At 40.4% G+C, this 72,089-nt stretch overlaps 1 protein-coding gene across 1 annotated transcript; it reads left to right on the top strand.

The window, feature by feature from the left end:
• Positions 1 to 32,633: 32,633 nt before the first annotated feature.
• On the top strand, positions 32,634 to 57,357 carry PCTP (phosphatidylcholine transfer protein; the record flags this gene model as incomplete). The annotated part of the gene is made up of 6 exons (XM_079725797.1): positions 32,634 to 32,774; positions 43,786 to 43,903; positions 52,005 to 52,084; positions 55,044 to 55,215; positions 56,096 to 56,163; positions 57,292 to 57,357. 6 exons carry the CDS (start codon positions 32,634 to 32,636, stop codon positions 57,355 to 57,357), a joined length of 645 nt encoding a protein of 214 aa, XP_079581923.1.
• Between the last annotated feature and the right edge of the window lie 14,732 nt (positions 57,358 to 72,089).

Here is a 72,089-nt window from a genome sequence, read left to right as displayed (position 1 = left end):
TTCATTTAGGAACAAGGGTGGGAGATACAAATGTTTGTCACTAAGGGGGGAAAACAGTCATTTTGATTTAAACATGATTACTACTTGTGCTAGGAAGTGAGTAACTTTGGCAATGCTGAAATCATCATTACCATCACTGTCATTATAGAGCACCTGCAAGGTGCATGCATTAACATTCTCACTAGTTTACAAACGAGTTTATAGATAGTTTATAAATGAGGCTCAGAGAGGTTAAGTAATCTGACAAATTTCACACAGAGAGAAACCCTTGGTTTGAACTGTAGGCTTTAAGGAGCACACAAATTATGTAAGGAGCTTGTTAAATGTAGATTGATTTAATAGGTCTGTACCAAGCTCCTGGCTGATGTCAACCTGCAGATCCTCCACCCACTTAAAGGAGCAAGGTATTTTAAATATTCAAATGTATATGGCTTGACATGTCACGCTCTCAAACAATAAAGGTCTATTTCCCACCCCCTGTCTGCAAACGGACTTAGAGCTTTAGACTTTCTTACAGATAAGCTATTTAAAATTTTAAAACCCCAGATTGTCTTCCGGAGGGAAAAAGGAGATAATACTGGGTGACTATTATAAGTTCATCCCGATACTTCTGTAGCTAAAATTATCCATCCTCTCTTTTTAATCCATACAAGTTTGAATAATAGCTTTTTAACTGATACAACTAATACTACAAATATAAATTAAATCTTGAAAGAGATTTGTTTTCCTTCTTTCTCTCGAGTTGTTAGATTTCTCTGACTTCTGGTGGAGGGCATGGACGTTCTCAGGCATCTCATCTCTGTTCTACGATAGCCCACTCTTTCCATCCTTGTCTAGAAATCATACCATGGTGATTTTGTCATAAAGGGAGAGGGGCCAGAAGTCCTTTTTTCTATAATGGAAATCAGAGAAAGGGCTTCTTCATTAAAAAGAAATAAAGTTGAAAAGTTCCTGAGGCCTGGCTGAGTCGGGGGAGCCCAGCCTGCTGAGGATGATGAGTACCTGGAGGGCCTCGGCCACGACTATCCTCAGACTTTAAAAATGTGGGATATAAAGGGACACATTCATCCTCCAGGAGGAGTGCTGTCACTTGGTGTTTGAGAAGGGGTACTTAGAACTATGGCATTTCAGCGCTTGCCAGCAATGCCCTGGGAGGACAGGGATATTGGGAGCCACGGGCCACATAATTGGAGGTTTGTGAGAAGCTCCTTATGATAGCAGCATTCTTCCCACTGTGAACTGTGGCCTTCGGGGGCAATTCCTCTTTACTTTCTAGCAGGGGCTGCTTTCTCCCCCAACATAATCCAATAACCCCACTGAAGCTTTGCATATCATCACCCTTTCCTGTTGACCATGTTCCCCCATTGTCAAAGTCAAAGGTACATGATTTGAACTCCTTCCAGAGAGAAGCCAGAGGCACCTTTTTTGGATGGTGACCTCTTGGCTGAACTTATAATGAGGGACAGTGAATGCATTTGTGTGCTGGGAGCAGGGTTGGTCTGTCATTATTTCTCCTAATACCCAAGCTTTCCTCAGCCTTTTCAGGCTTCAGATGTTACATTCACCCTTATTCTTCTTTAGAGTATGTGCATCTGCCCAGATACACAGATGCACATCTTCAGATTGCTAGTAGACAACTGAGAGTTTGTTTTGATAAATACAGAGAAGTAGAAAGCTTTGGGATAAAGCAGAAATTATATCTAAAGAATAGATACCTATCATTATACCCAAGAACACCTGCAGTTTTAAATGATTCTTACCTCTTCAAATTAAAATTCAAAGAATTCCTAGTGATCAATGCCTGATGTCTTTGAATGATTTTTCCTCCCTCCTCTCTGTGCCTATAAGATATTAAACATTCCTGAGAGTGCCTTAAGAGACACCTGACCCCAGATGCAAAATCTCATTCACAAAGCAGCAAGCCTTCTTTCTGCAAGACTTCTTTCAGAAGGGAGAGGAAATCTTTCTGGTTCTTTTTAAACAGAAGGCTCCAGGAGATTCCTTTAAGCATGGAGAACTTTTCAGAAATCTTCTAATTCATGAATTAAATCTACATCCTCTTACCCCGCCCCACCCCTCCAAAGACATTCCACATTTCTTTCCCAGTTCCAAAAACCAAGGCAAAGATCCTTACCTTTCCCAGCCAGAATTGGACTGACACAGCTGCCAGCTCCCGGCCAGGCCACCAGCTAGCCAGAGACTGTGATGCAAATCACTATGCTAGGGACTGTAAACAAAGTACTCACCAAGGCTTAAACACAATTAAGGGACCAGAGGAAAATTGATGAGAGGAAATTCCTTAAGTGCTGTTGTATTTTCTTCCATATTTCCCTCTATGAAAATGGAATCCATGTATTTTTTTTTAAAGGGACCCAAGTTTGGAAAGAGTGTCCTCCTTTGTTTTTCTTTCTTTGTATCCTCATTCGGGCTTCCATTTTCAAGGTTTTCCCTATCCAAAGCCCCCATTCTGATACTATCCCTCTGTAAAACTGTGAACCTGCAGAAAAGAATTTGTAATCCTTGTTCTATACTTCTAGGAGGGTGTGGGGTTGGGAGAGTATGTGCAGTGGGGAGTGAAAAGGCAAATTAATTTTTTCACCATAACAAGCAAGTAATAAGAGGAGTAAAGGAAGAAGAGATCTATTGATGGAGAAATGGCATTTGGTTCCTTGTGTGGACCCTCTCCCTAAAGCCAGAGGAGAGGTCTTATCAGTGCTGTTCATCAGAGAGGGCGAGGCACCCTGGAAATGGTGGTACCCAGGAAAATCGCATCCCTGAGCAACTGAGCTAAACTTCCACCAAAGGCATCATAAAAAGCAGAATTAGGAACACTTGCTGTTCTGGAGAAAATTCCCCCCAATTAAAAAAAAATCTCATTTTACTTAGAAACAAGCCAGGAACAAAGTTATTTAGGGAAGGGAGATATAGAAGTGGAGGAGGACAAGGAAAACCGTGAGTACCATGACCAAGAGGAGATTTTGCCTGTTTCCCTTCAGTAGAAGCCAAAAGGGTTCATTTTCTCAGTTAGAAAGGGCACTATTTTGTTCCTGCCATGGGTCGATGTTGTTGAAGACCTGAAAATTTCTCCTTTGGGAACACACAAACTTTTCATTTTGTGAAGAGCACCCCCATGTGCATTCAATTACTCTCCCATATTTACTTTCAGTTTGCTTTTGCTTGGTGTGGTTGATTTGGCTAATTTTCAGCAGGCCTGAAGATGCCAGTTCCTCCCAGTTCTCTGTCCAGTCGCCACATGCCTTTGATCTCCGTCATCGCCCAGTCCAATTGGATTCAGTGGGATTTGGGAAGCTGGCCAATTTTTCTTCTTTCCAATGCTTCTTTTAAGGGTGTGTCTGCATTTAAGCTCTGAAATCATGGACATTTTGGAAAGTGATCTGTGCTTGTGTTTTCATTTTGGATAACAGGTCATATTATTTCTACTCCTACCCCTGCCCCAAAGCACTTCTCTTTGAGGCCTAGGACACCAAATAAGGAGATCTGATAGTAACAAGTGGAATAATGGGTATGCCTCAATATAAATATATATTTTACTATTTGCTGGTCAATTTTAAGGTACCCCAAACTCATAAAATCCACACAGATATAGAAAGGAAAACACATCTTTTAGATGTACACTCTGGTCACCATTCTCTTACCCATTTTGTTCTGAGTCACTATGAAAGATTGCATAAACATAAAAAAAACAGAATTGCTGAAATCAAATAACATGGTGGGACCTTAGGGAAGGATGAATAAACTATCTTTCACTTCATCAAGAACTAATTGTCATTCTGGCCTCAGATGAGAAGAGGCTGATTTTCTTGTTTCAAAATCTGAGTATATACTAAAACAGCTATGATAACATCCCCATGCATCTGGCACAATCCTTTATATTTGTGTACATTATTTTTTGGGGGACCTAAGATGAGGAAGCTCAGAGGTAAAGAGTTATAGCAAATTGGACTGACACTCTCCCAAGACAAGTGCACAGCACTTGGGTCAGCTTCCCCTACTGGGCTATGGATCATGTATTCAGGGGCTTGTACAGCCCACCATTTTTGCCTTTTCCAGAGAAGGAAAGGGAGGGACAACAGTACCCTCCCCGCTTTGCCCCTCCTCTTCATCCCTGATAATATGGGGCCCTTCTATGCCTTTTTACAGAAGCGGTCTCCCCCTAGCCTCTGGTGACAAATGTCACTTGTCCATAAAATGATGTGCACAAACATCATGTGACCCCAATCCACACCAAATCAACACAACATTTCTAGGTTTCAACATCAGTCTGGTCCTGGGGATTTGAAACCATCCTGTAACAAGTAAAATTTTCTAAAAGTTAATAATCTACAATGTTCTGTAAGGGTCAGTTAGCTTCTCTTGTTCCATAGTCATAGAGCAGAACATACCTTCTGACCTGATTCGTCATATCCCAGTTGTGTAGCTCTGGTCTTGAAATGACTGGCACGGGATGGGCTCACCAGTCTGGCCCTCCTCCACATGATGAAACCTTCAGTTGAAACCACAGATTTTCAGCTCTGCACTTAAGTAAGAGGAATGTTGAGTTTATGTTCACAAGTAGATTTTGTTATCTCCAGGTTTTAGAGAAAGAAATGGGGATGTCCAGGGTGCCACTACCCCCAGGTCTAACTCCAGGCTGCTTCCTTCTGAGTCGACCTACGTGATACATCCAGGTTGAAGAGGAGAGAACACAATAAGGCTTATCAATCATCTAATATGCACCACTGATATACAGACCCTGTCTCAGGTCTTTGTATTTTTATTTTACTAGTGAGGAAACTAAAACTCAGCAGCGTTAAGTCCTTAACTTGCCTGGGATGCACTGATACTTACTACACACGTTTTGGGTGCCAAGAACTTGTTGAATGTTCTAGTTGAGCATATTGAAACCAGTAAGTAAAGCATGATTTCTGCTCTCAGGGAGCTTACAGTCTAGGACAGGAAAGCCACAGGTAATCTTTCTGCTAGAGGGAATACCAAACTGCTATGGGAGACCCCTGGAAGATGAAACCAGTCTGGCCCAGGTGGGAGGGAAAGCTTCATGGTAGACTGGTACTTGACAGTGTAAGTAGGGAAGGAGAGAAGATGATTCTAGTTGGAAAGAACAGCCTATATATAAACGTAGCTCAGAAAAGTGCAAATCTGCAGAGAGCTTTGAGTAGCCTGTGTGGCTGAATTTGAGAGAGCATGGGACAGACAGGGAGCAGTCCAAATAAGACTGGAAATTGTTGCTGGTGAGATCATTGCCTCAGGGTTGAGCCTGGACTTTATTTTGAGAGCAATGTGGGTTTTGAATAGGATGGCATGGTCGGCTCTTTGCTTTGTCAGTAGTAGCCTGGCATTAAAGTGTTGGGGGCGGGGGGCTGGGGTTGGGGAGTCAAAATGGGGAAGCCAGAAAGTGTGCAAATTAGAGAAACTTTGTGACTGTCCACATGAGAGTGCTGGGGACCTGATAATGGAAAATGCATACAGGTGGGGAGTCACTACAATGGGCAGAATTGGTAAAAGTTGGCAATGGATTTCTCAGGGTAAAATTACCAAGGGAGAGGGGTTTGTAAGGTTTTTAAGCCTAAGTAATTAATAGCTTGGTGATACTGTCAGCAGAAATAGAGGGCACGGTGCGGAGGGTATACACTTAGTGTGGTTAGCATAGCTATCCATTTCTCCAACACAGAGGCAAATGCTAGAGAAAGTGGCATTACTGCCTGACTACTAATTTGTGAAGCATTGTCTTGGTTGCCAAATAATGCTGTCACAGTCTCACAGATGAATTTTCCACTAAAATTACGATTGGATTTATAATTCACTTCATTTCATGCAAACACACAAAATTGCAGATACATATGCAATATACATACATGATTTGAGATTGCTAACTTTCTGCCTGGAACAAGAAATAAATATTTTAAAAATTCAGATTTGAGACTTTAAATGTACTGACTATATGCAAATAATGTATTGATTCAATTTTAAAGTTTAATTTTAAACTCGTCAAAAACGAGAACATAAGTATGCAGTTCTTTTTGTACAGTGTCTATAGCATGAAAAAAGCACCTCAAAGATGTTTTCTGGGAATGAAAATGTTTTCTTCTCCCATTGATCACTACTCCAAGGGTTCGTATAGAGAGTTCCAATCACTTCACATTTGGAGAAACAGCCTTTGTCTGTTATTAATATTAAGAGCTAATTTTATGTTGCCCCACGAGTTAAAGCTTTAAAAAAAAAATGGCAGTCCCAGTCCACTATGGATTTCTTTAGAAATGTCCTGTTTTGGGCCTCATGCATTGTAAGCAAGCCTTCACATTAGGGTTTTCCAAGATCATGTTGACTGGAAAATCTCCCATAAGTTCCTGAAGGACAGTATTAATAATTTTATGTGTAAGGGAAGTTTTTGCCAAATAAATGAACAAGTAAAAGGATGACTCTACATTGAAATCAGATATAAACTTGAAAGCTCAGATCATTTTTCAAATGGATTATTTCAAAATGTCCAGCTATTTAGTGCTAATTACATTAGTTATTCAGTTATAATTGAATTACTCAAATATTATTTGCATTTTCCAGTATTCTTTGGATGGTGGGTACCCTGTAGACCCAACAAGAGGCTGTACCTAATAATAAACAAATATTTATTGAACATTTAGTTTGTGTTATATACTTTTTATAGATTTATTATTTCATTTAATACTCATAAATAATCCAGGAGGTAGCTGCCAGACAGTCCTATTATATAAATAAAGAGATTAGGGACTTGTTTTGGGAAGTCACCATTTAGAAGATGGTGAAGCCCAGAACTAGAACCAAAGCCTGTTTGACTCCAAAGTTTATCCCTATGCATTATTGTTTCTGTGTTCAGATGATATGCATGTTTTCTGTTGCTCATAGGAGTTTACACTCACCCCAGGATAAACTTGGGTTTAGAAAAAATTATTTTGCCAGAAAAAACATGCAATCACCTTCCCACAGAACCCCTGTAGTGACCCATTGATGGGAATAGGATCAGCTCAAGAAACTGTTTGGAAATATTTTTATCCACTTAAAAAGTCTTTGGTGTTCACAACGTGGGTGGGTAGTGGGAAAGGGAACCATTTGCCCAGCTGAACTGAGGTCAAATTAGAACTATTTATCTTATGAACTTATCTTATGGAACAATACAGAGAACAGATCCCTTGCTTTCTTTCTTCAGATAAAAATTTTAAAGTCTTGCTTCACAAAGGAGACGGTACCTTGCTGTCTCCTTGTTTACTTAAGTAAACTATACAGGAAATGGGCATTATTGTCTTTGTAAAAGCACTTGTAAAACTTGATGAAACTAATGATCCCAAGACAGTGCATGACCACAGAATGAGAACACGATGTTTCTTCCATCGTGCACACTGAGGGCGTCAAGTCCACTTTGAACTCCAACTGGCCACTGAGCCTGGTCAGTAAATCTGCCATCGATATCTTTGGATGACTTCCAATTTGAGGGGCTCGATGGTCTCAGGGGAACCTCTCTCCCCTGACTATTTCTATTTATCTTCTAAGTTAAACTTAGTTTGGAAAGGCTTCTTTACAGCTCTGATCTGACTTGTTATTTCTTTCTAGGGTTACAGGGTAAGGTTTTGGATCACTTCCACAACAAAATTAACATTTCTGACTCTATACTCTAGTTGTGCAATGAAAACAGCCATAAACTGAAAGTGAGGAAACTTGGGTTTGAATCTTATTTTTTCCTTTTTGTTGACCTTAGGCAAGACACCCAACCTCTCAGGGCCCCATTTGTCAGATCTCAGAGTACCCTCTGTAGGTTCTCTACTATTCTTTCCTTTTATTCTATTTTAAAAAGCCTATTTGGGGTCTTATAATTTCCCATATCATTATCAGAGAACGTAGATGAGACAACTTGGGAAAATAGCTAACACAACTACCCTAGCTACCAGGAAATCTCTTTAAAAAAATATTCCCTGGTGCAGCATCTGTCAGCAAAGCCATTGACCTCTTACTGTGGATATTCATCTATTTCCCTGAAAGGAGAGTTGCAGGCATCTGGCTCAGACACAGACTGCAGTGCAAAGGTTTCCTCCAGTTCAAATCAGAAATTCTAGGATTGCAGTGTTTACACACTAATTTCCACTCTTGCTGATCCAAAGCCGATGTAATAAGAAGTGTGAGGTGTCCAAGGAAATCAGTTAAGCCATAGATGGCAAGTTGAATTTGGAAGGCAAGCATCAGGGGCCAGAATTCCCACTGGTGGAGCCTTACTCTGCTGTGACTGACACGATGAGCTATAAGTCCGAGATCTCAGCTCACATCTTAAAGTGACAGGACACAGGAGCAGCCAGGTTTAGGGAAGACTGGTGGGAAAGCCCAAGGGTGAGTCTCTCTGGGAACGGGAAGCAGGTACTGCTGTACCAATAAGGTTTTGGGACACAGAATTTTTCAAGTTGGAGAAGCAATTGAGCTTCCCAGGGGCTGCCAAGGGTGTGTCACATGGAGCGTGCACTTCCTTAATGCTTCTCCTGCCCCAGGTCACAGAATCCAGAAGGGAGCAGCTGTGCTGCTTTATGACTTGCATTAACACAGATTCCTATATAAGCACCAAGTTCAGATCCTCACATTATGGATTAGAGCAGAGACAAGGATGAATCTATATATTCCTCTCTTTCTGAAATTCCTTTTTGTTTTCTTTGTGGTAGAAGTATAATTTTACCACCATCAAATATATTCTGTATACCAGTGAGGAGTTGGACTACCTGCATGAGAATTGCACAGAGTACTTACAAAAAAAAAAAAAGTGTTTCAGGATTCTACCTAGACCTACTGTATTATTGCATCAGGATGTTTGGTGTGTGTGTGTGTTGGTAGGTCAGGAATCTGCATTTTTTTATTCATATCCCAAATGAAGTTTGAGATCCTCTGCTTGACACTAATATAGCAAACTATTGAGTATGTGCACTTAACCACATGGTTCTCTGGTTAAAAACATCAATGGTTCCTTTTCATTGAAGGGTCAGCTTCAGCTTAGATCAAATTGCAAATACAACACACTATTTCATGTTCCTCTTGCCTGTTGGTTCTTACTTATACTCAAGATGATGTCTACTCATTTTTCCTGATACCTCAAGCATCACCTACTTCCGTGATAAGTCCTCCTCTGTCATTGGACCAGGCAGACCTGAATTTCCTTCCACTGTGTCCCTATATTGCTCTATGCTAGGGCGTCTTGACCTAGGCACTTTTGACACTTGGGGCTGGAAAATTCTTTGCTGTGGGTGGCTGTCCTGTTCATTGATGGTTGTTAACATCATTCTGGGCTCTACCCACTAGAGACCAGTAGCAGCTCCCGAGCTGTGAGAACCAAAAATGTCTTCACGCACTGCCAAATGTCTCTTGGGGGGCAAAACTGTACCTGGTTGAGGACACTGCTCTACACTTACAAATATCATAGCCCTAGCCAAATAATGTGGAAAGTTTCTGCTTGCTTGTTTATCTCCTCTGAGATTCTGAGAGTTCAAGAGTAGGGGGTTTGCAAAATGTATCCTTGTGTCCCCTGTGCCAAGGCATAGCACCTGATGCACAGTAGGCATGTAATACACATTTCCTTAGCAAAACTTTATTGAGGTACTAGATGTCAGAAGACCTGGGTTTTAGCTTATCTTGGTTGGCTCTACGGTTTAAAATGTGGTGACTCTGGACACATCAATTAGCATCTCTGTGCCTCAGTTTCCCTCATTGGAAACATCAGCATTGTGCCTTCGGGTTGTATGTGGATGGAATGTGAGTGGGTCTATGAAAGTGTAAAGTGCAGAAAAAGCCTAGTCAAGGCAACGTGTCCTGAGGAAGACAGGCTGCTGTCATGTTTTTATCCTCCGGGCACAAAGTCTGGGTAGCACTGAAAATTCAGGTCTGTGCAAACAATACAATATTTTATAACAATATCTAGAGGATTTCTTTAATGTGGAACACTATAAATACAAGAAAGTTTGTTGAACTGATTGAACCTGTGATATGGAATGAGACTACCACAAAGACTAAGCATAATGCTGTACAACACACTATAGAAACCCTAAAGTTTCAACTCTCTGCCCCCATATACACTTGTGCGGGTCTGATAAAGATCCAGCCAAGCCTAAGGGAGCCTTCTCTGCTCTAGGTCTGTCTGATGTTCTGTGGCCTCCAGGAGCTGCCAAACCCATTCTTTGAGCCCTATTCTGCTCTGTGTTGGGACTGTGGCTTCCTTGTTTCCTGACCTTTAATATCAGTGGCAGGAAATTAGCAGGTTTTGCACCTGCAACTGCACAGAATGTGTGGCATTAATAGGGAGTCTCATCCACTCTTTGTAAAGATGTTTTCCTCTAATACACCCTATGGAATGCCTCTCCAGTTAGTTATTACCTTCAGAAACCTCTCTCTCTCATTCTGCTGACCTGCTTTTACGACTTCCTTTTACACCCTGGGCATGCCATCATTTTTGCCTGCATGCTCTCCCAGCGCTGTGGTGGGCTGGCTTATAGACCTCCCTCCCTTCTTTTAGCAGAATGAATTAGTTTCCAGGTTGAGCTCAGCTGGGAAAAACCTCTGTCACAGGGAAATGTGGGCTCTGATACGCGAGCGTGAGCGCGTGTGTGTGTGTGTGTGTGTGTGTGTGTGTGTGTGTACCACCATCAACTCTCCTCCAGCTGCAACCGACCAGGACTTTCCCACTAACCATTTCATGCCCCAAACATGTAGGCTGCAAAAGCACTCACAAATTGTAAAACTATACAAACAAGTCAAAAAGTCATGAATGCATATACTGCTAGGGCTGCAAGAGGGCTTGATAACCATTTAGTCTAGCTCTTCCATTTTACATTTGAGAACATAGAAGCCTGCACAGGTTAACTGATTCCCTCTTAGTATTTTCTTTGCAGTTTCTGACCATGTCAGAAAGCTACCATGACTCATTCCATCACTTTTTAAATGCATCACAGCTAATCTTTATTTTCCAACTTTTTCTATACTTCATCATCATCTCTTTAAGCTTAAAATAATAATTTCCTGTCAATATAGGGCTTGGGGATATCTCATCTGAAAGAGGTGGTAGGTGTTTTTAAAATAGTGAGTTCTGTGTATTTTTACAATAACACATGGTTTACAACACTGAATAGGACCTTGTTTCGATACAAATTGACAATTATTCTGCTCCAAAATTTTTCTTGCAATTTCTTTTTAAAACATCTTAGGCAGATTTCTGAGATTTGTTTGTAAGAAGATGGCTCTGGAGGATATTTGTCTGCTCATTAGCCACTAAAATTTTCCTATTTTGAGAATTTTAAGCGAACTTATAGAATGGATGTACCTGTCTACTAGTTTATCTGAAGAACTCATGGACAGTTTTTTTTTTTTTTTTTTTTTTTTGTTTTTTTTTAAGAATAAACAGTCAATTTTATTGGGCTCAGACTAGGAATCTATGGGTCTTGAGGACCTCTGTGAATTTGTCAATTTTCTTCTCTCTGTTCTTTTTGCCCTGCTTCCATAGCCTCATAAGCTACTTCTTCTTCCAGTAATGGATCTTGGTCTTCTCCTTCCTCTTCTCCTCCAGGGTGGCTGTTACTGCCTGGGACTTCCAGCTAACCTCATGATCAAGGCACCCTATGTTAGCAAACTTTTTCATAGGCTTCGGATGCACAACCTTGAGGGCAGCAGGAACCACCATCTGCTTTTTTTGTCATAGGGTGGCGTGATCCCATCAAACATCTTGAGGTGGTCCAGAGCAGCCTGGCCTCTCTTGGTATTATGGGGCAGCATGCCTGTGGGCAGAGGACAGCAGCCCTGCTCAGTGGGGCATGCGAGGACCCTGCTGCCTGACCCAGGCAGGCAGACAGGTGGCCTCAGATGGTAATGCATGTGGAGTCATCTCATGGTTGGGAAACTCGAACATGAGTGAGAAAAGTCCTCATCACCAGCCTCATGGACAACTTTATTGAAAAGCTCGGCAGCCTGAGAATCCAGGATTGTTCATTGCTGATCAAAAACTGTTTCCTTGTGGACTCAGATCAGTAAAAAATTAAAATGAGGAGGGAGAGACTGATATAGGGTTTCAAGCTATTTTTGACCACCTGACTTGAAGAAAAAACTAAGAAGTAATAGTCCCTCCTTCCCTGCACACCATTCCCAACCCATTCTACCTAAAAATCCTTCATATTGTGGGCTTTATTTTTCATTTTAATGTTAATTGTATTTTAAATTAAGTCCCTAAGAAAGAAGTTGGCCTTTCTCATTCTTTTCAGAGTGGTCTGGGAAATACTACATCAATGCATCTGAGAAAAACATAGGAACACAGGAACTCTTGTAGTTTTGTTTTTGAATCAATACCCGAAATAATGACCAGAAGCAAAAATCCACTGGTGCGTCCACAAGCAGGGTGGTGGGCTTCATCCTTCCCGTCCTGAGCTGTTCTCCTGCAGGCTCCACGCCGCCGCTGCGCGCCCCTAGAGCAGACAGAAAATGTCGGACAGAATGACCAGACCTATGATGGCAAAGAACATCAGGATGAAAATATCCGGCATTGCGGACTCCCTGGACAAAGGGGCCTCTGGATTCCAGAGAGGTGTGAGCTGTGAGCACAGAGCTTGCAGTCGGTGGGGAGAAATGGCTCTTCCTTCCCCGTGCTGCTCAGCTCTCCTTTCCCCTCCCCCTCCCAGGGCCTGCAACTACAGGTTGCTGCAGCTTCATCAGCAGCTTACTTCCCTCCTCCCTTACTTTCACAGCCAACCAATCACAAAGCCTGGAGGAGGTAACCAGGGAACTGCTTCATATAGACCAGGCAGAAGTGGAGAGGTTTAATTTCTCCCTAGGAACCCAGTCCCACTCCTTTGTATCTAAATGGAGTCTGCATGACATGCACATAGGACGAGATCTGATCTGTATCCAGATGCCCTAGGAATGAATCCTCCTGACTGCCTTTCTTCTCCCTTTTCCACTCACACACTCTGGGCAAATTATCTCAGAAAAATGACAGTTAAGTGTTGGATGGGCCAACCACTGGCAAGTAGTAAAAGTCATGTCATGGAAGACATAGACAAAGGTCCCATGTGAGTCTCAGCTGGCATCTCTGTAGATGGAGCTAACACTGATGGGAATTCTTAAGCTGTGCCAGATTCTGCACACGTGGTGTAATTTTTTTTAAAGAACAATTCAATTTATTTAAATTAAGCAAAAAAACACATCAAAACAGTTCACCTATTGCCCCCACCCCAAGCATTAATCTGTTCTCTGTATCTATGAGCTTGCTTTCTTTTGTGATACAAATACTTTAAAGAAAAAAAAAAAAAGCAGCATACCACCATCCACAATCATGATTATTTCTTAAAAGAGCGGATAATTTAAAGCAAAACCAAAAACAGGATATAACCTCATGAAATTGTTTTTATTTTTCACATTTTTCAGTTCATGTCTCCAAATTAGCATTTGGAAACCACCAAAGCTAGATTAATTAATCCAGGAGCGAGAGATGTGAGTTATAATGTCAAATTCTGTAAAAAATAATGGAGGACCAAAATCCTTTGATTTGCATTGGTATTAACTATTGCTCATATCGTGTGGCTCTTTCATGGGGCCAAGGTGTTATGTCTGAAGATTTCTCGATTATTTGAGAGACAGCATATGGAAATCAGCATGCCCAGGCACACAAGCCTTGCTGAGAGAATCTCTAACTTTGTCACACTCCATAAACCACTCAGCCTTAATCTTTAAAAGAAGGATCTGTTTTACAGGATGTTATATGAAATGAAATAGTAAATCTGAAAGCATTTAATAAGCTATAAAGTGATCTGTAGCCTTCAGATTTTGTCAGTATCTCTAAGCTTTATAGATGTTTTCTTTAATCAAAACCTCATCAAGGCTGTGTTAATCTGCCTGCAATGTCTGATGAAACATCAAAATATGTTCTACATAGGAGACCACAGTATATAATGCATATGTCAGTGTCTGGCACAAAATAGGCACTCAATTATTTTCTGTTCCTCTTACTCACTGAAAGTACGTGCTTTGACTCTCTAGATGATGCCAAACATTTTGCTGTAAAAGCAATAGTCAAGCTGTAGTTATGCTTCTATGATATTTTTGAAATTTTCTTGGATAAATGAATGGAAAGGAAATCAGAATAATCTTTACGTTATGAAAACCTTCATCCTACTCATACATCAGTTTTTTCACTTCACTTCCTTCTCTCTCTCCTTGCGCCCTCTACTGACTACAAGTTTGTATTGATTTAGCAAATTTAACTGTTCTGAACAAAAAGATCACAATTTTCTCCAGCCTGTGACAGTGACTAATATGTATGCTACTTTTCCCACAAATATAGGATCAAGCTGTATATCAGTTTTTGAAAATTCGCTTTTAGCACTAATTGTATATGGAAAACGTCTCTCCATGTCAATAAATGGACCATCAAAATGGCTACATAGTGTGCCATTGCAAGGATGTCCCATCTTTATGGGAGCACATTTAGTCTGCCTCAGCTTTTCTCACTGCTGTATTTTAAAAAGTTTCCTTTTATGTCTCATATTCTCCATGAAGATATGTTAGAAACTAGAGCCAAAATTGATAACACTCCATAATTAACATTGGAATCTAAAAAAGATACACCAGTACTCAAAATTGCAATATACAGTACTGCCAAATATTTATCCTGCCACTTTCTTTTCCCTGCACTGCTTATCCTTTTCTAGTAAATTGTACCAAAATATATTTATCATAATCAAAGAGAAAATATTTAAAAAGACTTAAAATCTTGTTTACAATAGGACCCAAGAAGATATTTCATCTCCAAAATGAATGAGGGTTGATTGTCATGAAAAAGGAAAAATCTGAGGTCTGGAAAAGCTAGGTGAAAATCAGAAATATATTTGCTATGTTCACCTCCCACCAATGAAGGAGTGAATGTCCTATGTTACACTGAAAAAAATCCAATTAATGAAGCTGAAGAAAAACTTGAGCATTCTCTCAAAATTCACAGGAAAATAATAAATAATTGAAAATAATGAAAGAAAAGATAAGAAATAAGGAGTCCAAAACATGTAGTTAATACAAAGTAGGAATTCCAAAGCAGGAAATGAAACCAGGAGAACACAAGCAAAAATTAAATGACAGAAGAAGAAATTTTTAAGCTAAAGAAATATTTGTTTGAAGCTTTAAAAACTTCACTAAAAATAAATGAAACACATGCCTAGGTATATCCAGGCAAAATTATTGAATATAAAAGATAAATCAAGCTTTCTACATGAATTGAGCCTTTTAAAACAGAAAAACATCATGTATTCTAGAGAAGAACAAAAATCAAGCTATTCTCCCTAAAGCTAAATGCCAATCCTCAATGTTAACAGAACTTTGAGGTTGGGTCAAAATTAAGAATTCAAGAACAGTAGAGATTTAGCTTAAAAGAACTAACAGTGAACAATAAAAGCATGGTTTTGAAGCAATTTTCAAATATAAAAATATAATTCTTTAAAGACAGGATGGATGTTGTAACCCATAACAGTAATAATCTAGGTTTTCATTCCAAAATAATATAAGCAAACCCAAGAAATAGCAAAGGTTAGTGAAAGGTAGTATAAAATCACTATATTTTTTCTTTTTTTGGATGAGATTAATATTTTTTTATTGAAGTATAGTTGATGTACAATATTATATAAGTTACAGGTATACACAACAGTGATTCACAATTTTTAAAGGTTATACTCTATTTATAGTTATTATAAAATATTGGCTATATTCCCCATGTGGTACAATATATCCTTGTAGCTTATTTTGTATTTAATAGCTTGTAAATTTTTTTCCCGACATCTTTATTGGGGTATAATTGCTCTACAATGGTGTGTTAGCTTCTGCTGTAAAACAAAGTGGATCACCCATACGTATACACATATCCATATTTCCTCCCTCTTGGGTCTCCCTCCCACCCTCCCTATCCCACCCCTCTAGGTGGTCACAAAGCACCGGGCTGATCTCCCAGTGCTATGCAGCTGCTTCCCACCAGACATCCATTCTATATTTGGTAGTATATATATGTCCATGCCACTCTCTCACCTTGTCCCAGCCCACCCCTCCCCCTCAACGTGCCCTCAAGTCCACCGTCCAAGTCTGCGTCTTAATTCCTGTCATGCCCCTAGATTCTTCAGAACGATTTTTTCCCTTAGATTCCATATATATGTGTTAGCATATGGTATTTGTTTTTCTCTTTCTGACTTCACTCTGTATGACACTCTAGGTCCATCGACCTCACTACAAATAACTCAGTTTTGTTTCTTTATATGGCTGAGTAATACTCTACTGTATATATGTGCCCCATCTTCTTTATCCATTCGTCTGTCCATGGACACTTAGGTTGCTTCCATGTCCTGGCTATTGTAAATAGAGCTGCAATGAGCATTGTGGTACATGACTCTTTTTTTTTTTTCTTTTCATTTATTTTACTTTATTTTTTAAACACCTTTATCGGGGTATAATTGCTTTACAACGGTGTGTTAGTTTCTGCTTTATAACAAAGTGAATCAGCTATACATATACATATATCCCCATATCTCCTCCATCTTGCATCTCCCTCCCACCCTCCCTATTCCACTCCTCTAGGTGGTCACAAAGCACCTAGCTGATCTCCTGTGCTATGCAGCTGCTTCTCCTGTGCTATGCAGCTGCTTCCCATATATGTCATGCCACTCTTTCCTTCATCGCAGCTTACACTTCCCCCTCCCCGTGTCCTCAAATCCATTCTGTACATCTGCATCTTTATTCCTGTCCTGACCCTAGGTTCATCAGAAACATTATTATTATTATTTAGATTCCATATATATGTGTTAGCATACAGTGTTTGTTTTTCTCTTTCTGACTTGCTTCACTCTGTATGACAGACTCTAGGTCCATCCATCTCACTACAAATAACTCAATTTAGTTTCTTTTTATGGCTGAGTAATATTCCATTGTATATATGTGCCACATCTTCTTTATCCATTCATCTGTTGATGGACACTTAGGTTGCTTCTATGTCCTGGCTATTGTAAATAGAGCTGCAATGAACATCGTGGTACATGACTCTTTTTGAATTATGGTTTTCTCAGGGTATATTCCCAGTAGTCAGATTGCTGGGTCGTATGGTAGTTCTATTTGTAGTTTTTTAAGGAACTTCCATACTGCTCCCTATCAATTTACATTCCCACAAACAGTGCAGGAGGGTTCCCTTTTCTCCACATCCTCTCCAGCATTTATTGTTTGTAGCTTTTTCTTATGATGGCCATTCTGACTTGTTTGAGGTGATACCTCATTGTAGTTTGGATTTGCATTTCTCTAATGATTAGTGTTGCTTGCATCCCTCCATGTGTTTGTTGGCAATATGTATATCTTCTTTCCAGAAATGTCTACTTAGGTCTTCTGGCCATTTTTGATTGGGTTGTTTGTTTTTTTTTTGATATTGAGCTGCATGAACTACTTGTATATTTTGGAGATTAATCATTTGTCAGTTACTTCATTTGCAAATATTTTCTCCAATTCTGAGGGTGGTCTTTTGGTTTTGTTTATGGTTTCCTTTGCCATGGGAAAGCTTTTAAGTTCCATTAGGTCTAATTTGTTTATTTTTGTTTTTATTTCCATTTCTCTAGCAGGTGGGTCAAAAAGGATCTTGCTGTGATTTGTGTCATAGAGTGTTCTGCCTATGTTTTCCTCTAAGAGTTTAATAGTGTCTGGTCTTACATTTTGGTCTTTAATCCATTTTGAGTTTATTTTTGTGTATGGTGTTGGGAGTGCTCTAATTTCATTCTTTTACATGTAGCTGTGCAGTTTTCCCAGCACTACATATGGAAGAGTCTGTCTTTTCTCCACTGTATATTCTTGCCTCCTTTATCAAAGATAAGGTGACCATATGTCCGTGGGTTTATCTCTGGGCTTTCTATCCTGTTCCATTGATCTATATTTCTGTTGTTGTGCCAGTACCATACTGTCTTGATTACTGTAGCTTTGTAGTATAGTCTGAAGTCAGGGAGCTTCATTCCTCCAGCTCCGTTTTTCTTGCTCAAGATTGCTTTGGCTATTTGGGGTCTACTGTGTTGCCTTACAAATCGTGAAATTTTTCGTTCTAGTTCTGTGAAAAATGCCAGTGGTAGTTTGATACGGATTGCATTGAATCTGTAGATTGCTTTGGGTAGTAGAGTCATTTTCACAATGTTGATTCTTCCAATCCGAGAACATGGTATATCTCTCCATCTATTTGTATCATCTTTATTTCCTTTCATCACTGTCTTATAATTTTCTGCATACAGGTCTTTTGTCTCCTTAGGTAGGTTTATTCCTAGGCATTTTATTCTTTTTGTTGCAATGATAAATGGGAATGTTTCCTTAATTCCGCATTTGGAATTTTTGTCATTAGTGTATAGGAATGCAAGAGATTTCTGTGCATTAATTTTGTATCCTGCTACTTTATGAAATTCATTGATAAACTCTAGTAGTTTTCTGGTAGCATCTTTAGGATTCTCTACATTTAGTATCACGCCATCTGCAAACAGTGACAGGTTTACTCCTTCTTTTCTGATTTGGATTCCTTTTTCTTCTGTGATTGATGTGGCTAAAACTTCCAAAACTATGTTGAATAATAGTGGTGAGAGTGGACAACCTTTTCTTTTTCCTGAACTTAGAGGAAATGATTTCAATGTATCACCATTGAGTACCATGTTAGCTGTGGGTTTATCATATATGGCCTTAATTATATTGAGGTAAGTTCTCTCTATGCCTTCTTTCTGGAGGTTTTTTTTTTTTTATCATAAATGGGTGTTGAATTTTGTTGAAAGCTTTCTCTGCATCTATTGAGATGATCAAATGGTTTTTCTCCTTTAATCTGTTAATATGGTGTATCACATTGACTGATTTGCATATATTGAAGAATCCTTGCATTCCTGGGATAAACCCCACTTGATCATGGTGTATGATCCTTTTAATATGCTGTTGGATCTTGTTTGCTAGTATTTGGTTGAGGATTTTTGCATCTATGCTCATCAGTGTTATTGGCCTGTAGTTCTATTATTTTGTGTCATCTTAGTCTGGTTTGCATATCAGAGTGATGGTGGCCTCATAGAAAGAGTTTGGTAGTGTTCCTCCCTCTGCTATATTTTGGAAGAGTTTGAGAAGGATAGGTGTTAGCGCTTCTCTAAATGTTTGATAGAATTCCCCTGTGAAGCCATCTGGTCCTGGGCTTTTGTTTGTTGGAAGATTTTTAATCACAGTTTCAATTTCCATGCTTGTGATTGGTCTGTTTATATTTTCTATTTCTTCCTGGTTCAGTCCTGGAAGGTTGTGCCTTTCTCAGAATTTGTCAGTTTCTTCCCAGTTGTCCATTTTATTGGCATAGAGTTGCTTGCAGTAATCTCTCATGATCCTTTGTATTTCTGTAGTGTCAGTTGTTACTTCTCCTTTTTCATTTCTAATTCCATTGATTTGCGTCTTCTCCCTTGTTTTCCTGATGAGTCTGGATAATGGTTTATCAATTTTGTTTATCTTCTCAAGGAACCAGCTTTTAAGTTTTATTGATCTTTGCTATAGTTTCCTTCATTTCTTTTTCATTTCTTTTCCTTCTGATCTTTATGATTTCTTTCCTTCTGCTAACTCTGGGGTTTTTTTGTTCTTCTTTCTCTAATTGCTTTAGGTGTAAGGTTAGGTTGTTTATTTGAGATGTTTCTTGTTTCTTAAGGTAGGATTGTATTGCTATAAACTTCCCTCTTAGAACTGCTTTTGTTGCAGCCCATAGGTTTTGCATCATTGTGTTTTTGCTGTCATTTGTTTCTAGGTATTTTTTGATTTCCTCTTTGATTTCTTCAGTGATCTCTTGGTTATGTAGTAGAGTATTGTTTAGCCTCCATGTGTTTGTATTTTTTACAGATATTTTCCTGTAATTGATATCTAGTCTCATAGTGTTGTGGTCGGAAAAGATACTTGATATGGTTTCAATTTTCTTAAATTTACCAAGGCTTGATTTGTGACCCAAGATATGATCTATCCTGGAGAATGTTCCATGAGCACTTGAGAAGAAAGTGTATTCTCTTGTTTTTGGATGGAATGTCCTGTAAATATCAATTAAGTCCATCTTGTTTAATGTATCATTTAAAGCTTGTGTTTCCTTATTTATTTTCATTTTGGATGATCTGTCCATTGATGAAAGTGGGGTGTTAATGTCCCCACTATGATTGTGTTAATGTTAATTTCCCCTTCTATGGCTGTTAGTATTTGCCTTATGTATTGAGGTGCTCCTATGTTGGGTGCATAAATATTTACAAGTTTTGTATTTTCTTCTTGAATTGATCCCTTGATCATTATGTAATGTCCTTCTTTGTCTCTTGTAATTGTGTTTGTCTTAAAGTCTATTTTGTTTGATATGATAATTGCTACTCCAGCTTTCTTTTGATTTCCATTTGCATGGAATATCTTTTTCCATCCTCTTACTTTCAGTCTGTATGTGTCCCTAGGTCTGAAGTGGGTCTCTTGTAGACGGCATATATACAGGTGTTGTTTTTGTACCCATTCATCCAGTCTTTGTCTTTTGGTTGGAGCATTCAATCCATTTACATTTAAGGTAATTATCAACATGTATATTCCTATTACCATTTTCTTAATTGCTTTGGGTTCGTTATTGTAGGTCTTTTCCTTCTCTTGTGTTTCCTGCCTAGAGAAGTTCCTTTAGCATTCGTTGTAAAGCTGGTTTGGTGGTGGTGAATTCTCTTAGCTTTTGCTTGTCTGTAAAATTTTAATTTCTCCATTCAATCTGAATGAGATCCTTGCTGTGTAGGGTAATCTTGGTTGTAGGCATTCTCCCTTCATCACTTCAAATATGTCCTGTCACTCCCTTCTGGCTTGCAGAGTTTCTGCAGAAAGATCACCTGTTAACCTTATGGGGATTCCCTTGTATGTTATTTGTTGGTTTTCCCTTGCTGCTTTTAATATTTTTTATTTGTATTTAATTTTTGTTAGTTTTATTAATATGTGTCTTGGCGTATTTCTCCTTGGATTTATCTTGTATGGGACTCTCTGAGCTTCCTGGACTTAACTATTTCCTTTCCCATATTAGGGAAGCTTTCAACTATAATCTCTTCAAGTATTTTCTCAATCCCTTTCTTTTTCTCTTCTTGTTCTGGGACCCCATAGTTCGAATGTTGGTGCATTTATTGTTGTCCCAGAGGTCCCTGAGTCTGTCCTCAATTCTTTTCATTCTTTTTACTTTATTCTGCTCTGTAGTAGTTATTTCCACTATTTTATCTTCCAGTTCACTTATCCATTCTTCTGCCTCAGTTATTCTACTACTGATCCCTTCTAAAGAATTCTTAATTTCATTTATTGTGTTGTTCATCACTGTTTGTTTGCTCTTTAGTTAAATGTTTCTTGTATTTTCTCCATTATATTTCCAGGATTTTGGATCATCATTATTATCATTATTCTGAATTTTTTTTTCAGGTAGACTGCCTATATCCTCTTCATTTGTTAGGTGTGGTCAGTGTTTACCTTGCTCCTTCATCTGCTGTGTGTTTCTCTATCTTCTCATTTTGCTTAACTTACTGTGTTTGGGGTCTCCTTTCACAGGCTACAGGTTCGTAGCTCCCGTTGTTTTTGGTGTCGGCCCCCAGTGGCTAAGGTTGGTTCAGTGGGTTGTGTAGGCTTCCTGGTGGTGGGTACTAGTGCCTGTGTTCTCGTGGATGAGGCTGGATCTTGTCTTTCTGGTGTGTAGGTCCATGTCTCGTGGTGTGTTTTGGGATGTCTATGGCCTTATTATGATTTTAGGCAGCCTCTCTGTTAATGGGTGGGTTTGTGTTCCTGTTTTGCTGGTTGTTTGGCATAGGGTGCCCAACACTGTACCTCGGTGGTCGTTGAGTGGGTCTGGTGCTGGGATCTGGGTCTTGGTATTGAGATGGAGATCTCTGCAAGGTATTTGCCGTCTGATATTATATGGAGCTGGGAGGTCTCTTGTGGACCAGTGTCCTGAACTTGGCTCTCCCACCTCATAAGCACAGCCCTGACAACCGGCTGGAGTACCAAGTGCGTGTCATCCACATGGCTCAGAATAAAAGGGAGAAAAAAAGGAAAGAAAGAAAGAAGAAGATAAAATAAAATAATGTTATTAAAATAAAAAATAATTATTAAAAAAATTTAAAAAGTGATAGATAAAAAAGAAAGAAGAGAGCAACCAAACCAAAAAATAAACCCACCAATTATAACATGTCCTAAAAACTATACTAAAAAACAAACAAACAAAAAATGGACAGAACCCTAGGACAAATGGTAAAAGCAAAGCTATACAGACAAAATCACACACAGAAGCATACACATACATACTCACAAAAAGAGAAAATGAGGGAAAAAATATATATATAATTGCTCCCAAAGTCCACCTCCTCAATTTGGGATGATTCTTTGTCTATTCAGATATTCCACAGATGCAGGGTACATCAGGTTGATTGTGGAGCTTTAATCCGCTGCTCCTGAGGCTGCTGGGAGAGATTACCCTTTCTCTTCTTTGTTCGCACAGCTCCTGGGGCTCAGCTTTGGATTTGGCCCACCTCTGCGTGTAGGTCACCTGAGGGCGTCTGTTCTTCGCTCAGACAGGACGGGGTTAAAGGAGCAGCTGATTCGGGGGCTCTGACTCACTCAGGCCGGGGGGAGGGAGGGGTACAGATGTGGTGTGAGCCCGCGTTGGCAGAGGCTGGCGTGACGTTGCACCAGCATGAGGCGTGCCCGTGCAATCTCCCAGGGAAGTTGTCCCTGGATCCCGGGACCCTGGCAGTGGAGGGCTGCACAGGCTCCCAGGAGGGGAGGTGTGGGTAGTGACCTGTGCTCACACACAGGCTTCTTGGTGGCAGCAGCAGCGGCCTTAGCGTCTCTGGGGTCTGCGCTTTCAGCCGCGGCTCGCGCTTGTCTCTGGAGCTCCTTTAAGCAGTGCTCTTAATCCCCTCTTCTTGCGCACCAGGAAGCAAAGAGGCAAGAAAAAGTCTCTTGCTTCTTCAGCAGCTCCAGACTTTTTCCCAGACTCCCTCCCAGCTAGCCGTGGCGCACTAGCTCCTTCAGGCTGTGTTCACGCTGCCAACCCAGTCCTCTCCCTGGGATCCGACCGAAGCCCGAGCCTCAGCTCCCAGCCCCGCCCATGCCGGCGGGTGAGCTGACAAGTCTCTAGGGCTGGTGAGTGCCGGTCGGCACCGATCCTCTGTGCGGGAACCTCTCCGCTTTGCCCCCTGCACCCCTGTTGCTGTGCTCTCCTCCATGGTTCTGAAGCTTCCCCCCTCTGCCATCTGCCGTCTTCGCCCACAAAGGGGCTTCCTAGTGTGTGGAAACCTTTCCTCCTTCACGGCTCCCTCCCACTGGTGAAGGTCCTGTCCCTATTCTTTTGTCTCTGTTTTTTTCTTTTTTTCTTTTTCCCTACACAGGTACGTGGGGAGTTTCTTGCCTTTTGGGAGGTCTGAGGTCTTCTGCCAGCGTTCAGTGGGTGTTCTGTAGGAGTTGTTCCACGTGTAGCTGTATTTCTGATGTATCTGTGGGGAGGAAGGTGATCTCCACGTCTTACTCTTTCTCCATCTTGAAGCTCCTCCCCCAGGATCTACTTTCAAGATGAGTTGCTAACATAGCTGGCAAGCTAGTGCTAACTGCCAGCTATAAACTCAGCCAGAGCTGTGAGCCGGGGGCCTTGGATCCCTTCCAAGGCTGCTTGGTCTTCCTCATTTCATGGCATCTAGGAATTGAGATAGACTTCCTAGAGAAACAGGAAGCAGTATTATATTCTAGAGAAACAGGAAGCAGTATTATCATCTAGAGAAACAGGAAGCATTATCGTCTATGACCTGGTCTTGGAAGTCACAGAATATCACTTCTGAGTGTAGGCAGAAGCTCACCCTGATTCAAAATGAGGGGACACAGACACTACCTTTTGGTGGTATGAGTGTCACAGTCACATCATAGGAGGTTATGTGGGATAAGAGATATTGTTGTGGCTATTTTTTGGAAAGTACAATTTGTCTACCTTCAAACTACTATAGCGGAAAAAGTATTTTAAAATCTCCACATATATGGTCTTATTTACCTCAGTAGTTGTGAGAAGTGGCTAGAATTAGAAAGATTTGTATCCTGACTGTAATATTTACTTTCTTTGCATGTATGGACATTTCACTTATTCTTTTTAAAGCTATTTGTTAAGTGGAAATATTGATATACAATTCATAGGGTTTGTAGTGAGAAAACGTATTTTAACTAGTTAGCATATTACCTGGCTCATATTAAATAGTCAATAAATGATCATTTTTAAAAAGACAAGGATGACTGGGATACCACTGTTTACATTGTTTTGGAAGTTCTAGCCCAGTGATTCTCAAGTTTCTTTTGGGGAGTAGAACCATTTTCCCCTCATAAACTCTTCTGTAGAGCAATTAGAAAACGGACTAAAGCTTAGCTCTTATTTTTGAGGCAAGGCTGGGGGCCTGGAGCTCTACCTGCTAGTTTATCCTATTTCCCACGATGGAGCCAGAGATATCTCCTCAGAAGTTTCAGCCCATATAATAACATGGGAAAGGAAAAGAATTGATATAGCTATTGGATAAGCTATGATGCAATTATCTTCTCCTCTCCTGACAATATGATTGTCTATGTAGAAAACTGAGAACAACTTAAAATCTAATGGAACTGACAAAAGAACTTAGTATACAATTCATATATAATTCATATATATATGAATATATATAAGGATCAACGGAATTATTATATTAATTCACTCAACAGATATTTACATGTTATTACATGTTCATAACTGGGGATAACAGTGGTGAGAGGGGTGGACAGGTCTCTGCTGTTGGGCTTATGCTCTAATGGAGAAGATAGATGCTCAGCTAATTACAGATCAAGATCATTGTTGGAAAACAAAGAGCACTTACTTGTTTACTTTTTAGTTTTCCTACTGCCCCCACTGGGGTGCAGGTTCAGTCACAAGTAGCAGTAACTTTTATACAGGAAAAAAGCAAATGGCTGAGATAGCAAATAAAAGGGGCTGAGGAGGAGAGTCTATGGAAGGAAGATTCAGGCTGATACCTAAAGGATGAGAATGAGTGAAGAGTGAGGGGAAAGCTGCTGAGGCAGAGAAAAGAGTGAGAACCATGTTTCTGAAGTAAGGACATACTTGGCGCAACCCAGCAATTAAGGAACTGCAGTCTGGAGCCTAGTGAGTGAGGGCAGGGTGGAGAAAATGGGGATGAAGATGCAGGAAGGGCCAATCAGATAGTGGAGGGCTCTGTAGGCTAGGGGAAGAAGTTTGAATGTTATTTAACACACCCCTAAGCCAATGAATGGTTGTAAGGAGTGGGGTGACAGGATGACTCAGCATGTTAATACAGCATTCTGTGTGTCTCTGTGTTGGGAGTGGATTCCATCAGGGAGACCATCAGAAGGTCACTGAGCAATCAGGTGAACAGTCATGTGGCTTTGGCTAGGTGGGTAGTACAGATGGAAAGCAGTGGAAACATCCAAGCTATGTGGGAAGTAGAAATAGCAAAAACTGTTGACAAATCATATGTGGGGTCTGAAGGAAAGAGAGGATTATCACTGTAAGGTTTTTAAACTTCCAAACAAAATCTGATCTACCCTCATGGACACACAACCCTAGTGAGACAGTGAGTAGAGGGAACCTGAATGAGACCTTTCTCGGTGGAAATGGCCTCAGTTAAGTTGCCTGAAGTTACGAAGAGCACAGTCTACCATCCCAGGCAGGCTCTGGATCCAAACTCGAGTGCTCCACTCTAAGAGAGGAGCCCATATTTATGCTGATGCATATGAAAGTGCAGCCCTGCAGTCTGGAGATCACAGCCCAGCTGAAACCCTAGACGTGCTCTGAAACATCCTAGTGCTGAACTTGGATGCCCTGTGGTGATGTGTCGGGCAACGGAAGGGACTTCGTAATACAATACTTTCAGCTAGTCTCTGGAATCCCCTTACTGGAAGGAAGGTGGTTGATGATTTTATTCTCTGATCCCTTCCAGGCGTCAAACAAACCTAGTTTTGGTAATTATCATTTTCATTTAATAAAGTTCACACAAAGCATGTTTTAACAGGAAAAGCTATAAACTCATCTTTCCTAACACCGAATTTGTATGTCTTATTATATTTATATTAACAGGCAAAATACACTAGGGACACTTGGTCTTCATGGGTCTGTGACAACATGATTTGACTAACTGGATAACCAAGTTATTATTCAAGGTATTACCTCTTTGTACCTCAATTCTCTCAGCTGTAAAAGTGGTGGACTAGATGATACATGACATACATAAAATACTTTCTCTAATTAATTGCGTTCATGTGGACTGCAAGCTAAAGATAAGAATTTGCATCTCGTGTACCTTTTCTACAATAGCTGTTATAGCCATGGAAGCATAAAATTTGATACTTAAGGAGAATTCAGGTATTGTCTTTAATTTATTATTTTACCTATTTATATAGTCACTTGTTTGATATTGATTAATATTCAATAAATACCTATCAAACAAATGAGTACATAAATAAATTAAAAAAATAATTTGTTCCCTGTGCAAAGTTAGGCATTTGTGAACATTCATTATTCATTCATTTTTCATAGTATCTCAGAATGGTGTTTTTCTTCTGCTATTGTTAATGGCAATTATACTATTACACCTTTATTAGAATTATTTCCTTTATTTGTTTACACAAATTTCAAATATACAGAAAAGTGTAGAGAATAACATTCATGAACCCACCACCCAGTGTATACATTACTATTTTGCCTTATTTGCCTCATACTTTTTTAAAGAAATAAAATGTTACAGTTACTGTTGAAGTTAACGGGGATTCTTCCCATTCACATTCACAGTTTTCAGGGCATATGTATTGTCCGTAAACACTACGTAGTATCTTACTCTGTACGTCCTTCTACAACTTGTTGTCTTCATTCATCAGTGTTTTCAAGATTTATATATACTTTACAAGTAGATTATTTTTTAATTTCAAAACCTATACAATGAATAAACCAAAATTTATTGATACTTATTTATTTTATGTTTGGTAGATTATTATGTTTTATCAAAAAAAATTTTGTCACTAAAACAATGTGCATCCTTATGCAATATTAGCAGTTGTCTCAGGTGTACTAATAGATGTGGAACTGCTGGGCCAGACAGTACATGTATCCTCAAATTTAATAGGTCTTTTCAAGCTGTTTTTCAAACTATCATTTAAATTTTAACCAGAATACTTTGTCAGAGCTATCATTTCCCTCTATATTCACCAACACCTAATTTTTAAGTTTTTGCCAATTTAACGTAAATGAAATGATGTAATTTATTTTGCACTTCTCCAGTTACTCTGGAAGTTAAGCAACTTTTCATGTGTTCTTATGCTATTTGGGTTTTCTCACTGTTCATATTTTCAATTTCGTTATCTGGGTTTTTCCCACTGATTCCTAGTTCTGTGTATATCATCAATATTGATCCTTGGTTGGCTTTGTGAGTAACAAGTGTCTTCTACAAATCTATGTGTTGGATTTTAATTTATTTATAGTATGTAGCTGAACAGGAGTTCTTGCTTTTTAATGTAGACAACAATCAGTCAAGAGTAAGTGCAGAAAAGAACACTCTAGGTACTTCAAGCAGAAAGGAATTTGATGCAGGGAATTAACTGCTGGCTAGGTTCCTAGAATAAGTGTGTATTTGTTTTGTTTTGTTTTTCAAATATATGGGGGGGCAGGGATTGGCTATTTTTGTTTCCTTTTTATTCCTTTCTTTTATCTTTTACATAGTCATCAGAGAATGATATAGATTCTTTCCTGTTGGTTGAAAACATCCTTTGTGGCTTATGGAATCATCAATTTTAATAAATGTTTTGTGAGAGTTTGTAATTGGGTTCTATAAATGCCCTTTATATCAGACATATGAATTATATGCTCAAATCTTCCATATCTTTACCAATTTTTTGTCTACTTGATCAATCCATTTCCTAGAAAAGAGCCTTAAAATCGTCCACTGATTGTAAATTTGATGATTTTTCCTTGTACAGTGAGCCTTTCACATCCATGGGTTTCCTCGATTTAACCAACCACAAATTGAAAACACAAAAAAATTCCAGAAAGTTCCCAAAAGCAAAGCTTGAAAATGCTACACACAGGCAACTCTTTATGAAGCATTTACATTGTATTAGGTATTATAAGTAATCTAGAGATGATTTAAAGTATATGTGAGGATGTGCATAGGTTATATACAAATATTTTACCAATTCATATACGGGATGTGAGTATCTGTGGATTTTGGTGTCCTCAGGGGTCCTGGAATCAATCCCCCCAAATACTGAGGGAAGGCTGAACAGGTAACATCTTTTGCCTTATGTATTTGAGACCATGTTGTGAAATGAATATAAATTTAGGCATTCAGAACTCCTGAAGAGTTGTGTCTTTTGTCCTTTAACTCATGAACTTCTTTCTACTAATTGTTTTCTTGCCTTAAAGTCTGTTTTGTCTGATATTTTAGAGCCACATCAGCTTTCTTTTGTTTAAGGCTTATTTGTGTATATTTTGCATACATTTACCTCTACATTTTCTGTGTAATTGTATTTTAGTTATGTCTCATATAAACACATATAGCTGGGTTTTCTCAAAATTTCTATTTTGAATAATTTCAAATATGAAGAAAATTTGAAGGCATAGAATAGAAAATATTGCTACCCTTACCTAAATTTATCAGTTGTTTATATTTTGTCACTTTTGCATTTCTATATAGATTACACAATTTTTAAGTGACCAATTTGAATGTAAATTGCAGGTATCATGCTACTTCACTCCTGAATTGAATGATTTATACAAAATTACATAAATTACATTGTATATATATATATATCACATACACATGCACACAAGTTCATACTCACATATGTTAATCATTTAAAAGTGTATTGCTGAGTAGTACTTGGTTGGTGGATATATCACAATTTGTTTTATCAATTCACCCATTGAAGGACATTTGAGTTGTTTCCAGTTTTTGGCTAATACAAATTAAGATGCTATGAACATTTGTGTCTATATGAACAATGCTATTTTTTTTCTCTTGGATAAATACCTAGGAATGGAATGGCTAGATTGTATGGTAGGTGTATTTTTTTAACATCTTTATTGGAGTATAATTGCTTTACAATGTTGTGTTAGTTTCTGCTGTACAACAAAGTGAATCAGCTATATGTATATATATATATCCCAATAGCCCCTCCCTCTTGCATCTCCCTCCCACCCTCCCTATCCCACCCCTCTAGGTGGTCACAAAGAACCAAGCTGATCTCCCTGTGCTATGCAGCTGCTTCCCACTAGCTATCTATTTTACATTTGGTAGTGTATATATTTCAATTCTACTCTCTCACTTCGTCCCAGCTTACCCTTCCCCCTCCCGTGTATATTTAACATTTAAAGAAATTGTCAGTTTTCCACAGTGTTTGTCCCATTTCCATTCCCATCAGCAATGCAGGAGAGTTCTATTTCTTCCACATCCTTGCCAACACTTACTTTGGTCAACCTTTTTAATTTCAGCTCTCTAAAAGGTGCATATTTATATCTCATATTTGATTTTAATTTATATTACCCTGATGATGACTGATGTTGAATATCTTTTCATGTTCTTATTTGCCTATCTTTACATGTTCTTATTTGCCATCAGTATATATTCTTGGTGAAATGTCTGTTTAAATCTTTTGCCCATTTTTATTTATTTGCTTGCTTTCTTATTGTTGCCTTTTGAGAATTTATTCCATTAAATTTTAACATGCACAGAAGACAATTAATCAATATCTCTTACCCACCTTCTAAAGAAAACTCTGACTTTTTCCTCCCCTGTTTATGTTTAGAATTTTAGTTTCTCTTTGTTTCCATATGTCCATTTATCTATCTATCTCCCCACCCATCCACCTCACCTCTTAACCTCTCTGTTCTCTTCTTGTGAAACTCCAGTCATAAATGTTTTACCTTTTCAATGTGTCCTTCATGTCTCTTAGTTAATCTTTCATGTTTTCCATTTCTTTATATCTCTGTGTTGCTTTCTGGAGAATTTCCTCATAGCCACCTTCTTATTTCCCTCTTGAACTGTGGTAGGGCAACTACCTTACCTCCTCTTTTACATTTCTAATTGTAGTGACTGTTAATAGTTTTTAGTTGTAAAAGGTGGTTTGCTTCTTTTGGTTCTTTTTCACATTCATTTATCTTTTTCTTAGTGTTCTATTTTCTAGACCTTCTTTTACCTCTTATATTATCACAAATACATGTTGAATAATTACTCTCATATTGGTCCGTTATCTGTGGTTCTTGGGTTCTGATAGTCCTGTTTGCACATCTGCTAACTCTCTGACATGGAGAGTTGTTCCCTCAGGTCTTTGTAACTCACTTTTTGTACATGAATCTTCTTGTGGGTGTTGTTTTCTCTTGGATGTCCTAGCTGTGAAAGTGTCACTGGTTTTGATTCTGGCAGGGTCCCAGGTGTTTCAATGGTCCTTTGTGTTAATTTATCTCCTTATGTCTCCCATTCAGTTGCAGGTCATGTAAATTTAAATTCCATCTGTGGCATAGGCTTGGGGTGTGGTTTCTTCCAGTTGCCTTTTTGTTTCTTTCTACCTAAGGCTTCGGGAAAAGCATGAGGTTCCTTGAGGGCTCCATGGTCTACAGGCTGGGGATTTTCTGGTTTCATTGGAATGGAAGGGGCAGTTCTTAGGGGATCCAGGCTCCATGAAGAAGTCCCTGGTCCAGCTTCCCACCAGCTATGGCCCAGCACCACATCTTTAGTCCATGTGTGAGTACTAGAACCCCAACCCCAGCCCTTAGAACATTTGTCTGTTGGGATTTTAGAAAGCCCCAAATATATTATTCCTCACCTGCCATGTTGCTGGAAGTTCCTCTAAAGAGTGTTTTACACAAAGGAAAGAGGCTGGCCTATTATAATAGACAAGTCCTAAAAGTGACCAGGTCTTTCTGGACCCCCTTCTAACCCTTTTCCAGATTTTTGCCACAAAATATAGATTATTTCCTAATATGACTCTTTCCTTCATTAGCTCTAATAAAATAAGCATGGTTGTAAATATCAAAATACTCAAATGTATATACATTTTACCTTCTGAGTTTAGTAGATAAGCACACGTTTAAACACATGTAATAAACACAATTTAAACGTCCTGCCTTATATCTTTCATAATGGCATTTATCCTCTCATGCTTGTCCTCATTAATCAATTGCTATAAGTGATAAAGCTGCAGCCCCATCAAAGCCCACCTTTAAAATGGAATTCCTTGACGATATATGAAAATACTTCATAGTCAATGGTTTTTGAAGAAATTCCTTTTTTTAAGCAATTAAACTTTAGTTTAAATATTTTTTTTATAAAGAGGACCAAACTTAAGAGTCTTAAGAGTCTCTAACCTCTTGTGCATTTAGTGTAGGGAACTACCCCATCCCTCCTCCCATCCTCATAAAACAGAACAGAACCAGCCTTGAACTGAATACAGCAGTAATTTATCTACGCTGCCAAGTCTACTCATTTTCTCTTCTTGCAAACTGGCATAAATGCAGAGTTTGCCATCAACTTCAAGGCTTTCTTTCAAGTACAGAAGGAGAAACATTTCAATATATAATGTAAAACAAGTGGACATTTTAATGAACATTTACTTTGATAGGCACTGCGCAAACATGTTCTATGTTTATTTTATGTAGGCACCTCCTCAATTCTAACTGGTTGCAAAATTTTACCCCATTTTACAGATTAGGATATATGGGTTGCCTGAGTTTACTGGCACCCATGTACTGTTACAGTGATTGATGTTTAAACTGTCTACTTTATCCAAACCAAAATGCAGCCTGGTGGTAAGAAATATAGCAACATCAAAGGGACTTGAGGGAACAAAAAGATCTTTGAGTTGCAAAAGATGAAAATTATGCAACCAGCAGAAATCTTGGATGGACACCAGGATACCTTTTTAGATCATCTTCCACCATCCAGGGGGCAAAATACCATTATGGATTAGGTTTCTTAATCCTTTTTGCGAGATGGACCCTTTGGCCTTCTGGGGAATCCCATGGACCTCGTCTCAGAAAAATGTTTTAAAGTGCATAACAGAACGAATGTAATATTGTTCTAGCATCTGACCCTTGAGATTTTCAAGCATTTCTCCTCTGTCCATCTTACCTCCATGTCTACCGAACCACTCAGAGACCTTTCCTAGCCTTCTTCAGAGAAGGTAAAGGAGGGACAGCCAAGCAGGTTTGGTGGGTATGGTGTTGGGGAAGAGATGCTTCTGAGATGACATTAGTGTCTTCCTTTTCTCTTCTGTCTAGAAGCCTCCCCATTTCCTAGCCTCTCCAGCTTTCCGCAGATCAAGTCCGAAGTTTCTCTAGTCTTCTTTCTTTCCCGTCCTTCCGCAGCTCTCGCTCTGCGGAAACCTTCTCTAGGCCCGCCCCTCACTGGCCCCGCCTCCCCTTACCCTCCTCCTCCCAAGTCCCGCCTTCTCCCAATCACTTTTCGGTTCCCTGCCAATCACGCTGGGCCACCATCTCGCCCCGCCCCCGAACACGAACCTAGCCTGTCCTTGGCTTTCCCTGCGGCCTGAGAAGCAGCTACTGCGGAAGGATGGACCTTGGGGCCGGCGGCTTCTCCGAGGAGCAGTTCCGGGAAGCCTGCGCTGAGCTTCAGCAGCCCGCACTTTCCGGGGCCGACTGGGAGCTGCTGGTGGAGACCTTCGGTATCAGCATCTACCGGCTGCTGGACCAGGTAGCTGTAGGCCCGCTGGAGGACCACGGGGCGACAGCATACGGGGTTCCCCTGCCCGCGGGGAGTGCGGGGCTGTAGCCGGAAGTGCGGACCTCGCGGGTCTTCTGGAGCCCAGAGGAGCTAGCTCTGGGGGTGCCTCCCGCTGACTTTGCCCCCTGCTGGTCGCGGGGAGTGGGGAGGTCATCAGAATTTAGGCTCAGGTCTGAGGCCCGACAGGGCAAGTCGTTCGTTACAACTGACTGATAGAGTTAAAAGGTGGGTCTGCTGATCCTTAGCTCCATGCACTTGCCTGCAAGGGACGTGGAGCCCCGCTCCCGGGTGGATGCCAGTGGTGTCTGTGTGGTGGGAAGTATTTTAGGATTGAATAGGTAGAAAAGAGACTGGACTTTTCAGAGAGTGGATGTGCAGGGTGATACGTGTGGGGACAGGAGTGTTGCTGAGAAGGGACCTACTGTCATCTCTAGTCATTTTACTGACTTGCTTCGTTTGGATGCTCCCCGCTTCCTTGTAAATTGGACTTAATAAGTTGTCTGAAGTTTCCCGGGAGAAAGATTAAAAGGGTAGGAGGAATGGATTTGGAGGCCTGCCTGGTGGCTTTTGGAACCAGGTGGAATGATGGCCAGTCATCAGTTGCTCTGTGTGTGGGTAGCTGCATGGCAAGAAGCATAAAAGGCACCCTTAGGCAAGGTAAGTGAAGTTGAGATTTCCTCGCAGAGGATCAGAAGATTAGAGTGTTAGAGAAGGGAGAAGCTCTGAGTGTCTGTGAGTACCAGGGTCACTGGGTACAACAGGATGAACAGGAAGCTCAGTAAAGAGCAGGCAGAATTAATTTCTTAGTGTCATTTCAGCAGTTACCTTGGTGCAAAAATGGACATGTTTTCAGACAACATCCTTTTACCTTCTGACCATTTTATTTTCCACACCAGCTACGCCCAGTCATTTGCCAAGTGTTGTCAGTTCACTGCTCAGATGTATCTGATGTCTGGTCCATTTCCCTTCCCTTTCTTTCCTTTACCTTTGCTACTCTGAGTGGCACCTATTACCTAGAATTGCAGTGACCTCCAAACTAGCTTCTTGGCCTTCCACCTCTCTGATCCCTTCCATCCTACACACTACAGTCCAATCAAGCACCTGAAGGAGAGGTTGTGATCTTATCAGTCTCCTTCCAGTGGCCCTGTTGATTGCAGAATTAATAATAATAATACCTTTGCATGCTTTCTTAGGCTTCAGGCACTGTTTTAAGTGCTTTGCAGGCATTGACTTAATCCTCACATCAATCCCACGTTGTAAGTTACTATGTATGTATATGTAAGGTACTATGACTATCACCTTTTTTTCAATTTGGTAATGGATATCTGGAAAGGTTAAGTTGATTGCTCAAGACTCAGACTGGGATTGGAACTCAGCTATCTAGCTCCAGACCTGTGCTGTAAATATGCTCCTACACTGACTCTGAAAGAGGGCAAGTGCTGCCAGGTGGGCTATGCATGTGGTACTAGGCTGGTCCCAACTCACATTTCCAGCTTTACCTCCCATGGCTTGTCCATACCCCTCCTGTCCTCCAGTCAACCCTGACTGCCCCCTCACCTCACCCCCACGGGCTTGTGCTCTGTTGATTTTGTGCCTTTTATCGCACAACATCCACTGCCTGAGCTGAGACAGAGTGACTGGCATTGTATTATGTATTGTTTCCATTGTGTATTGTTATGTAGCAGGTCCCATCTCCCTCCTGTGGGGAGGATGTGAGTGGTATTCACAATAGTTCCTATCCCTACCAACTGTAAGTCTTATTTCCACCCGTTCTGGGTGTGAGGGCAGTCATGGTACATTGACAAGTCTTTCCAGATAACTTTCGTAAGTTGGAGGCTGTACAATTCCCAAAGGTGTACCCTTGAGCCTCAATAGCTAGGATGGAGGGCCACCTTGATCTCCATCTGTATTAAATGTCAAGAGGCCCTGTTGTGTTGGGTACAAGCCCTTCCTCTTTCTTTCTTGGGTACAAGCCCTTCCTCTTTCTTTCTTCCTTTCCTTTCCTTTCCTTCCTTCCTTCCTTCCTTCCTTCCTTCCTTCCTTCCTCTCTTTCTTTCTTTCTTTCTTTCTTTCTTTCTTTCTTTCTTTCTTTCTTTTCTCTCTCTTTCCTTCTTTCTTTTTAACCAGTTGCCAAGTGATGCTGAAGCTCCTGGTCCACAGACCATACTTTGAGAACCACTGATATATGGGGAGCATCTTGCATGGTGCTCGAGGGGGTTTTGACATTGAGAGGCAGGAGAGGGCCCTAGAGATGAGAAGCAGTGGGAACTGAAAGGTAAGGGTGAGAAAAAAGAGTATCTTAAGACAAAAGCAATGCCCACTTTAAAACTCACTCTCCCTGATTTTTAAATTAGTGGTCACTTGGGAGTGAATGTGGTCCCCTGAACAGTGTTGAGAAGTTCCTCTGGAGAGAAAGGCCATGGGTTACTTACATAAGCTTTCCCAGGGATCTGCAGTCAGATCTCGCTGGAGCTTTAGGCTGGTTACCATGCCTGTAGACATTGTGAACTGCCAATAGATGGTGTGAAACTGGTGTGCAGAGGCTCACATCATTGTTTTAGACCAAGAAAATGTTGGACTGAAAAGATCTGGCTGAGCGCTTGACTTCTTCTGTTTTTAAACCAAGCGTCTGGCACTGTGAGAAGGGACTGCCTCTGTCCTCTCACAGGTCTTGTAATCAATGAGTTTGGTGAGGAGCAGACAGTACTTTCCTAGGGACTCTTCTTTCCTATATTGTTGACCTTCTGAAATACTGAGAGCCTGGATTTACTGGGAAAACTCTGTGGTTAGCCAGGCTGGACTGAGAGAAAGTTTGGCCTTTTGGAGGGAAGCAGAGACGTAACTGCCATGAGAACAGATTTACCTCGATGGATGAGAAGCTTCCACTCCCATCCCCCAGGTGGGATCATAATCCAGTTTGCATCATGGGCGTCTTTACTTCCGGATGATAGGACCCTTCTGCTCCCTCCTCCCACCCTTCTGCCTCTCTCTTAAGGGAGGAGTAGGTACCAGTGTGATTGATGGAACAATTGTTGCACCCAGGACACTTACAGAGCCATATTTACTCAGGGGTAGGGCCACCGTGTCTTAAAGCCGAACACCATGTGTTGCCTCCTTCTACTTCCTGCCGCTGATTGAGGCTAACTCTCTCTCTCTCTCTGTCTCTCTGTCTCTGGTCTCTTTCTCTGTCTCTGTGTCTCTCCTATTTCGTCTTTCCTGAACATACAGCTGGATGGACATGTCAGAGCCTCAGTTCTCCCTCTCCTCACTTGTCTCTCAGGATGAGGGTGTGGTATGAGGCAGTATGAAGATGCTGGTCCCAAGATTTAGATTTGGGGGACTTACAGGGTAGGGGTGAGTAGGATCCCCCTCTTCTGTCTGCAGGTATAAGTCGAACTTTGTGCTCCACAGCTGCCTTTGGGCTGTGTGAATGTGTCCTAGTGAGAAGAAACCTCCAAAATATTGGTTCATGACCCATTCAAGCAGTCTTTCAGGACCTATTGTGTGCTTGCATTTTGCTAAGCCCTGGTGATGCCTGATGAAGAAGACAAAGTTCATGTCTTCCAGAAGCTTTAAGACAATAAAACAGGCACTTTTTTTGCTATGTAGATCTGAGCACCTTACCTAATACCATTTTTCTTCTGCCTGAAAAGCTTCTTTTAACATTCCTTCCAGAGGAGGTCTGCTACTGATGAACTCCCTCAGTTTTTATTTGTCTGAAAAACTTTTTATTTCTCCTTCACTCTTGAAGGACAGTTTCATTGGATATAGAATTCTAGTCAGTAACTTATTTCTTTCAAAATATTATATATTTCACTCCACCCTCTTTTTGCAGGGTGGATTCTCAGGAGATGTCTGTTGTAGTTCTCATCTGTATTCCTCTGTAGGTAAAGTGCTCCCCCATCCCTCCTGCTACAGCATCTTTCAAGATTTTCTTTTTCTCTTTGGTTTTCTGAGTTTGAATATGATTGATTTAAGACCTTTTGGTGTTTCTTTTGTATGGTGTGCTCAAGATTGGCAGATTTACTTTGAAGGGTGGTCTGAGCTTAGATGGTAAACCGCCATGTGATTCAAAATAAAATATAATATATTTGGGGCTTATGACACAAAGATTTCTCTCTTGCATGTGGAATTGCAGTACAACTCTAGTAATTCAGAGTTTTCCTGGGGTGTATGTTTTAGAAGTGGTGGTGGCAATGGTCTAAAGCAGGGACTGTGAATTTTTTTATGTAAAGAGCCAAATAGAAAATATTTTAGGCTTTACAAGCTAAGAGGCAAAATGGAGGTAATTATGTATTGACTTATATAACCACTTAAAAATGTAAAAAACATTTTTAGCTTGTGGACTGTGACAAATAGCCAGCATGACAGATTTAGCAACCCTGGTCTAACGTACAGTTTTGATGCCTAATTGCTCTGTCGCTTTAGGGTTTATGAACCTAAGACCCTAGCTGGGTCTCTGCTTCCCAATCTACAAGCTGGAGATAATTCCTGTCCTGCCAGATTTGTACAGGGATCCAATGAGAGGATACATTTTGAAGCACCTTGTAAATTGAATGGTGTTTGGTTGTGAGATATAGCAAGGGTGATCTATGTCCCCATGTACCCACCACAGGCCTGGTTTACACTTGTCCTGGTGAAACATTTTACAACACCTCTCTCACTCAAAAGTGTTCTGGTTGGAATGATAAATTATATGGTCACCCTAATGCTATATATGCACCCGGAGGGCTTATTAATTTATCTAATGACATGTTGGGAGAGGCCAGTGACTATTTGAGGCAGGATCATAGACGTTGAACTCTGCGGTCACATCGCTAGCTTCAAGTCCAGATTCTGTTACAACTAATGAACTTCAAGTTCATCAGTTGTGTGACCTTGGGTGGGTTTCATAACCTTTTATTTTTATTTTAATAGCTTTTTTGAGGCTGAGGGACTCATGGAATGCTCATGGGAGCATCTCAGTGGGAGGTCCATCCTGGGTGGTCTGGTGCAGGAACACTGGCTTGGGGACTGGAAGGAACAGTTTCCCATCCACGCTTTGCCACCAAGAGTCATCAGCTGACTCTTGGCGAGTCACTGTCACCTTTTCCATAAAGGTCTAAGACCCCTTCCAGCTCTAAGAGCTTGTGTTGTCTTTACTGAAATTGTTAGCTTGCCATTTGGAACAGTGGCTTGGAGCAAATGTGCAGAGAGACTAGAGCTAAATTAGAAGACTTTGTGGGAAGAAGGGGCCAGTGTCACCCTCTTTCTGGCTGTCCCAAGTGTTAACTGTAGGACTCAGGCAACTAATGTAGCGTCTTTGAGCTTCATTTCCTCATGTAAAGGTGGAGATGACACCAATGCCCCTATTGATACCACAGGGCTATGTTGAGATTATATGACATAATGAATATAAAACTGAAAACTGCACTGTGTTTAGAGAAACAAATGCTAGTGTTATTGAAAGAACCTACAGCAGGTCCGAGTGATTGGAAGACTTCAAATGCATAATACATGATTGTTACAGTGACTGCTGACAGATCACCAAAGGAAATACATTCCAAGCTGAACAACCAAGTATAAGACTATGCTTGATTGTTTTCTCAGGGCCAAGAACATAGTGGGTCCATAAATTTTTTCTGAGTTACATAGTGGAAGGAGGTGGAACTTTCTATGATAGTGTGTGTGAAGTTTCAGATATCTGTGCAAAATTAAATGTGCTTCAATTTAATGTCCATTAATAGTGTCCATTATCTCTTCTCTTCCTTGACAATTCATTTTAGTAATGCTTATGTATTTCTGTACTATTTTAATGCTTTACACATAGTCATATTTGCTTGTGATGTTTTGTCAGTCTACTTTTCTCCTTAAAATAATGTTAAAGGAAAAACAAACCTGGACTTAGGGTTGGGGAATATTGTAGTAGGGAGAATACTTTGACCATAAGATCCACGAGTATCTCAGAAGTGAGACAGAAAGGTCTTTCTTTTATAGAGAGAAGTCAGCAAGGCTAGAAGCCATGTGTGGGCAAGTGAGATGAAGGTGGCCTGACTGGAGAATAGAACAGAGAATATCTTACCCTGAGGCCAGTGCGTTCTCAGGAGGTGCTGGATGCTGACTCAGGCTGAGGCTGGGCCAAATTTTAGGGTCTGGAGGAAGGAGAGGTGCTTAACTAGCTTGGTTAACAAGTATTTTGTTCCAATTGATCAGTGGAATAAGCAGTTTAGCTAATCATTTACAGGGCAATGAAAGGGAATTTAGAGGCTCTATGTCTGCCCTTGTGACAGGTAAACAAGGGGCGTGTGTGTGAGTCTCATTTAAGTCATGAGGGGAAAGGTGGTTCTTTTGTGATAAGCAGTTTTCTGGAACCCAAAGGGTGGGAGATTTTCTTAACCTCTACTGTTTTTCTGGGATGACAGAGCTCAAGTACAATTCTCAGTAAGAACTACTTGTAATAATTAGGATTGCTTTTAGCTGCAAGTAACAAAAAACTGGATTAACAATGACTTAAACAAAGAGGGGTTTATTTTTCTCACCTAACAGGTAGTTCAGAGGTTAGCAGTTGCTGGCATTGGTTTAGCTGATCAACGATGTTAATAAAACTCTGAATATTTTCACTCTGCTTTCTCATGTTTGTTGTCTTTTAGTCACAAAATAGCTGCTGCAGCTCCAGAATCATATACATATTCAAAACAAGAGGGAGGTGTCTTACGGCTATTACCTCTACTTGTATAGGAGACGAGGAAAGTTTTTAGCTGTGCACGTGGCCATAGGGGTTCTCTTAGTAAGAAAGAGAGTATATGCTATAACGAATCTTCTGTTTCTTCTGAGAATTATATTCTACACATGATATTGACTGATTCTCTACCATTGAATAATTCCTTTACCATGTCAAGTATAGGAAATTAGATATCCTATAAATGGAGCATTAGAAAATCATGCAGTGTGTTTTACTTTAGATAAAAAAAAATTGAGCCATTCTTAGAAGTGGTTTTCTGGAGGACCTTCAGGAAAAGCCAAAAACCTCTTCAGTAAACTTGTTTGGATATATTTATTGAAATGGTAGTATGTTTGGAAACATATCTGCAACAAATGTTGTACAGGAATTATATCTCTAATTTGAAAGAGACTAAATACTGAAGTTTTATGTGGGCAATACTAGAAACATTGCCCAAATAAAACTAAGGTTTGTGTTCTTTTTCTATTAAATTGTTTGTACAAACAATGGTACCTAATCCTGGGAAGATGCTCCTTTGCTACTGGTGAGAGTATAAATAGGTAAACATTTTTCTTAAAGGCTTAGAAAAAGTAAAAAGAGCATTAAAATGTTAATGTCCTTTACCCTAAAATTTATCTCTAAGGAAGAATTTGCTTTCCTTGTGAAAATGTTAGAATTATGAACCAAGTTTGTCCATACAGAATCATTTTTCCAGCAATGTTCATAATTGTGAAAATATATGGAAACAGAAATAACTTACAAGAATAATTAAATTAGTTGTTATTGCTCCATAGTTTCAAAATAATATAGTTAAAAATAGGAATACAAGCTGTTTATACCATCTTACTCCCATTTTATAACACGTAGAAGTATTTATTTACTCAAAAAACATGTCAAATATTTCCAGTGGGTACTTGTGGATTATGGAATTTCACATCATTTTAATTTTCTTTATTATTTTTGGCATTTTCTAATTTTCCTTAATGAATATGAATTATTTCTATAATTATAAAAAATTCACTTTATTTTGTAAAAGATATAATGAAAATGTGAGTATGTTTGCTGAGACCCTGTTTTGAAAGAAATAAGGAGTGAAAAAGTGCTTTGATCCAAGAATTTGGGTGGGGTTGCTCAGAGCCTGAAAAGAACATTTTATTGATAGACTAGAAAAGATGTCACAAAGCATTTTGTCCTCTGGAGTTCTGGCATTTCTCAGTTCTGCCACGAAGGAAGTGTTTAAAGGAAGTTGTCACAATAGTTCATTCTTTGGTATTCAGGTTAATCACATCTTTCTATTTTTCTCTTCCTAGAGAGCTTTCTGTTTTTCTTTTCTGTGATATGTACAGACTGAGGTTACTAGGGCTGAAACTATATTCAGAGGGATGGGAACCAATTCTAGAAAACTGTCTTAATTCATCCAGATAACCAAAGGTAACTCATGTGGAGTTGAGGAGATCATTATCTCTATACATAATTATCCCTTTTGCTTAGTATGTGTAGAAAATGGGGACCCAGTACTCCTGAACAGAAGCTAATTGTCCCTCTCCTAAGACATTAAAATGTGTGTGGGTGTAGATGTGTGGTGTGTACAATCCCTCACTCTCTCCCCATCTGTGAGCTTGAGGGGAGGAGACAAGAATGGAGGGAGTTGTTTCTCTTGAGTCCTGCCTTTCCTATGGGGCATCCATGGCACAGCACGTAAGGGGGTCACACTTACCAGCTTGTCATTTGCTGGTTGGAAACCCTTGGTATAAAGCCACATACTTTTAGAGCTGAAACATCCTTATGAATTCAGTTTCAATTTTACCTTCCATTTCCTGCCTGGTACTTTCATATACATCTGAGATTCCTAAACTGGGATATGCTTATCCCTGGGTTATGCCACCTGAGTCAGGAGACACTTGAAGCCTCAGGATCTCTAGAAAGATTCCCCATGTTTACTCCTTGACCTCAGATAAGTCCCTGGAATGGTGTTTAAGAAGATGGGTTCATTCATGTTTGATTAGCCAATCAGATTGCGTTAGCACGTGGAAATATGAATACATATAAAAGCTTCGTTTTTGTTTGTTTGTTTGCTTTTGCACTGAAATTAAGAGACATCGATTTAATTTTAACAATAGAGCCTTTAGACAAGGTGAGGTTCAGGAATTGTTAGCTGCCATTGTACGGAGAGTGAAGCTTGTAGTGTCACCAACTCCAGCCCAGAACCCTCACAGAATATGGCTTAACATGAAAACAAGGCAAATCTCTTATACTTAGGAATCTAGATATGGTCTTTTGCTGAATAAAAGGGACTAGTATGATTTGAGGCTGGTGTGTTGCCCCCTTTTCATTCCTTTATACACAAGTCTTTTATAGGGACTTCCCTGGGGGTCCAGTGGTTAAGACTTCACCTTCCAATGCAGTGGGTGAGGGTTCAATCCCTGCTCGGGGATCTAAGATCCCACATGCCTCATGGCAAAACCCCCAAAACATAAAACAGAAGCAATATTGTAACAAATTCAATAAAGACTTAAAAAAAATAAAGACACTTATAGAAAAATCCTGTCTTGGAATTGGTAAAACAATGTGTTGGGTTTCATTACACCCCATGGATATCTAAAACAGTAGTCTGAACCCTGAATGCTAGCTACCTATATGATACCCCTACATGGATGTTTAATAAGCATCTCAAACTCAACTTGCCTAAGGTAGAACTCTTGGTTACCCTGCAGCCCACAAATACCTCCTCTGCAAGTTTTCTCTGTCTTAGAAAATAGATCTCCCATCTACCTGGTTGTTTAAGCAAATGTTATAAGAATTATCCTCAACTCTTTGTTTTCTCTGTCCCTGCAGCCAGTCTGTCAGCAATTCCTGTTGACATTACTTCCAAAATGTGTCCCTAAATCACTGACTTCTCCCCATCACTGTTGTTACCTTCCTGTCTAATCACCATCATCTCTTTTCTGGACCATTGCACTGGTCTTCTAACTCAGGGGTCCCCAATCCCCGGGCCATGGACTGGTGCTGGTCCGTGGCCTGTTAGGAACCGCACTGCACAGCAGGAGGTGAGTGGCAGGTGAACGAGCGAAGCTTCATCTGTATTTACAGCCACTCCCCATCGCTCGCCTTACCTCCTGAGCTCCACCTTCTGTCAGATCAGCAGTGGCATTAGAAGCCCATAGGAGTGCAAACCCTACTGTGCATTGCTCACATGAGGGATCTAGGTCGTCTGCTTCTCATGAGAATCTAATGCCTAATGATCTGAGGTGGAGCTGAGGCCGTGATGCTAGTGCTCGGGAGTGGCTGCAAACACAGATTATCATTGGCAGAGAGGTTTGACTGCACAGAGACCAAAATAAATCAATTGCTTGCAGACTCATTTCAAAACCCTATCAGTGAATGGCAAGTGAAAACAAGCTCATGGCTCCCACTGATTCTGCATTAGGGTGAGTTATATAATTATTTCATTAAATATTGCAATGTAATCATAATAGAAATAAAGTACACAATAAATGTAATGCACTTGAATCATCCCGAAACCATCCTCCACCCTGGTCCGTGGAAAAATTCTCTTCCACAAAACCGGTCCCTAGTGCCAAAAAAGTTGGGGACCGCTGTTCTAACCCATCTCCTTGCTCCCTTATGATCTATTTTCTACCAAGCAACAAGAATCATCTTTTAAAAGTCATCCCCTATTTAAAGTCATTCCCATATTTAAAATTATTTGTTGGTTTTCCATAGCAGTTATAAAAATATGTTCACTCCTTTACCCTGGTTTACAAAGCCCTTTGGGCATGGCCTCTACTACCTCTGTGACCTCAGCCCCTACCACTCTCCCCCATCACAGTTCTCTGGACCCCCTGACTTTCTGTTCTGTGAGCAAGGCAAACCATCGGGCCCCCTCCCAACCAGAAGTGGACTTCCCTCATCTTCCCATGGCTGGATCCTTCTAATATTTAGAAGAAACCGTTCTGATAAATCCCTCATAGAGACATTTCCTGAACACCCGATGATATAGGACGCACCACCAGCCCACCAAAACTAGACACCATTTATCACATAACCCTCTTTTATCCTACTTAAATTACCTGGATAGCATATAGCTGTCACCACCTCCAATGCCTAAGGCCAAATATAAGACCCATGAGAGCAGGCTCCTCATCTGCTTTTTCACTATTGTTTCACTAAGACCAAGAGGAGGTGCTCAACAATGGTGCTGCGTGAACAGCTGTTTTTCATATGCTGTGTAATCTCAACCTGAGAATAAATAGGTTGTTTCTATCTGTTCTGTTTTTATAGCAGACTGGAGTGTATGAGTATAAGGTCTTTGGCATCCTGGAGGATTGCTCACCGGATCTACTTGCAGATGTCTATATGGACTTAGACTATAGAAAACAGTGGGACCAATATGTTAAAGGTGAGTGACACTTACAATTTAACAAAACCAGTTAGAAAGTAGAATCTAATGTTATTTATTCTAGCCAGCAGTAAGCACAAGGTTTAATTTTTACTATATTATGTTTCATTTTTAATTTTGGCATATATGTCTTAAAGTTCTAGGTTAAAATGTGACTTTGCTAATCTTAGGATTTGCTCCTTGCATATTCTTAGAGTCACTCTCCAGTTTGCTGTGAGGGCTGCTTTGTTCTTATTATAAGTTCGTTGTCACCTCATAAACCTAGGTGGTCATGGAAGGCTTCTTGGAGGAGGTGGTACCCAAGCTTTGTTTCAGAGGTTGAATCAGAGTTTTGTAAATGGCAAGAATACCTATATGTGAAGAGGTGAGAGGGTGAGGGGGTGAGTGGATAAAGGGCATCTGAGGTCTAGGGAACAGCATGAGTAAAGCGAGGAAGGCGTGAAACAACAGGAAATATTAAAAAACTGTGAGCAGTCGGGTGCTACTGAGTTGCTGGGGTAGCAGAATCTGGAACGAGGGTGGGAGGAGGGTCCAGAGCCCCAAGGGCCTAGGCTGGCCACCTGGCTACACTTCTTAGGGTTTCGCTAGAAGTGAGGGAGAATTATGAGAAGCATTAGATAGGGCTCTTCCTGCCGCTTAGAGTGGGGAGTGGCCTCTGCCATCCCAGTCACAGCGGGATAGATACGCAGCAGCTAGCCCAGGGACACAGAAACCCTGACATACCCTTGCTGTGGTCAGGAATCTTAGTTGCAAGTAACCAAGCACTAACAAATGTCAGTGTAAGAAAAGGAGAAAGCGTTTCTTTGTTGTTGCTGTTCATGGAATTGAAAAGTGCATAGATGTCTGGCTTCCAGGTCAGCTACATCCAATACTTTATATCTCCAGCTTGACTGTGTTTTCTTCTGTGTTGACCTCATTCTCAGGCAGATTGTTATGTCATGGCAAAGTTGCCACCAGAGGGTGCAGGCTTACATTCTAACCATGTACATAACCCCAGAGGAGTAGGAGCTTTCCTACTGATGCAGCCAGAGTCCCAGGGTTGGCTCTCATAGACTAAATATGGATCATATACTTACTTCCTGGGGACATTTATCATGGTTTTGGGTCACTTTGTGCTATCAAATAGCCTTCCTATCTAGGGGGAATTGTGATGCCACCTATTCAAGGGAGAAGCCACAAGTTCTGTGTCCATCTCTCCAGCAGACATCGTTCACTCGTGTGCTGTAGACATTGGAAGAGCCTCTGATGTGTGGTACTTGGCATCAGTGTTCCACACTATGAAGTATGTTCCAGAGACAGCAGTAGTTTGGCTTCTCTGGAGCCATCCTGAGGTTCTAACCTAACTCTGGTCCTCCTAGATCTTCTGTAAACTGCACGAGAGCCTTTAAAAAAAACACTTTGGCCTAAACTTGCTAGAGTTGCAAGCCAAGACTCTGTCCACACACGCCTTCCCTAAACTAATCACCTTGGCCATGTCTGGCCCAATATCCCACCCCTATAATTAATGCCGAGTCAGTCCTGCTTAAACCACATGGTAAAGGAGAAAAAGGAGATGCTGGTCCAAGAAGCGGAGAGCCACAGCTGAGCAGGCAAAGCAACAGATGTCCACTCCTTCCCTTCCTCTCAAGGGCATCTTCAGCCTCCTGTACCAGTGGGCTGGCAAGTTCTTTACCCCATGGTCTGCTTCTAATAGATTTCATTTTTTCAAAAGCTAAATTAATTAACACATTGCCACAGTTAGTATCTCCTCAAGGGACTCTCTTGGTTCCTTCAGCAGCCTTGGTGTAGCGCCTTCTCTAAATGGTTAGTTAGAAGCTTCCTGCACAGCTTGGGGGCAGAGGCTGCACACTTCATAGCATTCCTTTGCTATCTCCCTACAAGAGCTGATGCTATATGCACTATATGCATGGTGGATATTAAGGAGATTTGGTCCCTGTAGCTGTGGTATAAAGCAACATAGGAGAGAGGAAAGAAAGTTAGGGTTAGCACAGTTAAGCAAACTTCTAGCTGTTTAGAAAGGACACTGCCCTCTCTGGAAACTTCGTTTCCCAATTGAACACACTAGACTGGGTCGCTCAGTCCCAGGACACCTGTAATATGTCAAGAAATCTAAAGGGGGGGCATAAGGACACAACAGTAAAACATTTGATACTCTAGTGACATCTGGTGGTTTCCCTGAATTTTTTTTTTTTTTTTTTTTTTTTTTGCGGTACGCGGGCCTCTCACTGTTGTGGCCTCTCCCGTTGCGGAGCACAGGCTCCGGACGCGCAGGCTCAGCGGCCATAGCTCACGGGCCCAGCCACTCCGTGGCATGTGGGATCTTCTCAGACCGGGGCACGAACCCGTGTCCCCTACATTGGCAGGCGGACTCTCAACCACTGCGCCACCAGGGAAACCCGGTTTCCCTGATTTTTAAACCTGAAAATTTATTTTTTAATGCCTAATTTTATTTCACTGCATTTGTTTGAGAGTGTTGTTTGTGCTATATGATGAACAATTTTTGCTGGGTTCCTTAATTTTTACTCTGTTTTTTATCTACTAAACTCCGCCCCTGGGCAGCAAACTTTCAGTGGTAGTAAGTCTGATTTTTCTAGAATTCTGTGCCTTATGAGTGAGTGGTTTATCATCCCTACAGGATCATCATATCAAAGCTTCTTGTTTTTTTTTTTTCCTGAATTTTTGAATTTTATTTTATTTATTTTTTTGAACAGCAGGTTCTTACTACTTATCCATTTTATACATATTAGTGTATACATGTCAATCCCAATCTCCCAATTCATCACACTGCCATCCTCCCACTGCCACTTTCCCCCCTTGGTGCCCACACATTTGTTCTCTCCATCTGTGTCTTTATTTCTGCACTGCAAACCGGTTCATATGTACCATTTTTCTAGGTTCCACATATATGCGTTAATATACGATATTTGTTTTTCTCTTTCTTACTTCACTCTGTATGACAGTCTCTAGATCCACCCATGTCTCTACGAATGACCCAATTTCGTTCCTTTTTATGGCTGAGTAATATTCCATTGTATATATGTACCACATCTCCGTATCCATTCGCCTGTCGATGGACATTTAGGTTGCTTCCATGACCTGGCTATTATAAATAGTGCTGCAGTGAACATTGGGGTGCATGTGTCTTTTTGAATTATGGTTTTCTCTGGGTATATGCCTAGTAGTGGGATTGCTGGGTCATATGGTAATTCTATTATTAATTTTTAAGGGAACCTCCATACTGTTCTCCATAGTGGCTGTATCAATTTACAATCCCACCAATAGTGCAAGAGGGTTCCCTTTTCTCCACACCCTCTCCAGCATTTGTTGTTTGTAGATTTTCTGATGATGCCCATTCTAACTGGTGTGAGGTGATACCTCATTGTAGTTTTGATTTGCATTGCTCTAATAATTAGTGATGTTGAGCAGCTTTTCATGTGCTTCTTGGCCATCTGTATGTCTTCTTTGGATAAATGTCTATTTAAGTCTTCTGCCCATTTTTTGATTGGGTTGTTTGTTTTTCTGATATTTAGCTTCATGATCTGTTTATATATTTTGGAGATTAATCCTGTGTCTGTTGATTCATTTGCAAATATTTTCTCCCATTCTGAGGGTTGTCTTTTCATTTTGTTTGTAGTTTCCTTTGCTGTGCAAAAGCTTTTAAGTTTCATTAGGACCCATTTTTTTATTTTTGTTTTTATTCCCATTACTCTAGGAAGTGGATCAAAAAGATCTTGCTGTGATTTATGTCAAAGAGTATTCTTCCTATGTTTTCCTCTAAGAGTTTTAAAGCATCTGGTCTTACATTTAGGTCTCTAATCCATTTTGAGTTTATTTTTGCGTATGGTGTTAGGGAGTATTCTAATTTCATTCTTTTATATGTAGCTGTCCAGTTTCCCCAGCACGACTTATTGAAGAGACTGTCTTTTCTCCATTGTATATCCTTGCCTCCTTTGTCATAGATTAGGTGACTATACGTGCATGGGTTTATCTCTGGGCTTTCTATACTGTTCCATTGATCTGTATTTCTGTTTTTGTGCCAGTACCATATTGTCTTGATGACTGTAGCTTTGTAGTGTAGTCTGAAGTCAGGGAGTCTGATTCCTCCACCTCCGTTTTTTTCCCTCAAGACTGCTTTGGCTATTTGGGGTATTTTGTGTCTCCATACAAATTTTAAGATTTTCTGTTCTAGGTCTGTAAAAAATGCCATTGGTAATTTGATAGGGATTGCATTGAATCTGCAGATTGCTTTGGGTAGTATAGTCATTTTCACAATATTCATTCTTCCAGTCCAAGAACATGGTATATCTCTCCATCTGTTTGTATCATCTTTAATTTCTTTCATCAATGTCTTGTAGTTTTCTGCATACAGGTCTTTTGTCTCCCTAGGTAGGTTATTCCTAGGTATTTTATTCTTTTTGTTGCAATGGTAAATTGGAGTGTTTCCTTAATTTCTCTTTCAGATTTTTCATCATTAGTATATAGGAATGCAAGAGACTTCTGTGCATTAATTTTGAATCCTGCAACTTTACCAAATTCATTGATTAGCTCTTGTAGTTTTCTGGTGGCATCTTTAGGATTCTCTTTGTATAGTATCATGTCATCTGCAAACAGTGACAGTTTTACTTCTTTTCCGATTTGGATTCATTTTATTTCTTTTTCTTCTCTGATTGCCATGGCTAGGACTTCCAAAACTATGTTGAATCATAGTGGTGAGAGTGGACATCCTTGTCTTGTTCCTGTTCTTAGAGGAAATGCTTTCAATTTTTCACCATTGAGAATGATGTTTGCTGTGGGTTTGTCGTATACGGCGTTTATTATTTTGAGCTAGGTTTGCTGTTTGCCCACTTTCTGGAGAGTTTTTATCATAAATGGGCATTGAAGTTTGTCAAAAACTTTTTCTTCATCTATTGAGATGATCATATGGTTTTTATTCTTGAGTTTGTTAATATGGTGTATCACATTGATTGATTTGCATATATTGAAGAATCCTTGCATCCCTGGGATAAATCCGACTTGACCATGGTGTGTGATCCTTTGAATGTGTTTTTGGATTCTGTTTGCTAGAAATTTGTTGAGGATTTTTGCATCTATGTTCATCAGTGATATTGGTGTGTAATTTTCTTTTTTTGCAGTATCTTTGTCTGGTATTGGTATCAGGCTGATGGTGGCCTCCTAGAATGATTTTGGGAGTGTTCCTCCCTCTGTTATATTTTGTAAGAGTTTGAGAAGGATAGGTGTTATCTCTTCTGTAAATACTTGATAGAATTCTCCTGTGAAGCCATCTGGTCCTGGACTTTTGTTTGTTGCAAGATTTTTAATCACAGTTTCAATTTCATTACTTGTGATTGGTCTGTTCATATTTTCTATTTCTTCCTGGTTCAGTCTTAGAAGGTTATACCTTTCTAAGAATTTGTCCATTTCTTCCAGGTTGTCCATTTTATTGGCATAGAGTTGCTTGTAGTAGTCTCTTAGGATGCTTTGTATTTCTGCGGTGTCTGTTGTAACTGCTCCTTTTTCATTTCTAATTTTATTGATTTGAGTCCTCTCCCTCTTTTTCTTGATGAGTCTGGCTAATGGTTTATCAATTTTGTTTATCTTCTCAAAGAACCAGCTTTTAATTTTATTGATCTTTACTATTGTTTCCTTTGTTTCTATTTCATTTATATCTGCTCTGATCTTTATATTTCTTTCCTTCTGCTAACTTTGGGTTTTGTTTGTTCTTCTTTCTCAAGTTCCTTTAGGTGTAAGGTTAGATTGTTTATTTGAGATTTTTCTTGTTTCCTGAGGTAGGCTTGTATTGCTAAAAATTTCCATCTTAGAACTGCTTTTGCTGCATCCCATAGGTTTTGATGAAGTTTATTTATTTATTTTTGCGGTACGCGGGCCTCTCACTGCTGTGGCCTCTCCCGTTGCGGAGCACAGGCTCCGGACGTGCAGGCTCGGCGGCCATGGCTCACGGGCCCAGCCGCTCCGCGGCATGTGGGATCTTCCCAGACCGGGGCACGAACCTGTGTCCCCTGCATTGGCAGGCGGACTCTCAACCACTGCGCCACCAGGGAAGCCCATCCCATAGGTTTTGGATCGTCATTTTTTTTTTTTGTAATTTGTTTTCAGATATTTTTTGATTTCCTCTTTGATTTCCTCAGTGATCTCTTGGTTATTTAGTAGTGTATTGTTTAACTTCCATGTGTTTGTGCTTTTAATGTTTTTTTCCTGTAATTGATTTCTAATCTCATAGCGTTGTTGTCAGAAAAGATGCTTGATATGATTTCAGTTTTCTTACATTTACTGAGGCTTTATTTGTGACCCAAGATGTGATCTATCCTGGAAAATGTTCCATGTGCACATGAGACAAAAGTGTAATCTGCTGTTTTTGGATGGGATGTCCTATAAATATCAATTAAATCTATCTGGTCATTTAAAGCTTGTGTTTCCTTATTAATTTTCTGTTTGGATGATCTGTCCACTGGTGTAAGTGAGGTGTTAAAGTCCCCCACTATTGTGTTACTGTCGATATCCTCTTTTATAGCCGTTAGCAGTTGCCTTATGTATTGAGGTGCTCCTATGTTTGGTGCATATATACTTATAATTGTTATATCGTCTTCTTGGATCGATCCCTTGATCATTATGTAGTGTCCTTTGTCTCTTCTAATAGTCTTTATTTTAAAGTCTATTTTGTCTGATATGAGTATTGCTACTCAAGCTTTCTTTTGATTTCCATTTGCATGGAATATCTTTTTCCATCCCCTCACTTTCAGTCTGTATGTGTCCCCAGGTCTGAAGTGGGTCTCTTATAGACAGCATATATATGGGTCTTGTTTTTGTATCCATTCAGCAAGCCTGTTTCTTCTGATTGGAGCATTTAATCCATTCACATTTAAGGTAATTATCGATATGTATGTTCCTATTACCATTTTCTTAATTGTTATAGGTTTGTTTTTGTAGGTCCTTTTCTTCTCTTGTTTCCCTCTTAGAGAAGTTCCTTTAGCAGTTGTTGTAGAGCTGGTTTGGTGGTGCTGAATTCTCTTAGCTTTCACTTGTTTGTAAAGCTTTTGATTTCTCCATCAAATGTGAATGAGATCCTTGCTGGGTAGAGTAATCTTGGTTGTAGCTTCCTCCTTTTCATCACTTTAAATATATCATGCCACTTCCTTCTGGCTTGTAGAGTTTCTGCTGAGAAATCAGCTGTTAACCTTATGGGAGTTCCCTTGTATGTTATTTGTCATTCTTCCCTTGTTGCTTTCAATAATTTTTCTTTGTCTTTAATTTTTGTCAGTTTGATTACTATGTGTCTCAGCCTGTTTCTCCTTGGGTTTTTCCTGCCTGCGACTCTCTGTGCTTCCTGGACTTGGGTGGCTATTTCCTTTCCCACATTAGGGGGGTTTTTGACTGTAATCTCTTCATATATTTTCTTGGCTCCTTTCTCTGTCTTTTCTCCTTCTGGGACCACTATAATGTAATGTTGTTGTGTTTAATGTTGTCCTACAGGTCTCTTAGGCTGTCTTCATTTCTTTTGATTCCTTTTTCTTTATTCTGTTCTGTGGCAGTGAATTCCACCTTTCTGTCTTCCTGGTCACTTATCCGTTCTTCTGCCTCAGTTATTCTACTATTGACCCCTTCTAGAGTATTTTTCATTTCAGTTATTGTATTGTTCATCTCTGTTTGTTTGTTCTTTAATTCTTCAAGGTGTTTGTTCTTTAATTCTTCTAGGTCTTTGTTAAACATTTCTTGCATCTTCTAGATCTTTGCCTCCATTCTTTTTCCAAGGTCCTGGATCATCTTCACTATCATCATTCTGAATTCTTTTTCTGGAAGATTTCCTATCTCCACTTCATTTAGTTGTTTTTCTGGGGTTTTATCTTGTTCCTTCATCTGGTACATAGTCCTCTGCCTTTTCATCTTGTCTATCTTTCTGTGAATGTGTTTTTTGTTCCACAGGCTGCAGTATTGTATTTCTTCTTGTTTCTTCTGTCTGACCTCTGGTGGATGAGGCTATCTAAGAGGCTTGTGCAAGTTTCCTGATGGGAAGCAAAGCTTCTTGTTAATAGACACCAAAGAGGCTTCTAGATGCAATAACTTCTTTTTTTATTATTATTTTTAGAACTTTATGAAAAAGAATGCAATGGAGAAGCAGTGGTGTACTGGCAAGTCAAGTACCCTTTTCCCATGTCCAACAGAGATGTATCCTTTCCAAAAGCACACCATTACTCAGCTTTTGAAGTGTTTCTGTGCCCCATGGCCATCACCCAATGGTGGTATGTCCAGCAGGTGTGGACAATATTGTCTTTGACTCTTGCACAGACATCTGCTACAGCTGTTGCTTCCTGTGTGGCTTTCAGATTTCCGGGCCTGACCACGTGGAGCATCTGTAATTGTGGTCACGGGAGGGCAGCTCATAGCTTCCTGAAAAGTTTTCTAGGAAATCCTTGTGCCAGAGAATTGGGGACCTGAAAACAACTTTTCATAAAGAGTATTCAGTACACTCTCTCAATCTATACGAAAGGAAGTAGGGACCCAGAGAGGCAATGTGACAAAGGCCCACACTCAGGTGGTTAGCAGCAGACTAGGGGCTGGGACTCAGGCCCCACATTTCCAGCTCCCTCCACCTTCCCTCCTCCTCGAATATTGGATCTGGACACTGTGTGTATGTTTCTTCCCCTCAGTTTCCTTGATTACGGTATGAAGCAGTTGAATGGATGTGAGGAGTCTTAGCTGACACTCCAAGGCTCTATGAAGCCCCTTAGGGCCAGCCTGGGGGGCTTTGATGGACATTTGCTGGATGGGCAGATGGGGTAGAATATAGGCGAAGACAGGTGAGATTTCCACTCCACTGTTCTCTTCAATCATAGCAGCTGAGTGTTTTACACACTGAATTTCCATAAATAATCCTTTTAACAAAGGGTCTGTGGAGGTAAAAGAAAAAGAACTTGGAAACCACTGAACTGGATGATCGCTGGAATGTTTTCTAGCTCTAATATTCTGTAAGTCTGTATGTTCCTAAACAGTTGTTCTTTAGAAAGAAAGGGGGCATGGGGGTGGTTTGTGGGTATTGTTTCTGTGTGTTTTGTGTGTATGTGTCTACCCTGGCCCAGCTAGATTACAGACTCCATAAGGGATTATTTCTGGCACAATTCCCACAGACTGCTAAATACAGGTGGTAGGTATTTCAAGAAATTGTGGTTACTTAATCCCTTAGATTTTATGTTGTTTTCTCTCCTCCTTCCAACAACTGTGCAGGGTAGGAGCCATCATCCCCATCAGTCAGGGAAGGAAACTGAGTCAAAGGGAAGTTCAGAACCCTGCTCAGGTTCTCATCAGTTTCTCACCACTAGTGGGTGGCAGAGGCAGGCCTGGGCCCAGGTCCAGCTGTGACCAGAGAAGGTGATCTGGACCAGGGCAACACCACTTTCTGACCTCATGTGGATACTGCTGGGGGCTATTCTCAGGAGTGGACGCTTGGTGCTCCTTGAAGTTTGGTTTCATTTGCTTTCCAGTGTCACACAGTCCTGTAATGAGTTTCTTAGTCCTTGTATATACACATATGTCTCTCCAACAAGGGCTATTCAATTTTTAGATTAGAGAACAGTGTAATGGAAAAGAACATTAGTTTTGGAGGGAAGGATCCCAGGTTAAGTGTGCGCTCATTTCCTGGTTTGCTCTGTGACCTTGGAAAATGCCCTTCAAATGGGCCTCAGTAAACTAGTGGTTCTCCACTCATAGACTGTGTGCCATGCTGGACCTTCCAACCCTTCAAATAACTCTGTGAAATGGCAGTCAATATATCAAGTTAATTTTTCCTCAGTGGAGTGTCAGGTGATGTCTATCACATGAGCTAAGCAAGGTGTGGGACCATATTTGCTGTGAGGAAAAAATAAAAGACTTGGGAGAGAAATCCGGAGCTAAAGCAACTTCATTCCTTCCCTAAAACATTTAAGAGTTTTACTCATCAGTGCATAGAGAGTGAGGGCAATAGACCATCCTGCAAGGTGCCTGGGGGAGGGGCAGCCCACCGTGGGTGCTGTAGAGCCTCCGAGCTGGTCTGGGGCTGTGGTTGCGGCTGTTGCAGTAAGTGTAACTGTGTTGTACTTACAGTGATTGTTTGGATTATTTTAGGGTTTAATTCCTTCTCCTGTGAAACCTAAAATTCTACTATTGGGAAGTCTAATGAACACATTAAAGAGCTGAGCCCTCTGTAGCTATGAAAATCTCACCAGGTTTTGGAGCCTAATCGTGGTTCAAATTCAGGTCCCATCACTTCAGCTGGCCTATGGGATCTTCAGCAAGTTTCTTTACTTCTCTGAGCCTCAGTTTGGTCATTTGTAAGATGGGGATACTTATGTTGAACTTACAGGGACTTTCTCAGGATCAAAATTGATGCTAACTGTAAAGCACACGATGCATGTATGTGGTAAGGGCTCAATAAGTGGTGATTCTTGTTTCTTAAAATCAAATCATCTTCCCTATAATAGTGCCACAGACATAGTGGTTATTCTATAAGTGTTTATTGAGTTGAAATGGCTTCGTGATTCTTGGTGAACCAGAACCAGCAAGGGCATCTGCCTACTAAATATTCAGGTATTCATGTGTCTTCCTATGATCTCCAGGTGTAAGTCACCCTTCCTGACCATCCTCTGTGCATAGAGGTCAGTGATGAGGGCTTAGGGAGTGGACAAAGAGCAATGGCCCCATTGTTTACTGAGGGCTGCTTCTGCTCTAGTCTCTCTCTAGAGCCCCCACCAAGTCTGCCTGCAGGGCAGTGGTACCGTCTTTTCTTTCAGAGGGAAACCAATCTCAGAAAAGTTGAGTAACCAAGCCAGGATCACACAGCTGATAAGTGACCAATCCTCTGAGATCTCATTGCCTTCTTGGAGAAACAAGGAGTGGGTTCCCCACATAACTAAAAGCAGCAGGGAACCATTCACAGGTGGGTAATACACGCTCTCAAATAAGAACACCAGTTGGAAGGAGCTATGGTTTTGCAGGGCAGGTAGGCAGACAGGGCAGGAAGTGAAGTAACAGTGCAAGGGAGCAAATACCAAGTGGAGGAACAGAATTATCTCCCTTTGCTTCTGGCTTGCGGGCTTTCCTTCTGCTCATCTGAGGTGCTGGCCTTGGTGTCGTGCCTTGACTGGTGGTGTGGTACGTCTATGTGCGGCAGCGGCGAGAGCTGGACCATGAAGGACAGAAGATCCACGTGATCCTGGCCCAGAGCACCTCCGTGCCACAGTTTCCAGAGAAGTCGGGCGTTATTCGGGTGACGCAGTACAAGCAGAGCCTGGCGATCCAGAGCGATGGCAAGAGGAGGAGCAAAGGTAAAAAGGGGGCACGTGTTGGCACACCAGCCAGGACCACCCACGTGAAGGCCAGGCTGACTGCAAGGCACATAAAATGCAGGATGCTTATTCCCTGAGGTCAGAGACTGGGCACGGGTGCAAAAGAAACAAGGGAGACTCAGTTCACCACAGAAGCTTGTCTACAATGCAGCGTGGATGTTTAAATCTGATCAATTCATTCTTTACTGACTCTTGCATCATCCAGATGAAATCAGAACATCCAAGGGAATCAAAACGTTTAGAAACTCAGTTCAGGCTGGTCCTGTCCATGCACACACTGGCCAAGGCAGGGCAGGAGGGCTGGTGGGACCATCTCTGAGGAGGCAGCTCCTGCTCAGCAAAGACCCAGGGACTCAAGACCTGCCTGCCTTGAGTTCCAGCCTCTGGAGAGAGGCTGGGAGGGGTCCATGCGGCCACCTGCTGGACTGGAATCAGTGTGGCCTTGAGGCTGTGGCAAAATCTGAACTTAGTTGTGACGTGTGTTAGATCTGCCACCTTGGGCATGTCACCCCACTCTTCTGTGTCACCATTTTATCATTTATAAACTGGGGTTCAATTTTATCAACTCCTTAGGATTGAGATGATTAGTGAGAGAAATAATAAAATGAGAGACTATCCAAGTCTAGCACTTGCCAGGCATTTAATAAATATCAGCAGAATGTGCCTTGGCTGTTTTCCAAAATGTTTACCTGTGAGTCTCCCGTAAGGCAAGGCAGAGGGGCGAGTCCACTTGAATTCCACGTCACCTCCCTCCTTACTTTCGGGACCTGGATATGAAGGTGGAATGTTTGCAAGGTTTGTTACTGTATCTTTCTAACATGTTTCTTCCTTTTGAATTGTCCTTTCTTTCCCTCTCTAGTTTTCATGTATTACTTCGATAATCCAGGTGGCCAAATTCCGTCCTGGCTCGTTAACTGGGCTGCCAAGGTGAGATCCCAGGAGGCAGGAGGGGAAGTGTGTGTGACAAATGTTGACTTAGCCCATGGAGCTGTCAGGCTGAAGAGGTGTGCTGTCTCAGGCCTCATGATGCTCTTTTATGAGACAGCTCTGTTGAGTGACTATGGTTAGGACTGGGGTTGCCAATACCCAGCACAGAGGCTGGGACAAAAGACAAATAATCTTTACCTGGAATGTCAGCCCTCCCTGCTTTGCTCTGAGACCCCACACCAGGATCACAATAGCCTACCCCTTGTAGGGACAATGGTGCCTGTGGATCCTCTATCTGCTTATGGAGGAGTTAAACAGGCCAACCTGGCCCAGGAGACACCATGTCCAAGCCTGGGGAAGCCTTCAGTTTTTTTAATGGTTATTTTGTTTTTCTGTAAGGAGAGGGAACCACAGTGGTACCCAGATGACTAGAAACTGCCTAGGACCTGGAATCATGCCAACCATTCAGTCTGCTTTATAAGGCCCTACTTACTGGCTGGAAGGCTCACCAATTCCCTGGGAGAGTGAAAAAGCACATAGGTTTTGAGTCAAACACGTGATATTTTGAATCCTGGCCTTGTTTCTGACTGTGTAATCTAGGAAAGCCATCAATTTCTTCCCTCTTAAAAATAGAGATGGATATTCCCACCCTGTGGAGAAGGAGCAAATAGAACAATGTTTGGAGAAAGTCTTGAACAACGTTCAACACTAACTAAAGAATGACATATCCTGCCTCTTGCCCCCAGTCCTTACCATTTTCTAATTCTGTAAAGCAAGTCCTTTCTCTCACTTCTTTGGAAGAATCCCACAGCCTAACCCAATCTCATTTTTGGGTTTTCTTTTTCTTTTGAAAAAATGGTGTCTTAGAAATATCTTAGCTTTTTATTAGCAGAAGTTAAAATATACAACAAGGTCTTGTAACAGTGGCCCCTGCGGTTCAGCCTTACCTGTGCCCTGCATCTCACCTTTTGTCATCATCTGTTGGAATGCTCTGTGGAAATCTGCTCGTGGGCCCTATTGTCATATTTATTACTCCCAAAGCCATCTCCCTTTACCTTTGCCACATCCCGAAGAATTAGGTATAATCCCTGTGAGGACATAGAAGTGACAGTCTCCTTTCCTTTGCAGAAAGGAGTTCCTAACTTCTTGAAAGACATGACGAGAGCCTGTCAGAACTATCACAAGAAAACCTAAGGGAGGGAATTGGGAGCCTTGTGTCCATGGAATGATGTCTCCGGAAGTGCCACAACTGCCAGCGCTCAGCCTGCCTTTCACTTTTTTGTCCTCAGAGACTTGCACGCTCTCCAGCATGTTGTCCCCAAGTGTGTTTGCCTGACGCCCGGCTTCCTTTCCCACTCTTCCTTCCCCAGGACCCACTGCCTTCTTCCACTGTTGAATGTGGGTCAGATTAGGGAAACTTTTGCTTGTTTATTTTTAAAAAGGGGAGTCCTCAGTAAGGAACACAGTCAATCCATTGTGCCATTCTAGGGAGATCTTGGGTGGAGGACTGACAACACCATCTAAGAGTGACTGATCCTGGCAAGCTGGCTCCTTTCCACATGTGATTTCTTGCAACCCAGGGAGGTGATTTCCTGCTGAAGTTGCATTTTCTTCAGAACTGATGCTCAGTGCACCAAGACTGGAAGATTCATGTCCATTTGCCTTATGCTTTGCTGCCTTGATTTGAGGATAATCCGCTAAGCCTCTCCCCATTCCTGCTTGTGGAGGATCATGAGCTGTTTTGATTTTAAAACATTTTGGAAAACGTTGCAGGCCTGACTAAGTGTATAGTGTGATAACAATTTTTTCTCATCACCCATGTCTGGGTTTCTCTCTTTCCCATATGCCACTGGAGAAGGCTGTCTGTACCTCACTAGCTCTGCATTTTACTGGACACTGAGGCATCAAGACAGCTCTGGCAGTTACCAGAAGCCAAGCTACTTTGCACACAGCATTGAGATAAAGTGTCTTTTTATGCAATTTCCCTTCTAGAATGTTTGGAGATGTTGAAAGGATAAGAGTTCACAGCCAGGGAAATATTAATTAGTGGTGTGGTTGACTCTACATCTTTTTCTCAGGAATTCTACCTAAGTTTTCCACCTCTCCCACCACCACAAGACTTTCCATTTCCTACTTTTCTCTTGAATTTTGGAGGGAAAGATATTCTGTGGACAAAGGCACAGCCTTATAATCTCAGGGAAAAGGTTTAAGCACTGTATGTGACGGTACCAAACATTGATTAAGGGGCATAAAAATTTGGGTTGCAAAGCCGGAAGCAGGGGATTTATTAAAATGTGATACTCCAGACTGTTAATCTCTCTCTGGAAAGGGAAGTACATTGAACACCAAATAAATACAGAGTGACTTATACTTGTCCTGTCTCCAGTCTCCTTCCTGCCTTGTTCCTTCTGTGAGAATAAGTCTGTTAGGTCTCCTTGGTTTGCAAGTCACATCCAACCTAACTTATGGACTTGAAGGAATTTTAGGCTCACTTACATGCAAGGCCAGGTGTAGAGTGGTCTCAAGTAGGGGTTGATACGGGTGCTCAAACTGGCATTAGGAATCAGCTCTGTTCTTCTTTAATGTTTCTTTGATTTGGGGCCGTGTTTGGTGGCAGGATTGCTGCTAATAGCAAATGGTAGGCCTGCATCGTCTCAGGTTCCTGCTGAGTCAGCATTTCTTTCCAGTAGCTCCTGAACCATCCCATGATTCCCTCTAAACCATGTGTCAATCCCTGCCCCAGTCACTGTGGTCATATGGATAGAATTATGCAAATTAGCAATTACTTCATAAATGTGTCATTAAAATATCACTATTAGTAATGTAGCTGGAATTTAATTTTTGGTAAAGTAAATCTAAATGTCTCATGTAATAGAGGTCAAGTTGACATTTTATGTATAAAGTCATTGAAAGACAAACACTAGGATTATAGTCTTTGAGCAGAGAATCTGCAAGAAATGGTGTCAGGCAAACTGTATCTTTCACAGTGTTTGATAATCTGCTAAGAACACTGAGTATACTAAGAATACTGAGTTTCTAGGTAAGGCAGTTTAAGAAAAGTCACTAAGCTTGCTATAATTAGTAGAGTTAAGACCCTTTGGCATTCATGCTTGCTTATTCAGAGAAGACAGTCCTATACAGCATTGATACAGGTTACGTGGGAAACTGAGAACCCCTGAGCCAATATCAAATGCAAGGGGCCCAAAATATGTAGAACTGGTGCTCTGGAAGCTGCACTGGATTCTTCAAGGTCTGTCTCTGTGCAGGGGCTGAAAGTATCATTTGGAATTTGAAAGTTATAAGTGTATTATCATTCCTCTAGCTCTTTGTTTCCCTTATTTTCTCATGTCTGTCTTTCTGAATAGACAATAAGATCTTTTTGGATAGAAACCCTTCTTTCACTTTGATTTCTGGCCCTCAAATGAAGACTAAATGAGTGAATTTAATGATTTCGGGAAGACTGACCAAATGACACACACCCAGAAGGCAAAACTTATCCAGATATAGAAGTTTAATTTGATTACATTAAATACTACTTTAATATTTAATAATTTAGTTCTAGCCAAATGACTTCCCCCAAGTCATCATTTTAGGGGTTCCTGATTCCTGAGTATCTCATTGTTCTTTCCTTGAAAGCACTCAGGTCCTTTCTTCGTTAAGGGACAGCTTTGCTGGTGTGGCTGTGGGTTATACTTTAATGTTATGGAAATGGCACAGTCTGGACTGAGTCCAGCTGAGATTAGTCAGGATTTCAGGATTCTCATGATGAAAGTAGCACTACTGTTAGTGCTAAATTTTTTTCCACAGGCAAATTATTCACGCTGCATAACAGTTCAAAGTTAATGAAAACCTTGGAACTGAGGGATTCCAGCAGAGGGTCACTTCCTTGAAAACATTCCTATTTCACAGTGCGGGTCCTGGCCTGGCTCCCTGGCTGAGATTCCTCACCCAGAATCCCCACCTCTACTGCCCGCCCTTCAATCCTCCTGCTTCCCAGCTGGGTTTGAAAGAGAGAGAAAGCAGGCAGAGCCCATTTGGTTCTCATGTTTCTGGTAGCACCACCCAGTCGGCTCAGAGAATTATCTTTAAAAGTTTTAAGATGTGTGTTCACAGATATTTCTTAATGGTCTGGTGTCCATCTGGCGAGGGGACAGGCATGGCAGTTCCTGGGATGAGTGAGACAGACTTCGTGTTTGCCCTCAGGGAGCTTATGCAGTGAAGAAGACACAATGGACAAGCTGTTGAAAAGGTGATGAGTTGTGAGAAAGGGCAAGTAGAGGGGGCTAGAATCTAAACCTGGGGGCACTAACCAATTTTGAGGGGTCAGGGGAGAACATGTTGGAGTTGGCTGGATGAAGGTTGGAGAAGAAAATTATTCCACATGGAAGGAACCATCTCCCTAAAATCCCTCAAGCAGGAAAGCCAGTAATGTTGGAGGAACTACCAGAGGCCAGTAGGTCTGAGCAATGAAAGTGGAAGAAGGCCTCTCACATGTGGCTGAAGAAGGAGGCCATCAGGTCATGGGAGATCCTGAGAGGTATGGCAAGGATTTTGGACTTTATACCCAGAACAGCAGTAAGCTATGAAGGATTTTAGGCTGAGCAGTGACCAGATAAGACATATTCATTCCTAACAGCTGCTCATTCCCCCATGGTTCTTCACCATCTCCAGTATCCCTCCAGCACCATCATGGGGGTGCTCTCCAAGGTGCTGTATGCCTCGTGGCTCTGAATCCCCACTGTCAGGCTGCACGCTGAGTAGCCCACACCCAAACCTAGTTTCTAAGGTTGAGCATCAGCCTCTGAAGTTCAAGGGGAGTAAAAGAGGTGCAGGGAACACCCATGGACACAGCCCCCTTCCTTTCTTGCCCACACTGTTGTCAACATGCTCTCTTGTGTGACTGCACCATGCAGCCCATCAGAACAGAGCCACTACAGGAGCCAGAAATGTCAGAGAAAAAGAAAAGGCATACAAAATGTAAGCAGGTCTGCCTTCCCCAAAGTTTATTTTACTATACTGCTCCCCAACTAAAAGGAAGAATATTTTTTTTTCTTGAGAATATAGAAACACTTTATTTGTTTAGGTTCTCAGAGTTTAGAACCAGCATAATGGAAGGACTTCAGAAAAATTATATTGCTAATCTATTTGTATGTATTTTTGCGTGTGTCTGCTTGGACACATGTAATATGTGCTCCATTTCATAAGGTATGATAATGGAACAACAACTAGGCAGCATGTTATGTGAGTGGCTTTGCAAGTTCTTTACCTGATGTGCCAGGCTCAGTGCTAGGCAGTGGAGTTCATAAAGGTGAACAAATTCTTCCCTTAGGTAATTAGCAGACTACAGAGGACATGGAATATGTGCACAGTTTATGAGAATGAGATCACCACCTTATGTAAGGAAAATATGTAATATTTTCAGAGTCTGTGGCTAACTGCTCTTAAAAACAGGACAACAGGCCCCAAATTGAGTCACTTATGCTAAGCCCCACATCCCAAACCAAGACTTAATTACAGTTTTGGCTTTCCCAAAAATGGAATCTCAAACCAGTCCATCAGGAATTGCCTGATCAGCACTAGTTAATCTGCCTGATAGACCCCTGTCCTCCCCTAAACAAAAGTAATGTTGCAATAACCAACCTTCTTTTTACCTAATATAACTTCCTTGCTTCTGCTTCCATCTGCCTACAAAATTCTCTCATTTTGTACATTCCGTTCAAGCTCCTTTCTATCTCCTAGGAGGGATGCTGTCCAATCGAATTGATTTTTGCTTAAACAAGCTCTTAAAAATTTTAATATGCCTCAGTTTATCTTTTAACAGCTCTGGTGTGAGAAGAGGGAAATTGTAAGGAGACCCCCCAAAGGCCCCAAGAAGCAAAAGCAACCAGACTGGGTTACCTGCTGAGCCCTTTAACTCTGCTTTCCCGGTGCCTCTGGAGGTGGTGAGTAAGTCTCTCTCAGATTGTAGCTCTGCAGCTTTTCCTTGAGTTTCCAGATTTTATTAGAGCATTTTTTTTTCTTGACTGGGTCCAGAAACTCACCAAAATCAGATTGAGTCTGACTTAGAAACCAGACTTGGTCTTCAATTTGACTGGGTCCAGCTTAGAAACTGGACTGAGTCTAGAGTCAGACTGGGTCTGACTTAAGTTGTACTGAGTCCGCTTGAGGCCTCAGGTGAATAAAATATTGTTTTAGGGCTGGACAAGTAGGCTCACCTTACCAAAGATAATCTTGAATCACAGTGGCCACAGTGGAGAACTTTTTACCTAGATAATCTTATCATTTATGATGTGATCTAGAAAAAAAGGGGCCTCAGCCAAATATTCATCATAAAGGGTAGAGGGAAAATGATTTTTCCTCCTCTCAAATTTTTGGTGACCACGATGGGACCTGCTGGGACACCCTACTCACAGCAGACAGGATCCTAGGAGAACTGGCAGAAGCCAGCAAAGGTAAGAATTCTTACCAAAGTCAGCTCTCTCATCTCTGTCTCCATCTGTGGTGCCTGGTTAACAGAGGAAGGTAAAATTCCACTTTTTCCCTTCCTTTCCAAATTCAGATTGGCAGGCAGAAAACATTTATAAGAATTAGATCTTTAAATTGTGAATTTGCTTTTGAGTACACATTGGTTGTAGATCCCTTCTTTCCCAAGGACAGCCATTGCCTTCTTGTTTGTCTACCTTTTGTCCTGAGAACTTGGCTTGGCAACAGCCAAGTTGGGGTCCCCAAAAATTTTGCCTGGGAAGAAATGTGGGTTGCACTCCATGTGTGGCCAGGGTCCTACCCCTGTTGTCTGCTTTCATGGGAATTGTCTGAGGCTTTCTTTCTTTTGGTTATCTTTGGGAGTGTCTCTGGATCTTGGGAGGATAATATCTTTTGCACTCTTTGGGAATGCCTCTTATCCTCATGGGGTTGTTCAGTACTGCTAGGAATATGTACTGTTTGTCCAGCTGAAACCTGATAAGATATTCAAAAGGAATTTTTTTTTTTAGTAGCTCTATGGTAGGAAATTGGCCAAATTGGAAGTTGACATTCAGAGCCTGATGGGACCTTTTTTTAGGCTTTCTCCTCTAAGCTAAAATGAAACTATGTAGCCAGAGGGAAAGAAATATTCTGAAGGCTTTGTGGAAAGATTTACTAAAACACTCCGCAGACACACAGCTATAAATCTAGAACATAGGATCTTCTGATTTCCATCTTAGTTGAAGATCTTCTCCCTGATGTAAAGAAGGGAATTGAGGATAGTATAGTTGGATGGGTGGGACAGCCTCCGTATCATTCAGGTTGCTACCCAATTCTTTGAGGAATTAAAGACAACTGTACTTGTTTTGCAAATCAAGTCTTTGTAAGAACAAAAGTGAAGATATAGAAATAATTCAAAGCCCTCTTTTCCTTTCTACCAATGCCCAAATGTACCCTTTTGATCTCAGAAGGTTTGCAGATACTGTAAACGTTCTGGACTTAAGGAACAAAAGTCCTCAGTGCAGCTTCCATCCTTTCTTTGTGCCTTTGAGATATAAATATTCTACATAGTCTTCTCTAGGAAGGAAGGGAATTCTTATCAGAAGGAGGAAAAAAAAGAGAAAAGACTTTTTAAAATTAGAACTATGAAAAATCTTAAAAGTCTCTTTTACAAATATTAGTAAAAAGCTATCTGAGCAGGTAGACTTAATTTATTCCATCTGCCAGAAACACAATGGACCCAACTGTTCTTTTATAAACTAGTGAGTTTCATATTATCATATCTGTTTCATGGCTAAAATTTTTAAATGAAAGCTAGAAGATCTCTGTTTGCCTCTTTATGTTTTTGTATATCTGTATATGTTTATGCTATAGATAGTAATTTTTTTGTACCTCTGAATGGTATTTCCAAAATTATTTTTTAAAGCTCTAATTAATTGGCTTAAAGATGAATAAGCATTATATAAATCATGTATACTATCAGAAATATAGACTAATCCATATGTTTTCCCACATTCAAGAGATCTAAGATAATATTTGGTATACTAATACTTTTAGTATAAACAGGTTTAATAGAAGTCAAATAAGATCTTATTATATCTATTGTAAATTTTTCAGCAAGAAAAATAACTTGCTATGATGACATTTTTATAAGTAAGTTAAGTGTGAATGAGATAAGAGCTTTTGGGTGAACTCCTTAAGAATAATTATATTTTAAGAATATCTACTTAAAAATAGTCCCTCCGACCACAAGGACCTACTATATAGCCCAGGGAACTATACTCAATACCTTGTAATAACCTGTAATGGAAGAGAAGGTAAAAAAAGAATATATGTGTGTGTATATATATATATATATATATATATATATATAATATGTATATATATATGTGTATGTATATTTTATATATATACATATACATATCTGTACATATTATATATAGACATATATAACTGAATCACTTTGCTGTACACCTGAAACTAGCACATTATAAATCAACTACATTTCAATAAAAAATTTAAAAAATCTCTCCAGATTCTGGTAACTTGAAGTTTAGATTTGTGCTAAATTAAGTTAAAAGATGAAAGTTTATTGAATAGTTAGGTCATTCCCAAATAAAACAAGATACTGAAACATTAATTACTGAACATTGGCTTCCTTTTACAAAGAAGCTAAAGGGGTTTAGGACTATCAATAAATGTTTGGTTCCACACTGAGATATTTTCTATAAGAAAGCACATGTTTTTAGAAATTATTACTGTTATTTATGTTTGCCAATCTACAGAATGCTAATGTAAAAGTTCATAATTGCTTAGTTCTTAGTTTTCACTAGAAATTAAGGTTTTTAAGAGTTGAGTATTTGAATTTAAACATGTAATTAAAGCTACTCGAAATAATAAGGGAAAAATTTCAGTATACAGTAGCAAAGTAGGATGTGTGTTTTCAGTAAAAGAAGGTATGAGGAATGGAATTGCATTTTGTTAAGGGAAAAGAAAGTAATTTTGTCTTAGAGATAGTTGTTTCTGGATGGAAAAAAAGAACAAACTAATATGGATACTAATATGGATACAGAAAGTTATGGAAAGTTTATGGAAAAGGAAACCTGAGAAAAGAGTTTTGTGCCTGGTCAGGATTAGCTAAGTTTAGAATAAATTTAACTGAGTAAATTTTAAAAAGTAAGCTGGTGCAAAACCAGAATTTGTTTTTTTTTTTCTCTTTTAAGAGGTCAGTTTTCTTAACATATTGATCTGCTTTTGATAACAGATTGTAAAGTTTATTTTACCTTTAACAAGTAATCTGTTATAACTTTCTGTTTTTGCCTTTGAAATCTTTTGTTATCACTTTGGTTAAGTGAATAACTATTGATTCACAGTGCCCTATGATCCTATTTGACCAAGTGTTTTGAAACTTTTTGATAACAAATTTCCCAAATCAAATTTTAATGTAGTTCCTTTGACACATTTTAATGTAGTTCCTTTGATGTTTCAAAAGACCCTTGAAACATCCCAAAGAGAGCTATAAACTAATTAGGTTTATTTGGTATGTTAAATTACATGGGAAGCATTGTCAAATGAGTTATAAATCTTCTTAGGTTATACTGTATGAGTAAATGTTGTTAATCTATTAATAATTAATATTCTAGAACATTAATATTCTAGAAATTATATGGAATTCCTGAAATTAGGGTATGTCCAGGTAAAATGTTATCAGTCATAATTTTAGTCATTATTTTAAAATATTGTATGTCGCAGCAGTAACCAAGTTTCTTTGTCAATTGCATAGTAAGCAGGTCTTTTTTTTTTCTTTTTGGTTGCACCAGGTCTTAGTTGTGGCAGGCAGGCTCCTTTAGTTGCAGCTCGAGGGCTCCTTTAGTTGTGGCTCGCTGGCTCCTTATACATGGCATGTGAAGTCTTAGGTGTGGCATGCATGTGGGATCTAGTTCCCTGGCCAGGGATTGAACCCAGGCCCCCTGCATTGGGAACACGGAGTCTTAACCACTGTGCCAACAGGGAAGTCTCTGTAAGCAGGTCTTTAACCATGCCTTCTGTGGTCTTTCATCATTCATAAACAGTTATTGTCTTACTCTGATGCTTTGCAAAAATGCTTCCTCTTCGAGAAGCTCCTTAGCAAGGACTTTTTGACACGTACAGGTTTCTGAAAACTTTTAGATCATACTGCTGAACTGGGTAAGAAATTAAGAATTCTAATGGTAAACCTTATGGCGTAAGGTCATAAAACTATTAATGAAAAGGATTAGTTATATAGGACTATGTGAACTGGTGAATATGTTTATAATTGTTATGGTTTCTGTCTAAAATATTACTAGCTTTTAATCTGTGTTTTCCAGATATAAGGAAACCCTTCCCCTCAAGCAAATTATGAGTTACAGCAACTTGGTAAATTATATGTTTGTAAGCAGAATTGAAATATTTTTCTTTTCTCTTTACTTGATTCCTCCAGAGACTGGAAACTCTTAGGTTGCTAGCAACTTTAAAAATCAGGTAAATTAGGAAAGCCATCTCCTAGCAGGTGCAGAAATCTCAAGGTATTTTGGGGACCTTGAAAAGGGAGGAATTCACCCAAATCTGTAGATAAATCAGATGAAATCACTGACAAGCCTTTGCCATGGCTTTCCTGGCCTTGAGAGGCCTTTTAAAAATTCAATCCGAGGTGCCAAATAATAGGTTCCAGCAAAGCCAATTTCAAAAGAGCCTGTATGATTAATTACACTTCTGTAAATCATCAGGCCAAGATTTTTGAAGCCAGAATTATTTAGCAAACAAATTAGTCTTAATTTGGCTATATTTGGTAGAAATGAGAGTAATTTTAGAGAGAAAAAGCTCATGTTTCTGTGGAGAGTAAATTCAAGTTTTGTTAATTGAGGTCTATATTTACTAAGAGTCACTTCCCAAATAGCTCCTTATTATTATAGTCTTGTAAATTTTAGCTGAATCATTAAAAGGACACTCTAGTTTGTTTCTGAAGTTTTTCTCATTAATCTATCTTTGGATGAAGATCATATGCCCCATGACCTGCAACCAGGGTATTATGCATACTGGAAAAGACATCATTTAAAGGACTGTCTCCAACCTAGATGGTAGGACCCTTATCAGGTACTCTTCACTAGCTCATGCACAGTGAACCTGAAGGGAATTGATTCTTGGATTAATATTTCCACTTAAAAAGGACCCCTGAAATGGACTGGCCTATACAGAGCACTGCTGACCTCAAAATCATCTTAAAACAATGCTCAAACAGAGGAGAAACTACCAGACCACGATGGTAAGAAGAAGACATCTGAAGTAGACAGCTGATCCAAGATGCCAAACCCGGCCTGTGTACCAGTTACTTTGATAATTGCTTATACTTGCTTATGAACTAAATGTATTTCACAATCTTAAGCAGAGTTAAAGTTAATTGAATTGTTGAGTTTATGGTCAATTACCTATATCCAGCACTTCTGGTTACCTTGGTAGATTTCTCCACTCCAAGGCTCTAATTGGATGGCCCTTAGGAAATTATTCTAGAAGAAAGAAGTTATAGTTCTGTTTGGGCCACTATTGATATTACTGGATGGGTCTCCCTCACTTGGCCAATCAATCATAGTTGCTCTGACCATTGCCATAAATATAAAAGACCCCCCTTATGTTGGGAACAGTTAAACCATACTAAGGGTAGCCAGGCTAAATAATACAAGGAAATGTGTCTGGGTGCCTTATGAACAATGCCAGTATATCATTTCCTTTAAAGGTAAGGATTGGTACCGAACAGATTAAGTCAGATGACCTAGGGGTATACTGTGTGGAACCTAATGGAAGTTCTTGGCTTAAATTCTTACTTATAACCTTACAAATACTGCTAGCTATATTACTTGTATTCTACCTATTATATAAGATTGTTGTTTCTTTCCTTACCAAATATGTGACTGAGCCTCTGATAAAATAATAAGAGGGTGACTTAAGGCTGTTGACCAGATACATAGTTCTATACAAGATCAATGATGGTAATAGTGTAACTTTAGATATGGAAAGAAGCATCAAGAGGGAATCATTTCCTGGACCATAACAGACTAGTAAATCAGTGGTCCAGAGACTTTTGGCTATAGTTAATAGGGCCTAGTCCAGTAATAGCACACTGAGTGGCCTATCAATGAGATCTTCGCCTGGGACAAAATGATCATGAAATGCCTCCCAAACCATGGTCGAATTTATGACCATGAGAGGGCACTGCCAACTAAAAATTGTCACTTGTCATCTGTCACTACAAGTATGATATCACTAGCCAATGCAGTCACTGACTTTTGACACACCCTGAAAAGAGTTCATGGTGGAGATCAGGAATGAGGCACTCAGTGCTCTGGAAAGTTCTGGCAGAACAGGTCTTCAGATAGTTAGATATTTTCAGGAGAAGATTTTATGAACCTGATTTCTTCTTCCTATATCTAGAAAATATCTAGAAAATCACTAAAATCATTAACGGAGACATCTGCTCCTCATGACTAGCAGCAACCTTCTTGGGACTGGCAGCAACCCTCTGCCAAAATGTGTACTTGATTGCATGTACCCCCCTTCATTAAAATCACATATATACTGACCTCCCTCCACCTCTTTAGAGCAGTTCCTCAGAGATACCTGAGAGGCTTCTCCTGGGCTATAGTCCTCATTTTGCCCCAAAGAAAACTTAACTCACAACTCTCACATTGTGCATTGTTTTTCAGTGGACACCTTCAAACTAAAAATTTAAAATAAAATGTCTTCATTTTTGATAAGCAGCTCTACCACCAGTCTCTGATATCCTACGTCATTCAATGCAGCCATTGCATCTAAGGTCTCATGAGGGTTGGGCCAAAGATAACGCCAAGGTTTTCTGCATTCCTACGATTCTCCTTTCAAGGGAGGATCATTTTGAAAAACATGTAAAGGAGTATGACTTTGTGTAAGCCATGGTGTGCTGCATTGTGCTCTAGCGCTAAACGAAAAACAAGATTCACAGTAAAGGTTTGTGCCCACTTATCAAAAAAAGAAAAGCTAGTTTTAGTGTAGTCAGTTTAATTAAAACAGGCATATCTTTAGAGTTTTCAACATTAAATACTTTTATCCTGTGTTTGCTAAAAGTCAAATAAGTTCATGTTACTTCTATTACAGAATTTGTCAGCAAGAAAGATAACAAGCTGATGGTTAGCTGTTTAATAGCTCTTGAAATTTTCATGAGCGATCTAAACATAATTGTTATGAAGAAGGAAATTACATAGATGTAACTAAGATAAAAGTATATAAATAAAGTTTTCAACAACAGTTATGTTCAGTGCTATGTCTACTTAAAAATAGTTTCCAGGGGGCTTCCCTGGTGGCACAGTGGTTGAGAATCCGCCTGCCGATGCAGGGGACATGGGTTCGTGCCCTGGTCTGGGAGGATCCCACTTGCCGCGGAGCGGCTGGGCCCGTGAGCCATGGCCACTGAGCCTGCGCGTCCGGAGCCTGTGCTCCGCAACGGGAGAGGCCACAACAGTGAGAGGCCCGCATACTGCAAAAAAAAAAAAAAAAAAAGTTTCCAAAATCTTTTTGGGACTTCTCAGTGTACATAATCGTGTGAGCCAATTCCTTGTGCTAAATGTTGAATTTGGACAGAAATTTGACAAAACAGGTGGAGGATTTCCTTTGAAACTTGGGGAGGTAAATGGAATAGCTTAAGTCAAAGCACAAGGGAGGTAATAGCTAATAATAGCAAAGATTTATTGACCACTTTCTAAATGCCAGGCACAGTCTGAGCACTTCACACACATTAGATTGATTCATCCTCACACTTCTATACATACAAAGACTCCAAGAGGACATGGAACTTTGTCTTGTTCCCAGCTATACACTCAATATAGCGAACACACACAATATTCAAACTCTCTGCTAAAGGAATGAATGAATCAATGGTGGAGCAGCAATCCTAAAGCTCCAGGATCTCAATTTGAACCTATGCCAAAAAGATGGATATAAAAATTTATGCTTTATCTTATGTTCCACCTAGTTCTTAACAAAAGAGTGAGCTTTTGGACAAATGAATTTTTAGAATTTTTAACAGCTAGAATTGTTTTGTCTTTCAGTTATATTTTTGCTTAATCTTACTGCTTACAAATTTTAAAAAATGTTTTTTGCTTCTCCATTCTGTTTGAACACCTTTGGAGGACTTATACAGACTGTCTAGAAGTCCACACAGTAGGAAAGTATTATTGATGTAGCTGCTGGATGGGAGAGAGTCAGGGGGCAAAGCAGGATAGGAAGAGAAGTGCTTTTCATTTGCAGGCCAAGAACCTGGAAGTTAAGAAAACCTGATTCCCCCAGGGACAGATATGGAGGTTGGCGGGGGTGAGGGTAGCACCCCAAACCCATTTTCTCTTGTCTATTTCACCTCATTCCTCTCTAGTGGTTCATAAACTGAGAAAAAAGTCAATGGAAACCAAGCAGGACGAAAAGGGTACTTAGAACTCAGTGAAAGATACACAGAAACTTATGTTCTATGTCAAACAGCTTAGGAAGGGCCGGGTCTGTTTCTAAGTGGTCGTAGATTCTGTTTACCAATGAATGTGGAGTTTCACTGTCCCAGGAACAGTAAATAATACTTGTCATTAGAAGCCTTCTTTTAAGCTGGTGTTGAATAACTGCTGGATTGCTGAAAGTGTCCAAGTAGGAGCTCTCCTTCCACTACACTGCTTGGCTCCTCTCCCCTTCCAGCCACTTCAAGCTCTTGTAAACAGCATTCATTTTCTATCACAAGTGAGGAAATGTGACTGTGCAGCCAAGGTGCCAGGTCCCTGGAGAGGGCCTGCCAGGGAGTCCGTTTCCTCATATCTCATTTTAGTTTGTAACTTGCTGGCGGGGTTGAATAATCGCTGAAGCTCCATGTCTTCCCATCCTATTCTGTTCCACTAACTTATGAAACACCCAGCGACCCGCTGGAGGACTAGCAGATCAACCAGATGTTTCCTGAGCAAAGACAGCACACACAGCATCTCATGAGAGGGGAGAGCTGATGGGCACTCACCCCCTCTGACATCACAGGGTGAGGTAGCCTGCGGGAGAATTTCAAAGCAGAGCAGCTTGGCCAGGGAAGAGCTCAGCTGGCAGCTCTGTGCTGGGATTAACTGACCCGGATAACTAGGGAGAAGGAATTAGCAATTAAGTATGTTTATTCTCTGGGAGAAATTAGACCCTGCACTCCCTGATTATCCATGGGCGCTAGGAGACCCTCCCCCATGGCTTCCCATGCACAGTCAGGATCACACGTTCACCACGTTGCTTCTCATCCCAGCCTCTTGTTTTCCTGACTTTGCCTGAGGTTGATGTGGGACCAGCTCAACCGATTGCAAAGAACAGCAATGAAATACTAATAATTATTAACAATAAATCAACTAATTCTTCTTCCCCCAAAACATAGGGGAAATCAAATCCTAAAAAATCTGATTTCAAACCATCTCCCTATAGATCACTGACTTGTCAGATTCAGGGTGTTAAGAACCAATAAAATAACTTTTTTTTTTTTTTTTTTTTTTTTTTTTTTTTTGCGGTACACGGGCCTCTCACTGTTGTGGCCTCTCCCGTTGTGGAGCACAGGCTCTGGACGTGCAGGCTCAGCGGCCATGGCTCATGGGCCCAGCCGCTCCGCGGCATGGGGTATCTTCCTGGACCGGGGCACGAACCCGTGTCCCCTGCATCAGCAGGCGGACTCTCAACCACTGCGCCACCAGGGAAGCTCAATAACATAATTTTTTAATATAAGGAATATAGGTATGGAATTGCCAGCTTCCCTTTAGAAAGGTCATTAAGAGTAAATCATAGCAAATAAATAAACAAGTAGAATACATGTACCATTTGCTGTCACTGTGATCTCATAAATGAAAGGTTAATTCAACTTCCTTGACTCAAATCCCTCCAAGAAATTTTCTTCACACTCATCAAATCCAAACTTCTGAGAC

The sequence above is a fragment of the Hyperoodon ampullatus genome (assembly GCF_949752795.1).
Source record: "Hyperoodon ampullatus genome assembly, chromosome: 19".
Taxonomy (NCBI): domain Eukaryota; kingdom Metazoa; phylum Chordata; class Mammalia; order Artiodactyla; family Ziphiidae; genus Hyperoodon; species Hyperoodon ampullatus.
The sequence above is the reverse complement of the archived record's forward strand: the minus strand, read 5'-3'. Positions and strand labels throughout refer to the sequence as shown.